We start from the raw sequence: 72,089 nt of genomic DNA, 5'->3' as shown, positions 1-72,089 counted from the left end.
AAATAAATTTGGAACATTAAATTGGTACTTCTTGTTAATAATGTTTATCTTTCTTGCTTTTCTGAACAATTTGTCTACTATGTAAATATATTATCAATGTTTAATCTATTTGATGCAATCCTACCCCCCAAGGGTATTGGATAGAAGACTCCAAGAGGCTTGGACTAGAGCTACTAAAGAAGGCCCTAGGGTTCTCATGAACCTTAGGGTAGATTTTTGAGCCCATGGGTCAAGGTTGGATCCACTCTTCTTTGTAAATATTAGAATAGGTTTTTCCTTCTTTTGGGCCTTGTATTTTGGTCATTCTCGTAGTATAGGGTTTTAGCCTTGTATTTCAGGGCATTTTGAGTAGTCTTTGTAGTAGGGACTTTTTTTTGTATTTTCATGTATTTTATCAATGAGGTGAGCTTAGCTTTTAGATGGGTGTGTGTAGCTAACTTCTCAAGGAAGCTTCTCAAGGAGGTGAGCTTAGTTTTTAGATGGGTGTGTGTAGCTAAGCTCTAGCTTCTCAAGGAATTTTTCTCAAAGAAGCTTCTCAAGGAAGTTTTCTTAAGAAAGCTTCTCAAGGAAGCTACCTAGTCTATAAATAGAAGCATGTGTAACACTTGTTGTAACTTTGATGAATGAGAGTCTTGTGAGACACAACTCAAAGTTCAACTACTCTCCATTTTTCTTCCTTCGATTTCGTGCTCCCCCCTCTCTCTTTCTCTCCCTCTTTCTTTTCCTCCATTGAAGCATCCTCTCCAAGCTTCTTATCCAAGGCTCATCTTGGTGATGAAGCTCCTTCTTCCATGGCTTATTCCTTAATGGATGGTGCCTCCTCTCACCTCTTTTCCTTTGTCTTCCGCTGCATCTCCATGGTGGAAAATCACCATTAAAGGACCCCGTTGAAGCTCAAAGATCCAGCCTCCATAGAATCCCCACAAGCAAGCTTCCATCAAGTGGTATCAGAGCACAAGAGCTTCAAGTAGGTGCTCCTTAAACCTCCATTAATTTTTTGCTTTACCTTCTCTTCCATTGTTGTTTCTTCATTTTTTTTCTCCATGTATCTCCTCACATGTCTTGTGATAAATGTTTTTAACATGATTCTTTAGAGTTTCCACCGATTTAACTTGCTTTAGAAGCTATATTTGATTTTCTATGGTTCAAATTTCTTGTTCTTGTTCTTGAACCATGAATTGTGTTGAGTTTAGGTTCCTTTGAGTTTTGTCTTGTTATTTTTTGTGGCTGAAACCTAAACCATAAAATTCTTACAAAAATATTAAAGTAGAAGAAAACCTCAAAAATCTAGAGTGACTTGTTCACCTATTGTAGTTTTGTCATAGAAGTCATGTCTAGTCATGAAACTTGTCACCCAAGATTTCTTATGTTGTGCTGAATTTTTTTTCTTGTTTCTTTGTCTAACTCATTTGTTCATGAGTCTATGAAATTAATTTAGCCTATTATTTGATTTGAGTCAAATCTTTCATGTGAATTAGTCCTTAACATGTTCATGCAAAATTCTTAGAGAGTCTTTGATTGTGAACCTTTTCTTGAACTTTTTGGTTTCCTTTTGATTGTGTCTATTGTGAATTTGAGTTTTGGTGATTGAATTGCTGGCTGAAATGTTGATCCTAAGTGAATATTGAACTCCTAAAACTGTGGTAAACAATCCTAGTGAGTTCAACATACATAGGAAGGTTGAAAGTAAGCCCAAGGCAATCAATATACCATGCTTAAAAAAAATCGTTGGTGCTAGCAGCTTGGACATACAAACTTGTAAAATTACTGAGAATTGGTTACTTCGAATTTTGAGCTGAAATTTTTACTGAATTTTCTAGACATCAGGAAAAAAGTTATAAAAAAAGAACCAAGTGATTTTGATAAAAGGAAAAAATACTAAAAATCACACAAGTTGGCAGAAAAATCAGTATCCAGGAAAAAAAAGTGAAAGGGAAGTGTGCTTGTTGTTTTGGCTCAAAATTTATTCTATGATTGGTGCCTATGTTATACCAATCTTAGTTCTGAAATTTCAATTGAAAGTTACTGTGAAAACAAGTGCCAAAGCTAGAGGTTTGTTGAGTCTTTTTTTTTAGTTTTTTTACTTTACTCTAGAGCCATTCTAAGTTTCTCTTTGAGTCCTGGCTTGCTTCTATGTCCTTTTCATTGCTTTAATTGTTGAGTAATCCTCGAAAAATTGTCTTGTTAAAATTCCATTGATTTAGCTTTCATTTCATTTTTTTTTTTGTCTTTGGTTATTGCTTGTCTCTTTGTTTCCTTGTTTGTGGGTTGCCATATAGGGATTTGGAAGGAGGATTGGTGCCATCCCTTGAAGAATTTGAGTCAAGAAGAAAGGGGCCAACCACCTTAAGAGATATTGGACTAAGAAGCACTCCAAATTGAGTGAATCACCAAAGAGAGAACAACCACCAAAATTGAGGACCGTTTTGTAATTTGCAATTTACTTACCTTCATTGCTTTCTAGTTTTGTAACAAAAAGGCCTTTCATTGGAAGTGTGTTGGGAGCCTCCAATTGGTTACCAAACTTCCATTTGTGTGTAATGATTTTAGGCAATTTTTCCTTAGGATAGTGAGTGTTTTGTTGAGAACCTTGAATGTGGTCATCCAAACACTCTTAGGATTCACCTAGTTTACTTTTCTTGCTTACTTTCATAGTTTATTTCCTTTACCTTCCATTGTCAAACCACCTAGATAGCTTGCATTTTACCAATTAGTTTTTTCCCTTATCTTTCACACCTCTTTTAGTGTTTATTTTGGCTAGTTTCAACCATAGTTTCTTTTACCTTTTGTTTTCAAACCTCCAACAAGAAATAACCACAACTTAGGAACCAACATGAGTCATCATTCATCTAGTGTTCATGGCGAGGGTACTAGTCATAAAGACCCTTTATCTAGAATCTTAGATGAGTTGAGTTCCCTCAAGTTATGGAAAGAAAAACAAGAGAGAAAAGAAAAAGGAAAAAAAAAGAGTGGAAGAAATAAGTCAAGATGAAAGAAAGAAAATAAGAGAGGAAGAAAGAAGAAAAATAATGAAAGAAATGAAAAGAGAAAAACATGTCTCCTATAGTAGTCATAACTCTTGCAAGAGCCTAAGTGAAGAACTTCGTGACTATTATGAAGGAAGGCATAGGTCACATCTTAGACCTCACTCCCATAGAAGAGAAAAGGAAAGAAAGCCTCAAGAGGCTAACATTAACCTCCCTTACTTCGATGGGAAGGACAATGTAGAGGCTAACTTAGTTTGGGAAATAAGGGTAGAGCAACAACTTAAAAAGAAGTCTACATCAAAATCTTATGGCTCTCACTCTTATCCAAAGAAAGACCAAGGTCAAGGCATCTTAGGGGTGACACCTTCTAAGTTCAAAGATGATAAGGGGAAGACAATAGAAAAGCAAGCCCCTAAGGCTAGTATGCAAGAGAAGACTAGCTCTATAAAGTGCTTTAAATGTCTTGGAAGAGGACACATTACTTCTCAATGCCCCACCACAAAAACCATGATTATGAGGAGCCAAGACATTTATAGTAGCCAAGATGAGGCTACTACGTCACCTTCCTCTAGTGAAAGTGAAGAAGCAAAAAGGGAAGAATCTAGTGAAGAAATCTACCCCCAAGAAGAAGGACAACCTTTAATGGTTAAGGAGAAGTGTAAGGAGGTAAGTGTCTCCTCCAAGAGGTTAGTTAAGAAGGAAAGTCATTTTGAAATAAAGACAAATATTAAAGAAACTTCCCGTCTTAGACAACCTCCACATCTTCTCCTTTGTAAAAAGACACTTGTTAGCACTGCCACACCTCTCGGGCTTGAGGTTATTCCTCAAGTAAAGGAGTTGTTGGATGAGGGTTTGGTTCGTAAGAGCTTAAATCCTTGTGCTTTGTTGGTGCCCAAAATAGGTATTATTAGGCACCAAATCCCTACAATAAGTGATATGATGAATTTGTTGAGTGTTGCAACCCTCTTTTGTAAAATCAGTCATGCACCCAACGTCTTCATGATTCATGTACATAGGGACTCATTAGGTAGGTTTGTTCTTATTTTTGGTTTTAATACAAACTTAGGTGCTCATATGGGACACCTTAGGTTTGTCATATTTTTTTGTAGGAATAATCAACATAAAAATACAGAAAAAGGTACGCTTTATTGCATTGCATTCCTTAATTTTTTAAATAGTGATCAAGGGGTTCCCACGGACCCTAAGAGAATAAAGGTCATTCCTGATTGGCCCACTCCACCAAGTATAAGGGAAATCTGGGGCTGCCATGACTTAACAAACTTTTACAAAAGTTTGTCCCATATTTTTTTATACTTGTAGCACCACTCATTGAGTTGGTGAGGAACCATGTTCCCTCATGGGAAGATGTCCATGAAAGGAGTTTTCAAACCTTACCCTACTCTAACATACCCAACACCACTAATACATATGTTTTTATTCTTTTTATAGGTGTCGAGGGAAGGAGCCCAGAGTATGAAGAACCTCGGGATTTGAGGTCAAATCCTTTCCAAGGTGGAGGGGATGATGCAATCCTACCCCCCAAGGGTATTGGATAGAAGACTCCAAGAGGCTTGGGCTAGAGCTACTAAAGAAGGCCCTAGGGTTCTCATGAACCTTAGGATAGATTTTTGAGCCCATGGGTCAAGGTTGGATCCACTCTTCTTTGTAAATATTAGAATAGGTTTTTCCTTCTTTTGGGCCTTGTATTTTGGCCATTCTAGTAGTATAGGGTTTTAGCCTTGTATTTCAGGGCATTTTGAGTAGTCTTTGTAGTAGGGACTTTTTTTTGTATTTTCATGTATTTTGTCAATGAGGTGAGCTTAGTTTTTAGATGGGTGTGTGTAGCTAAGCTCTAGCTTCTCAAGGAAGTTTTCTCAAAGAAGCTTCTCAAGGAAGTTTTCTTAAGAAAGCTTCTCAAGGAAGCTACCTAGTCTATAAATAGAAGCATGTGTAACACTTGTTGTAACTTTGATGAATGAGAGTCTTGTGAGACACAACTCAAAGTTCAACTTCTCTCCCTTTTTCTTCCTTCGATTTCGTGCTCCCCCCTCTCTCTTTCTCTCCCTCTTTCTTTTCCTCCATTGAAGCATCCTCTCGAAGCTTCTTATCCAAGGCTCATCTTGGTGGTGAAGCTCCTTCTTCCATAGCTTATTCCTTAATGGATGGCGCCTCCTCTCACCTCTTTTCCTTTGTCTTCCGCTGCATCTCCATGGTGGAAAATCACCATTAAAGGACCCCATTGAAGCTCAAAGATCCAGCCTCCATAGAAGCCCCACAAGCAAGCTTCCATCACTATTTTAATTTGCCCATTAGTTTTCATTTTATTTATGCTTTGTAAAACAAATAAACTTACATGCGAAAAAATTTGCAAACGATCCATGCGTACGCATGGGTTACAAACTAGTATTATATAATATTAATTTCTTGATTAGTAATGGAGTTTGTATAGTTCACTAGACATTAAAATCAAAGTGATGATTTTTTTATCATAATAATTTTTACTTCCTACAATCCAAAATCCACACATTATTCTTAACGCTTAAGAGTCCTGATTGTAATTGTAATGTGTAACATCATGTTTTTTTTTGTGTGTTTGATTAAAATATAAGAGAAATTAAATTTATTAATATTGTAAAAGTAATAAAATATTATGTTTTTTTGGATGAGTTATGAAGTCATTGAAATGTTTATTCACAATCAACTACACATGTTTATTCACAATCAACCACACATATTATGTTTTTAGTTTCTAATTTTTTTATTTTAGCATTTAACATTTTATTTTATCTTTACTTTTAATCCTTTAACTTTTTTTGTGTTTAATTTTAATCATTTTATGTGACTAAAAGTAAGGATGAAAAAGAAGCTAAGGAACTAAAAATTAGTATGAAAAAAGTTAAAGGACTAAAAAAAGATTAAAAAAAAGGCTAGAGACAAAAAATAGAATTTTTAAAAATTTTAAGGACTAAAAAAATAATAAACCATAAAATTAATCTTATTGATATAGGATAAATATCTACTTTTGTCCCTACATTTGTTAGGTACTAACAATTAGATCCCTAAAAGATAAAAATTAAAATTTCGTCATCGAATGTGAAAAAATGCGACAAATAGTTATACAAATTTCTCCGTAAACTCAAATTATTGTGTTTACGTGGCAATTTTTGTGATGATGTGGGCACTAACAGTTGTCAAGTGTCGTCTACGTAGTTGTGTAGTGTGAGACTTAATTAAAAATTCAAAAGTCATTTTAGGACTAGAATGACAAAGCATAGGTAAGTTCATGGACTAAAATATCAATAAGTAATTAAGTTTAAGAATCAAAACAACATAAAGTTGTTAATCAATTTTTGTGATTCTTAAACTTAATTACTTATTGATTTTTAGTCCATGAACTTACCTATGCTTTGTCATTCTAGTCTTGACATCACTTTTGAATTTTTAATTAAGTCTCGCACTACACAAATATTATTGGTAGTGATAATAAATTACACTTGTTTATGGTGAAAGCAAGAATATATGATGATGAAAATTGAATGAAAAATGATAATAAAGTATAGAAATTAGAAATATTATATTTTATATTTAAAATCACTATTAATTTATATATATTATATTTTGTTAAGTTTAATCTAACAAATAATATTATAACAATGAAACATCCTTATAATTAATAGAAAATAAATAAACATGTGAAAATTAAATTATTTTTTCATAAGAATCACATTAAAAATGTATATTATGTAAATATATACTAACATATAATTTATTTTTAAAAGTCAATATATTTATTTAATTAAAGAGAGAATTAAAAGTAAGAAGATACAAAATGAATCATTTTATTTAATTAAAATTTAATGCAAAATTAGATATTTTTTATTTTTTATATTTTATTTTATTTTATTTTGTATACTCCAACATGAGTAGTATAATGAGTAGACTATATTTTATAGTCAATTTCGTAGGTTGTATATATTGTACACTTTAGCATGACAAATAACAACTACCTTATCCATTGAGAATATAATGGGTGAACTATATATTCTTAACTTATAATGAGTCATATCCTCTAATACTTAACCATTGAACAACAATATGAAAACGACAAAGACTAAGGGAAAAATAAGAGTACCATGTAATACCTAGGATTTAGTTGATACATTAAAGGTGTTTGACATTTTGTACTCTCATGGGATTTCAGGTTTTGGTAGAGAAAATGAGTCTTCTTGAAAGATCCAAAGATGTGTGCACTACTACAAAAATGACCTTCAACAACGTTGGTTTAACAACGGTTCTACGAAAACCAATGTAGTAAAAAATGAGATGGCATTTTTGTAATTAATTGCAACTTGTTAATGAAGGTTATCACAAAACCATCATTGAAATCACATTTCAACATCGGTTTCTTCAAAAGTTGATGTTCAAAGCAAGAGTTTAACATCAGTTTTCAACAACTGTCTTTGAAAAGGACGAGCCTTGCATTATGATTCTCGTGTACTCTCATAGTCTCACTCCCTGTATACGCATCCTCTCATTGCTTCTTTCTCTCACCCTATTCACTCTCCTTCCATGGTTGTTGTTACAGTCATTTCTTGTGCTCTCCTTTTATCTGTTGTCGTCGTCAATGTTGTCTCCTGCATTGCTGACGTCTCTACTTGAAGCTCTCTCACTCTCTATGAAGGTAAGAACACAGTCGAACCGTCTTTTGGTTTCACTTTTGAATCTATGTACCCCACTCTTATGCCCCTTCTCAATTGAGTCATTGTCTTTGAGGAAGGTAAAAACCCTCATTGTTCATGGCAGATCCACTGTCGAAACAACCAGATTTGGTGTCAGAACAGTGCAACAGCTTGTAGTCGTGGAGGATGGTGTTGTAGAGGAGCCTAAGGTGTTTGCAATCGTGGATGGAGTCTGGGAAGTAGCAAATGGATTCGAGGAGGGAGGGAACAAATGGTTTTGAGGAGGGGTTTAGGGTGAGGGCTTGGTTGCAGTCGACGATTCGACTGGCAGAGCGGTGAGTGGAGGCTCTCAACAATGTGTTGAGGTATGCTTGATCCTAAAAACTTGAAGGATCTAACTAGTTCTTCTTTAGAATCTCCCTAAATTTCAAAACAGCTTTGGGAATACCCAACATATTTACATGACATTTTATTCATTATGCTGAATGGGAAATGATTGTTAAGGGATATGCTCACACTAGACTTGCCTATAATCAACCAACAATGAATTTTAATATTTTCATGACATACTAATAACTCTTTATCCTAATTATGACAAATTTCTCATTTTGCACAATTGTTTCAGTGACTATTTTTCTACTCACTTTTATTAAGATTGTCAAATGACTAATAGTAATTACTATGACCTTGAGCTTGTTGGTTATGAATTTTTCACTTAGGCATTCATATTATATGAAGAAGAAATTGTGATAATTATGAATACAAAAATTCTCTTTAATGTTTTCTTGATATGACTAATAAATGGTCTTTACTGACCTGCCTCTGGAAAGATTAAAACTTCTCCTTTGGAGGGACTCTTTGGAGGTGTAGCAAAGGTTTGGGGATGCTATGGTTATGTAATTTATTTATTTTATGATCAATAATAAAGATGTTTTTATGTTGCATATGTCTATCGCTTTCTTTTGGTGTACTATACTGCAAAGATTTGGTCAGAACATGGTCCATCTTGGATCCAAATCATGCATCAATATTAATGTCAACTAAAACTTCTACCCAACTTTCAATGTATCATTTTTAAAATTTCACTTTCATTGCTTATTTTTTTCATGTCTTTCTAGATACAGAATGTAGTTTGTACTTGATTGGTTTGTAGCATAGATAATTTAAGTTTATTCTAAAATAGAGAGTTCAAGATTACTTTGTTAATGCAAAACAAAAGGGTTAACTTTTTATCTTTTATTTTTTTTTATTGCCCTTGCCTTTGAAGATGGTCACGTGTTCCATATTTAAAAAAATAGTTATTTGGCGTTTAATTCTCTATATCAAGCCTCTTGCAATTTTTCATTGTTTTCACAAGATTTGGTCCTGCAAATGGCCATACGAATTGAGTTCTTATACAATTGTACTTGATGCCCCAAAGTTTATGTTATCTAATGTGTCCCCTTACTAACACGCTCCTATAAAATCATGAGTCGCCACCTACTAACTCACACACCACATCCTTACATTCAATCTGTTGGCACGCACACACACACAATTCCATTTGCTTGATCAATTACTGAAAACTTGATGTAAATATTTGAAAAAAAATCTTAGAAGAAAACTTTGTTTTTTCTTGAAAGCTAGAAAAAGTAGCTTCTGAGCAAAATGCTATATTATAAAAGCACTTTTTTCGAAGTGTTTCTTTTGTCCATGTTTTAGAAAGGGAAAACTTTCAATCAAAACTTTTTACCTTCTATTCGTTGTTGTTACACTTTTACTTATGTTGTATTTTTGCAATAATTTTGTCTTGGACTTTCCCCCTATTTTCCTTCTTTTGAGCCTTGTTTTTTGGTTATTATAGTAGTATAGGGTTTTAGCCTTGTATTTAGGGCATTTTGAGTAGTCTTTGTAGTAGGGACTTTTTTGTATTTTCATGTATTTTGGCATGTGAGTGAGCTTAGCTATTATAAGGGGTGTGTGTAGCTAAGCTCTAGCTTCTCATCTCAAGGAGGTGAGCTTAGCTATTAGAGGGGTGTGTGTAGATAAGCTCTATGCTTCTCTTGGAATCTTCTCAAGGAAGCTTCTCAAGAAAGTTTCTCAAGGAAGCTTCTCAAGGAGGTGAGCTTAGTTATTAAAGGGGTGTGTGTAGCTAAACTCTAGCTTCTCAAGGAAGTTTCTCAAGGAAGCTTCTCAAGGAAGTTTCTCAACGAAGCTACCTAGGCTATATATAGAAGCATGTGTAACACTTGTTGTAACTTTGATGAATGAGAGTCTTGTGAGACACACTTCAAAGTTCAACTTCTCTCCCTCTTTTCCTCCTTCAATTTCATGCTCCCCCTCTCTCTTTCTTTTCCTCCATTGAATCTCCCTCTTTTCCTCTTTCAATTTCGTGCTCCCCCCTCTCTCTCAAGGAAGTTTCTCAAGGAAGCTACCTAAGCTATATATAGAAGCATGTGTAACACTTGTTGTAACTTTGATGAATGAGAGTCTTGTGAGACACACTTCAAAGTTCAATTTCTCTCCCTCTTTTCCTCCTTCAATTTCGTGTTCCCCCTCTCTCTTTCTTTTCCTCCATTGAAGCTTCCTCTCTAAGCTTCTTATCCAAGACACCTCTTGGTGGTGAAACTCCTTCTTCTATCGCTTATTCCCTAGTGGATGACGCCTCCTCTCACCTCTTCTCCTTTATCTTCTGCTGCATCTCCATGGTGGAAAATCACCATTGAAGGACCTCATCCTCATTTTCATTTTGTCTTACTTAAAATTGGTGAGAATTTGTGATAGGTAATTTTACTTCTTTGGAACTACGTATGAGATTGGCCTCATTCTCATTTTCATGTTGTCTTACTTAAATATTAAGTGTTAAACAAAATAAATTAATTCTTATGATGGTATCGATTTCTCATCATGACATCATGTACAAATCACGTTATTTTTCTTTGTACTCAACATTAGACATTTTCAATTTACAGTTCAGTAATGAATAATATATTTAGAGAGACTAGACAATTAGATATGAGACTATACAAAACAAAGTAATTGTTGGTTTGGATTATATATTGATGCTATAACATTTTCTCTAAAAATAGAGCAATTTTGTATGTTTAAATACTTTCATGTCATCAAGTGGTTTAGACCATTTGACACATATTCTCTAGTTTGCTTATATGCTTCATTTAATAATAAACCCATATGCCATTCCATGGCACACAAATATCATGCCATACAACTAGGAGTGTGAAGGAATTTGGATTTCTAGTTAATGATAATATGGAAATTTGTTACTCATTCTAGTTATTGATACTGTTATGATTTTTACAGATATAAAAGTTTGTGGAAATGAAGGAGATGATTGTTTTCATTCATTGGGAGTTTTTCATGTGAGTTTGGGATGCTATGTATCTTTTAGTTATCAAAATTTATGCTTCATAATGAATCATTACACACACGTGCGTGCGCGGACACACACACAATTGTGTATGTATACATGCATACATAAATAAATATTGGTTATGACACTGTTTTTATAAGAAAAAAAAGTGTTAAGTACACCATGAATGTTATTTGAACTGAACATGGACCACATTTCTCCTAATCCTACTTATTGCAACTCTTGGCAGTTGATCTTCTATGTTATTGTAAGTGGCGAAGATTTGCATTTGATTCTAGAGAAAAAAAATCCATATTCTCTATATAACCAATAGATATACAAATTAATAAGAAGAACTATCTTCCTTGATGATGAAGGCAAATATTTTTCTTGGTTATGTATCTCACTGCAGTCAAAACAAGAAAATCATGGGAATATCGAATTTTGTGGCATTCTGGCTGGTGGGAAGTGAAGTCTGTTTTATTGCTTGTATCAATGGTACTCTCATTCTTCTTCCCTTCAGAACTTGTTCAAATATATGGTAAGTTTGTTTGTTTTTTTTTTCTTCATAATTTTGACAACCACACTATACTAATAATAGTCATATTGACGAAACAAGTACTTCTAGGCACAATGCATTCGGATATTAGTTATAGTTGGTCATTTGTATTTTGCAAATGGTTCTTATATAACGATTTGGGTTACAAAAAAGAAGTTTTTGTAAAAGTCATTAATATGAAAAAGTCAATCTACCATCCATTTTATAAGGAAATTGTCCTATTTTCTAAGTAGTACTCTTATTTTCCATTCATTGAAAATTAAAATCCATTCTTTCTTAGCAATTTCTTGAATATCATTGAATAAGAACAATAATACACCTTTGATCTTGTAGGTGGGATTGATTGTATTGGTGCAGGGTAAGCTTCACATTTTTATGGATTATGGTCAATATCTTTTATACTTGGTATCAAGTATTGGATTGTCTACTTTCATACGATGAATCTAAGAGAGGTGCCCGTTGAGAGACATCAATGCATCGTATCTATTTTATTTTTCTCTTTGTAGATTGTTACTTACATGCATATTGTGGTTCATATTTTACACAAAATATTTCTTCTTTTAAAACTTGTGAGTATCATCCATTTTATCACTTGGTGGAATAAGTACTCGACTCTAGATGAAGGAAGGAGTTTTTGGAAAACCCTTATTGTAGTAGTGATAATTGACAAACTCATGTGTCTTCTTATATAATTTGATTTTTTTGGATAAAATAATTTGAGGTGATATGCATCAAAACAAAATAATATGATGACTACTTGAAATATATCCTAGCCACTTTTAAAAGGAGTTTTTGAATTTATTTGTTTATAGTGGAGATATTAAGGTAGTAGTATAGAATAATATTACATAATTAACCAAATGACTTGTTGGATCACTAATCACGTTTCTCAGGCGCATAATCAGGGACCAAATAATTTTTGCTCCAAGAAAAAGAATTGGGTTCACTCCACTTTTAAAATACAAAATCTGTTCCAAACCCGCTTTTTTTTTTATCAAATAGGGGTAAAATTTTACCTAATTTTTTAATTGAGGGTATATTTTAAAAAATTACCCAAAACGGGTAAGTCGTAACAAGTGTTACAACTTCTAATTGAGAAGTCATAACACTGTTACGACTTTTTATTTTTATTTTTTGAACTAAAGTCGTAAAATTATTTACGATTTTAGTTCGAATATTTTTTTTCGACTTTAAAGTCATAATTTTTTCAAGTGAAGTCGTAAAATTATTTACGATTTCGTTAATTTACAATTTTTTTTGTTTTACGACTTTTAAAACCTTTTTTTTAATTTTTCAAAGGTTTACGACAAAATTCGTAAACTTGTTTTTTTTTAGTTTTTGTTTTAAATTTACAATTGTTTATGATTTTATTTTTATTTTAAATAAAAAATTAAAAAAATATATGTAAATATATAATAAATAATATTAAGTTGACTTATTTATTAGTATATTTTTTATGATTTTATTTGATATGTTATTAATTTATTTTAATGTTTTATTATTTAAAACATCTTATATATATTTTTAATATAGTTTAATTTTTTTATGTATTTTTATTGATAGATTATTTTTATATATGTATTTTTATAGATTATTTTAATCTATCAATAAAAATACATAAAAAATTAAACTATATTAAAAATATATATAACATGTTTTAAATAATAAAATATTAAAATAAATTAATAACATATCAAATAAAATCATAAAAAATATACTAATAAATAAGTCAACTTAATATTATTTATTATATATTTAAATATAATTTTTTTATTTTTTTATTTAAAATAAAAATAACACCCTAAACAATTTTAAATTTAAAACAAAAACTAAAAAAATAGGTTTACCACTTTGAAGTTGTAAACCTTTAAAATTTTTTAAAAAAAGTTTTATTACTTTAAAGTTGTAAAATAAAAAAAATCGTTAATTAATAAAATAGTAAATAATTTTATGACTTCAATTAAAAAAAATTACAATTTTAAAGTCATAAAAAAAAATACTTGAACTGAAGTTATAAATAATCTACTACTTCAGTTAAAAAAAATAAAAAGTTCTAACATATGTTATTGAATTAAAAATAGTAATACCTATTAAGATTTATCCGGTTTTGAGTATTTTTTAAAATATATTCCATTCGATAAAATTTTACCCTTTTTTTCTTTTTTTTTGGTAAAAAAGGCGTTCCAAATCATATGTAATGGGATGGGACCAATCAAGGCGGGGTCCATTTCTTTTGTGCTCCGCAGCTGCCAGGAACGTCCGCATGAAACGGCCAAAACTCGAGTAACATAACATCCAGCGACACGAAATTTCCATCGCTAAAAATTGAACACATGATATACCGTAGTACCATACGCACTCTTCTGCTGCACTATAATTCCCGTGTTGCGTCGTGTCTATCTTCATTTTCATATTCTTCTTCTGCAACCACACAAGAACAATGGGAATAGAGATTCTGGAGCCTAACACGTGCATTAGGGGTTGCTGCACCAGCCCCTCTATTCCCCTTCATCTCCCTCCCTCTTCTTATACCCTTCTCTCTCCTATTGCCCGAGGTAAACAAACCCAAAACCCTTCTCCGATTTTCAATTTGTATTTATTTTTTTCTGCTTCCCAATTCTTAGTTTTTATTTTATTTTTTATTCTTTTTAGTTGTTAATTTTGTTAGAATGTTAGTAGGAGATTCGAACTCACGGCCTCTCCTCCCCCTTCTCCCTTCAACCCTTAAATTCCATTCCAACTTCTTAGTTTTTAATTTTATATATTGTATTTGTTGGTAGTTAATATTTGAGGTTATTTTTCTATGGAAGAGGGTTATTGATATTGAAACTTTGGTTGGTGGTGGTAATGGTATAGGGTCTGAGAGTGTTGTTTATGAAGGGACTTTGGATGGCACGAGGGTTGCTGTGAAGAAACCCATCTTGTCAACTTCAGAAGACATTAATAAGTTTCATAAAGAATTGCAATTGTTGTGGTCTCTCTCTCTATCTACTGCCTCTCTTTTAATGTAGTTCTTTACATGTTTATTTGCACATTTTCTAATGAAATTAGTGTTTTCATTAATGTTTTGATATGCTGAAGGCTAATTATGTGGAGTCTTGTGAGTTTTAAGGTTTACTGTTTTTTGTTGTTGTTGTTTTAATTATGTAGCAAGTTAGATCATCCAGGAATAGCAACACCGATTGCGGCCCATGCAAAACCGCCCAATTACATGTTTTTCTTCAAGTTATTTGAATCTCCAAATCTAGCACAAAAGTTACATGTGGAAGAGTGGATCCCAACTCTGAACGATGCACTTATGATAGCAATGCAGTTAGGTATAATTGTGATTATACTTGGCTTAGGTGTACTTTTTCTAACATATTCTGCAAATGAACTGTTAACTATTGTTTCACTGGTTTGGTCAAATCAAGTTGTATAGATTTAGAACCCCGGACAGAATTGCGGAGTATAAACATTATGGTCTGCTTAAATGAGTATATCTTTTACTATAAAGCAAGAAATTGACTTTCTTGGACTATGAACAAAAGTTCATTTACATATTGAAGGATATTGTCACAAACTATCTGTATGTATCTGCATATCTTTTGATGTTTCAACCATCTTAAACTGCTACACATGATAGTGATACCATGATAGATTAATTGATTGTTTGGGGTTTCAACAAGTTTTATGTTAATAATTGAGGGCTTATCACAACCCTTTCCCTTTAATTGGATTTGGGACTGGCTATGAGACCATGGGCAGAGTTAGATTATGATTACATTTGAAAAATAATTTACAATGTTATTTTAGAAATTTTGAATGGTTATTTTGGTATTAAAGCATTATTTCCAAGTTGTTAAGTTAAAATTAAGATGCCAAAAAGAACTCCAAATAAGCTGTTGTGAAATTTAGAAGAATTCCAAAAATCAACTAGGAATTCTTTTCCTTCAATTCTTTAACCATTTCATTTTACCTACTCCAATTATGTAGGGAAATTTTGGAAGTTATATAAAGTGATTGACAGTTTTATCCAAAAGGAAAAGAAAATAAAGTGTTTGACAAATTTTTCCCCTTTCCTTCAACTTCCTTTCTCCAGCAAAGGCTTTGCAATATCTGCATAACCTCGGGATTGTGCATAGAGATGTGAAACCGGCAAATATTCTTGTAAATGTCTCCCAAATCTTTTGGTTTAATGGTTGTTTAGAAGCATCTTTTATATTTGATATATTGTACTCCATGTATGTATCACCTTACTAATCTTGTGAATCTGTGATGCAGCTTGACAAAAACCTTTGTCCACACCTCACAGATTTTGGTTTGGCAGAATACAAGAATGATCTTAAGAGAGTTTCTACTGAGAATTGGAAGTCTTCTGGAAAGCCTACTGGTGGTTTCCACAAAAAGAATATGGTTGGAACACTCATTTACATGGCACCTGAAATATTAAGAAAAGAGTTACATACAGAAAAGTCAGATGTATACAGTTTTGGGATATCAATCAAGTAAGAATATAATATTTGTTTCTTCAATTCATGTTTGTTTTTGGTTTTGTAAGAAAAGTCGACCTTTAATGAATGTATTGTAATCATATATTTGATGCTGTTAATTATATACCTTATACCATATGAGGAACAAGTTGCAACAATGTTACCTTGATGCAGTGTGCTATTTTTGGTTTCTGAGTTGATTAGATTGGTTTCAAGTTTTATGTTTGAAAATACATTTTAGAGTTGCAACTTGGAATCTACCAACATATCTTTTCTTTGTCTTTCGTTTGTAAAGCAATGGACAGTCAAGCAAATCTGCAGATGGACTATTATCCATTTCTTTTGTTTCTTCCTTTCTCAAATAGAGATATTCTTGTAAACAGTAACATACACTATACATATCTTCTTTAGGAAATTGTTTTTTGCTTGTCAACCTTAATTTTGTAGAAGGTAGGCAGCTTGATTTACTAACTATTTGTTTCATCTAACACTTACCATATACACTGGTCATTATTTTATCACATAAGCTGGTGGTTCAGTGCTGTTATAATATGAGCATGATGAGATCCAGAAGAATGAAAAGTAAACCCCATGTACAATTGGAGGAAGAAAAAGGACAAGAAAAGTGAGACAAATTGGAATAATTAAAGAATTAGTTAGGCTGCTGATAGAACTGGACCAGAACAGGGAAATTCCTTTTATTTGAATTAGAATGCTACAACTCAAGGATTACACACTTTGATGGATTTGAGGTCTCATCACCCTCCTATTCTCTTCTCAATTTCTGTTCAATCCACAACTAACCCCTTCTACAGCTATTTATAGCCTCTTATCTAACAACAATTGGTTATAACTAACTAACTAACAGGTATCAGCTGTCCTACAATTGACAGGTCTCTAACTAACTCTTCCAAGGGTATTTTCTAACATACACCTTTCCCCATCTATTTCCCCCTCTATCAACCCCCCCCCTTCAAGATGGACCTTGTCCTCAAGGTCAAATTGAGGAAAAACAGTTTGTACTTCGTCAACAAGTTTCCAGCTATCTTCATGGTGGGGTAAATCTTGCCATTTGATATGAACCTCCTTTCAGCCATCTTCTGAAATTCTGCTCTGCATGACCTTCTCTGGTTGGACCTACTGTTCCCAATTTTCATTCAGGGCTGTTGGTAATGATTGAGGGGAACAAGTGGGTTTAATTGCTTTCTTGAGCAGGGATACATGAAGCACTGGATGTGTCTTGCTTCCCTCTGGAAGTTCCAGTTTATAAGCGACCTCCCCAATTCTTTGTATCACCTTGTAGGGTCCATAAAATCGTGGACTCAGCTTCTCATTTGGACTCAACTTACCTCTTCCAATTTGGAAGGAATGTCAGCTCCTTTAACTAACAGTGGAGGTTTCTGTCCATACAAAGCTTTAAAAGGAGAAATCTTGGCAGAGATATTGAAATTTGAATTGAACTAGAATTCAGCCCAAGCCAAGTGGTTAGGCCACTCTTTTGGTTTGGTTCCAATTAAACACCTCAAATGCGCTTCTAAGCATCGATTAGCTACTTCCGTCTGCCCATCTGTTTGAGGATGATAGGCAGTACTCATCCTCAATTGAGTGCCTGCTTTCTTGAACAACTCCTTCCAAAAGAGGCTCATAAAAAGTCTGTCTCTGTTAGAGACTATCAAGGCTGGAAACCCATGCAGTCTCACCACTTTAATGAATAACTCGAACTACTTCCTTAGCTGTATAAGGATGACTTAATGCAAAATAATGAGCATACTTAGTCAGCATATCCACTACCACTAAGATAGTGTCTTTACCTTAAGCCTTTGGTAAACCTCCAACGAAATCCATTGAGATATCAGTCCATACCTTAGTTGGAATAGGTAGGGGCTGCAGCAACCCTGCAGGAGCTAGTGTATTAGCCTTATTTCTCTGACAGATTTCACATGCAGCAACATAGTCCCTTATAGTTTTCTTGATTCCTTGCCAAAACACCACATTAGCCACCCTCTTGAAGGTTCTAAAAAACCCCGAATGTCCTCCCAAAAGGGAATCATGCAATTCTTTCAAAAGTAGAGGGATTCTAGTGGAATTTCTTGACAAAACTAGTCTATCCTTGAAGTATAGTTTACCTCTATGAATGGTATATCCAGGCTTCTCTTCTTTTTTAGTTAGAACCCCTTGATAAATTCCATATAATTGAGGATCAGCTTGTATTTCTTTCTCCCAATCAACCCATTCCTCTCTTGCACCAACGAAATTGCTGAAAATGAAAACTGTTTGGATAGTGCATCAACCACTATATTCTCCTTGCTTGGTCTATACTGAATGTCAAAATCATAACCAATATATTTAGTAGCCCACTTGAACTGTTCTTCGCTCATAAGCTTCTGCTCATTTTGGAACTTCAAGCTCCTTTGATCAGTCCTAATTAAAAATTTGTTTCCTAGCAGATAATGCCTCCATTTCTTCACTGCTAACACCACTACCATCAGTTCCCTCTCATATATTGACTTGACTTGAGCCCTGTCTGACAGAGCCTTGCTCCAAAAAGCTAAAGGTTTCTCTTCCTACAATAAAACTGCCCCTAGCCCAGTTCCTAATGCATCAGTTTCCATGATAAAATTTTTAGAGAAATCTGGTAGTGCCAGAATAAGAAGCCTCCTCATTGCTGCCTTAAGCTCTTCAAAGGCATGAGTAGCTTCTTCGAGGTATTTATAAACCAAGTTAGAGATAGTTACAATCCAGGTATTTATAAACCTCTATACAGCAGAACTAACTATAACTAACTCTAACAAAAAGCTAACTAACTCTAACAGCTAGCTACCTAACTCTAGAGAAGCCCTTGTACTCCCTGAATTACTAACTACCACGAAATGGGTGCTGTTAGCAAAAGCTAGCAGCCCTTACAGTAGATATTCAGTACAGAATACAAAATACAGAATGGGTGCTGTTAGCAAAGACTAACAACCCTTATAGACAAAATACAAAACTGTTTTCACTGTTATACATTGACATATAATGATACCCCCCTCAAACTCAAGGGGGAGAGTTTTTACTGGAAATACTCTTCACATTGAGTTTGTCTCTCAGAGCCTCAAATCTTGATGCAGACAGGGGTTTAGTTAGAATATCAGCCCACTGATCCAGAGCTGGAATATGAACAATTGAGAGCTGCTTGACCAAAATCTTCTCTCTCACAAAAAACACATCAATCTCCATGTGTTTTGTTCGACTGTGAAAAATTGGATTGTGAGCAATAGAAACAACACTCTGATTATCACAAAATATTATTGGAGTAGTGAAAGAAACTTGTAACTTTGTCAGCAGAGTATAAATCCAAGTCAATTCAGTGGAAGTTTGAGCAATGCTACGATATTCAACTTCAGTACTAGACCTGGCAGTAACCTTTTGTTTGCGAGACCACAGAGACTAAGTTTGGACCATGAAAAATGGCAGTCCTTGAGGTGGAGCGCCTGTCATCTACATCAGACGCCCAATCAGCATCACAAAATGCTCGAATGGCCAAGGGATACACAGAATCTCCAACTACCATCTTTTTTCTTAACTAAAATAACTGGACTAGCATATGGACTAGTACTAGTTCTAATAATTCCAACAGTTAACATGTCTCTTACCATCTTTTCAATTTCATCCTTCTGATAATGTGGGTATTTGTAGGGCCTTAAGTTGGGGATCTTGGTTCCCTCTTGGATAGTGATGGCATGATCTCTTTCTCGATGAGGTGGTAGCCCTTGAGGTTCCTGAAAAACTTGTTCAAACTGTGTCAGCAGCTATACCACCAGGTTAGGAACTGCTTCCCTTCCCTTTTCTCCTTCACCCGTTTTACTTCCACCATAAACCCTTGGTCAGATTCCAGTATGGTCCCCTTGATCATTTTCATGCTAATGGCAGCTTTTATCAACTTTGGTTCAGCTCTCAATAAGACTTTTCTATTCTGCACTGGCACTATTAATGTCAACTTCTCAAAATTGGCCTCAATGGCCCCCAATCCAGCCAGCCATTCCATTCCTAACACTAAATCCACACCACCCAATTTAAACAAATAACAATTCTTTGTGAATTGTAAATCTTGCAAATCAATAGGCAAGGATCTACACATTCCTTGACACCTAACCTTGTGTCCATCTCCCACTTCTACAGAATATAAGCCTGTAGGGGTTACCTCCAACCTTAGCCCCTTAACTAACTTTAGTGGTATGAAGTTATGAGTGATTCTACAATCAATTAGCACAATCACCTTTTTATTCTTAATTTTTCCCCACAACTTAAGAGATTTCCGGGTGGTAAAAACCCCAATACTATGCCGGGATAATTGGTGAAACTCCCCCATCTCTTCTTTATCCTCCCCTTGTGGGCTCCTAGAATCTCCTTCTTCCTCCTCTTCCATAATCATCAATCTAAACTGTCTATTTTTGCACACATGTAGGATTATACTTTTCCTCGCATGTGAAACACTCTCCCTTCCTCATCTTTTCATTTACCTCCACAGTAGACAAATTGTGGAACGTCCTTCTACCTTTTCAGCCTCTTGTCCCTGTTTTTACAACATTCTGAAGGTCAGTCACCTTATTGTTTGCTGGCTGCCAATCTCTTACCCCCTTCTGCCTTGAATGAACAGTTTCTGCAAATTACTCCCCCTCCCATTACCCACGCGTAACTTCCCTAAAATTTTGTTCTTATCCTCCACTTTTCGAGCCTTAACCATGGCTTCCATCAAGTTCTTTGACTCATGAAGCCTTACTTTTGTGCTAATCTCTTCCTTTAACCCCTTGAGAAACACTTCCACCAGAAATGGCTCCTCCAACCCCTTCACCATTCCAACGCACTTCTCAAATTGATCGATGAATCCCGACACTGTCTCTTCTTGTTGCAGTGCCAACAGCACTTTAAAAGATTTCCCAAGCTTGAAGCCTGAAACCTTTGAGTGACAACAATGTTGAACCCATCCCAAGAATGATTTGGATTCCAAGATTCCCACCATTGGAACCAACCCAAAGCTTCCCCTCCATCGCGATCATCACCGCTTCCAGCTTGTCCTCTTCCCTAACTGCTCGTAACCAAAAATATTGCTCAATCTTGGTCAACCAGTCCATTGGATCCTCACCGTTGAATATGGGCAATTCTAAATTCCTCCACCGGTTGCCGTTGTGCCCTGCCGTACCTTCATCCCCTCCGATCGTTAATTGTGCCCGGCCAACCTTTGGATCATCCCTTCGATCGAGCTCAGCTGCAATTCCACCGCTTCGCGATTCTCCTCCATCGCTTTCTCCATAGCTTCCATGCGTGTCTCCATTCTTGCGTTTGCCTTTGTCACCATTAATGATTCTACGCTCCAAGATCGGAGCTCTGATTCTAGTTGATAGAACTGGACCAGAACAGGGAAATTTGTTTTATTTGAATTAGAATGCTACAACTCAAGGACTGCACACTCTGATGGATTCGAGGTCTTATCACCCTCCTATTCTCTTCTCAATTTCTGTTCAACCTGTAACTAACCCCTTCCACAGCTATTTATAGCCTCTTATCTAACCACAATTGGTTATAACAAACTAACTAACAGTTGGTTATAACCAAGTAACAGTTAGTTATAACTAACTAACAATTATCTTAGCTGTCCTACAACTGACAGCTCTCTAACTAACTCTTCCAAGGGTATTTTCTAACATACACCTTTCCCCATCTATTTCCCCCTCTATCAGCTGCTAATGTTGTTAAGTTGGTTAGATGGTTGAAGTTGTCAGCAGCAGGGACCTAGGTAAATAGTAGATGGGTAGAAGAGGTTTTCATTCAAAGTTTCAGATTTTAGAACTGAGCAGTGGCTATTTACTGAAGGGGATGCCATTGGCAGGAAAATTCTCTCCTTTGGAATCTGTCATTCAATCAACCATTCTCTCTCTTTCTTCTCATTTGCCTTTTTTCTCATGGGTTTTAACAAAGCATGTATAAATAAAATTCTTCAATTTAATTTTTGCTTTGTGAATTTGAAAACTTCTATTGGACCTGCTGCAGTGAACTCCTAACTGGTGTTGTGCCATACACTGATCTTCGTACAGAAGCGCAGGTCAGTCTAACTATCTTATGTGTAGTTTGAATTTATTGCCTGTATATGGAGTATTACTGGTTCTATAAATGAGATGAAGTATGGACATTAGTTTCCAAACATGTTTTTTTTTTTTATGAAGACAGAAAAACTTTTCCTATACAGTTTTGAATCAATGGAACTCTGGCTTATCAATGAGGAGTATATATATATTATAATTAGCAAAAATCAAATAGGATTTTGTTTTTTTAAATTTTTTGCCAAGCTAGTCAAAATCAAGATCCTACCGACAGGTCTGGAAAGGTTAGAGAAACATGAAAATGGTGTAATTGTAACACAAATCCTACCTAAAATGCAAAATTATATTTGAACTCATATATATGCATAAAAAATAAGAGAAATAAGGAAAAATAACCTTAGTATACTAACAGCCACAAACTAAGTAACAACAATTCCAAATTTTGAACCACCACGAACAACATCAACAGAGCTGCTTCCAACTCTTGCAAAACCTGAACCTCATTACCCTCTGTTAGGAACCCAAGTTAGAAAAAAGAAGAAAGCAAAAGAAAGATGGAATTTCTTGATTGTAAAAGAACAGAAAATAGGAGAGATAACTCTCCTCCAAGGGTTTCCCCTTCACAAAGGATTTCTTCTTTCACAAAGAGCTAATGCTCAATTACAAATGAAATGATCCAAAATCTGAATCTCCCCTATCCTTCTTCCCCTATTTATATCTAATAAACCCCTCTAACTAACTAACTAACTTATTAATAGTCTAACTTTGTTAAGTAACTGTCCCATCTCCTTATATCATAACACCCTCCCTAGCTTCTTTTACCACTTAAAGACATTATGAACCGAAGAACACATTAGAGAAGCAGTGGAACCCAACAGAAATTAGAAACTTGAACCCTAGGTCCTGAGCCGCAACCAAACCAAAACAAATAGTTGAACCCATAAGCAAATAAACCAAGTGTTGAACCCAGTAGCAGAATAAAACCAAGATGAGGTGCGGAGAAGTGTGGAGTGCCGAACCCAGAAGCAGAAGAACCAATCGGTTTGGAACTTTTGTTTGCAGAGGAGCAGAAAGAAGATCAAGAGTGCCGAAATGAATGAGTTTAGGGCTTTAGTTTGACAGGTCAACCAAAAATGAGTCAAGTTTGTTTGATTTTTTAAAAGATATATTGGTTTGAGTAGGATAGAAAAATCGTCTGATCCCACAATTGGGATTGCTCCATCATTTGATCCTATGACAGCAAAATGAGTTGAGAGTGTGATCGAGCAGCTTTGTGGTTCCCAAGCGGTGAAGACCATACATGAGTTTAATGCTCATGGAAATGAGTTTTCTTTCCCACTTGCTTTGGGGAATTGAAAGCCTCTTTGTTATACTAGCTCTTGATCCATGAGGCTAGACTCTCTATTTGAGTGAGTTCCACTTCTCTTAAAGTGCAATACCCTTACTACTAGTTTCCTATTCTCGAATCTAAGGGTTAGCTTTCTCTCTCTCTTAAAGAGGGCCTTAGTTGCGCTTTCCTCAGATAGTTATTGCCCTTACGGGGTACCCTAGCTTATTTAGCTTTTGGAGAAGCTTATTTCATTTTTTTCTTATTTTCTTCTCCTAGAAGCTCTGGAGAAATTTATCCAAGCATGCCCTTAGTAATTATTTTGTTGGAGGTTTGCTTGTTTTACTTGGCTATATTTACTTTTCTTTTTTAAATGTATGATGATAATATTAATCAATGTTTACGGATGACAGGCTCACACAGTGCTTGAGATGAACTATACTGAGCAGCAATTAACAGCAGCTGTCGTTTCTGATGGATTACGGCCTGTCCTTGCTGCCGAGGACTTGGGTATACCGTCAAGATTATTATCAATGATTAAAAAATGCTGGGATGCAGATCCTAATAACAGACCTGCTTTTGATGACATTGTTGAGGAACTTGATTTAGTTATGGAGCATGGTAAGTTAAAGAAGGCAGAAGATATTCATATCAGACCTTATAACTTGCATGTTGTTCAACCTGCGGGCAAGACTGATCACTTTAAGGCTTATCAAGAGAGTTTTAGCTGGTTCACTCGTGGCGAACTTTTGGCCAGGAGTGCCTCTAGTGCAAATGATTCTGGTTTGATAACTAGGTGCGAGTCTTCTGACAAGCCTTCAGCATACCACCCAACAATGTCTTGGGGATCTTATGCTACCTGTGGGAGAAGGGAGACTATGGAGGATACACATTTCATTCTTCCCCATATTTGTGATGAAAAGGATGCCTATGCTTTTGGTATCTTTGATGGCCATAGGGGTATGTATAATATATTAGTTATATATCAAATATCTACATTTTTTATGATCCTAATTTAAGAAAAAATAGATTGTAATTACTGCTATAGCTTGAAAACATTTTACTATTTATCTCGTTTATGATGAGGAATTCTTTATGCTATGCTTGGGCACCATTGTAGAAGAAAAATGCAGTGCTTAATATGTTGAAAAGTTGTAGGAAATCAAGAAGAATTTAAATAGTATTCTAATCAGTACATGAATCTCTTTGCGATTCTAGTTACATGCACCTTGATCAAACTTCCGAGCATAATAAGTTGGTTTATCTAATAAAATAAGCAACTTAAGGATTGAAATTGAAGTTCCTGCTTTTCTTGTATTACATTGTTGATAGCCCTTTTTTTTTTCCCTCTCCATTTGTTTCCAAATCCAGTATAGTTTTATGTGAGCTTATCCCACTTAGTGGGAGGTGGAAAAGGCTTCGTTGTTGTTATATTAGTAGTTTTTATGAGTTTAGTATACTAATATTTTTTTTTTTGATCAGCAAAACTAAATATATTATATATATATATCAATGATCAAAAGTACCAGAGGTACTAGTACATAAGGATATACATCCTGATATCTAGACACCGAGACTAAGGTATTCTTGATATTAGGAGAACATGTCTTTTGTTCTAATTGTAACACCCATTACATGATAAAACTCTGACTAATATTGCTTGCCCATTGATTGAGATGAGTTGAGAAATGCTTCTCAAAATGTCTAAGCCAAGTCCAAGTCCAGAAAACAGCTTCATCGAACAATCTGTTAGCATCAAATTCTGCGTTTGAAAACAGAACTCTGTTTCTAGTTTTCCAAATAGCCCAAGTTACCGCCATCTCTTATTCCTTAAACCTGCTGCCTGGATAGAGATATGCTGTAGAAAATTCTGTTTAGGTCCAAGAGGAAAGGCAGTATGTAAGTTCAGCCAAGACATCGATTCCCACCAAATTGGTTGGATAAAGACGCAATGGAAGAACAAATGAGATGCCTCCTCTAAAGCTTCTTTGCAGAAAGGACATTGCAGATCCTGCAATTGCACCTGTCTCCTATGCAGATTCATCCTTGTTGGTAGTCTATCTTCTATTAGCCTCCAAGCAAAAACTGAAATTTTGCTAGGAATTTTAATCTTCCATAATTCCTTACACCAGTCCTGTTGCTGACCCCCTTTAGAAGCTTCCAAAATCAGATTGTAGGCACTACGAGTGGAATATACCCTTGTTTGATCACCTAACCATTCCCATTCATCCGATCCTTGCCGCTGAATGTGTATACCTTCGATGTCCTTTAAAAAATTGACTGCTGACTCAATTTCATTTTCGAACAGCGGTCTTCTCCACAGAAACTACCACTCCCAACCTGACTGCATGTGCTGGCCCATGTGTCTGATGGTTTGGTTTTGCTGTGTAGATATTTGGTACAATCTAGGATACCTCTCAGCTAGAGGTTGCTGCTGCTGATGCCATTTATCTTCCCCAAAGCCTGACCTTATCACCTCTTACAATTTTCCACCTCATGTTGCTGTAAACTATATCTCCATGTTGTGCTGAATTGACAGCTTGTTTTAAATCTTTCCACCATAGAGATTGATGCCCTGCCCTTAGTGTCAATTGGTTTTAAGTTGATATTTCTATCATGGTATCAGAGCCTATAACCCATCTTAGTTCTTGTCTATTCTAGTAGGCTCGCCTGTATTGGCAGGCATCTGTGGAGGGGGGTGGTGTTAGGAAGTCCCACATTGCCTGTTAGACAACTTCACTTAGTGCCAATTGGTTTTAAGTTGAAATCTAACATGGTATCAGAGCCTATAGCCCATCTTAGTTTTTGTCTATTCTAGTAGGCTCGCCTGTATTGGCAGGCATCTGTCGAGGGGGGTGTTAGGAAGTCCCACATCGCCTGCCACAGTTCTTGGGGTGCAACTTATATATCTGTTGAACAACTTCACTTAGTGCCAATTGATTTTAAGTTGAAATCTAAAAATCTCATGAAGGTAGCAAAACTAAATTCTTATTGTTAAATGATAAAAGGATTGAGAATTTGAGAGAGGAAAAGAGAGAAGATTGAGATTGAGATAGTGATATTGTTCAACCCAAATGTAAGCAGATTACAAGGATGAACATATAGTTTGATAACTGCCAACTAATCTAACTGTAAACTAACCCGAGTTAGTTGACGGCTGTCACAAAGCTGTTAGGCTCTAACTAACTAAACTGACAACTGATAACTGACTAACTACTAAATATAGTGGTTAGAACATCAGATAATTAACAAATAGTAAAAAAGAGAATAAACTACTAAATATAGTGGTTAGAACATCAGATAACTAACAGATAGTAAAAAAGAGAATACTGCGAGTAATGAATACTCCCTTATAAATGATATGACAAAACTGAATTCTGAATCTGTTACAGATATTGAACATGTGTGTCGGTAAAACATTTTTTAGGAAAAATAATTTCTTTTTTTATAGAAAATAAAAATAAAAATTCTCATAGCAAAAATAAAAATTTCTTTTTTTTTATGAGAAGGCATACGACTCAGTCTCTTGGAGTTTCTTATCATACATGATGAGAAGGATGGGATTTTGTTCCACATGGATCAGATGGATCGAAGGGTGTCTATCATCAGCGTCTATCTCGGTTTTGGTGAATGGGAGTCCTTCATCTGAGTTTACTCCCACAAGGGGTCTCAGGCAAGGAGATCCACTCGCGCCCCTCCTATTTAATATTGTGGTGGAAGGTATAAATGGTCTTATGCGAGTAGCTATTGAGAAGAGACTTTATACAGGGTTTCCAGCTGGTGAGGAAAAGGTGGACATTAGCATCCTTCAATATGCAGATGACACCATATTTTTTGGTGAAGTGTCCATGGAGAACGTCCGGGTACTCAAAGCCATCTTGAGGACTTTTGAATTGGTGTCAGGACTCAAAATAAACTTTGCGAAAAGTAGATTTGGGGCAATTGGAGTGTCGGAGGAGTGGCAGCAAACAGCAGCCAATTACTTGAATTGTAGCCTACTGTCTATCCCTTTTGTTTACTTGGGGATGCCCATTGGGACAAATCCAAGGAATTGTCACTTGTGGGACCCAATCATCAATAAATGTGAGAGAAAACTTGCGAAGTGGAAACAGCGACACGTCTCGTTTGGGGGGAGAGTTACGCTTATAAAGTCAGTCCTAACCTCTATTCCAATCTTTTTCTTTTCTTTTTTCAGGGTACCCAAAATCGTGGTGGATAAACTGGTTCGTATACAGCGTAGGTTACTTTGGGGCGGGGGAAGTGACCTCAACAAGATTGCTTGGGTCAATTGGGAGATTGTTTGCCTTCCAAAAGAGAGGGGTGGTCTGGGAATCAAGGACATCACCAGCTTCAACTTGGCACTTCTAGGCAAATGGAAGTGGGAGTTATTTCATCGTCAGGATGAGCTATGGGCAAAGGTTCTGGTTTCAAGGTACGGGGACTGGAGGGGACTTGCTGAAGCACCATATGATAAAAATGCGTCCTTATGGTGGAGAGATTTGAAGTTAGCTTTACATCAGCCATCAATACAAAATGTGTTTCGGGATGGCATAGCATGGAAAGTGGGGAGAGGTGATAAAATATTGTTCTGGGAGGATAACTGGCTTCAGGGGGATGCAGCTTTGGTAGCACGATATCCTAGACTATATCTCAACTCCTGTCAGCAGAACCACAGAATTATGGATATGGGAGCGCAGAAGGATATGGGCTGGGAATGGAATTTCAAATGGAGGAGGCATTTGTTTGATAGCGAACTAGACATGGCTGCTAGATTCCTATGTGACGTGGATGACTGTCATATACAGAGGAACAGAATGGATGAGTGGATTTGGAAAGCTGATCCGAGTGGTTCATATTCGACTAAAAGTGCATATGCTGAGATGTGGGGGGAGGCTGCAGCAGATAATCAAGTGCAGGATTTTGAAGAATTATGGAAATTAAAAATCCCACCCAAGGTTGCTGTTTTCGCATGGAGACTCTTTAGAGATAGATTGCCGACTAAGTCAAATTTGACAAGGAGAAATGTGGCACTCGATGACACATCTTGTCCATTTTGCAGGAGGACTGAGGAGGACGCAGCTCATTTGTTTCTCCATTGCCACAAAATCCTACCTTTGTGGTGGGAATCTATGGCGTGGGTGAACATTCTGGGGGTTAGTCCGCAGTACCCAAGGCAACATTTCTCCCAACATGCTGCAGTTATGGTTAAAGGAATCCGACAAAATAGATGGAAGTGTTGGTGGATGGCTCTCACTTGGGCTGTGTGGCAGCAGAGAAATAAGATACTTTTCTCACAGCAAACTTTTGATGGTAACAAAATACTGGAGGACGCTGTTCTACTCCTATGGACATGGCTGAGGACTTTTGAGGAGAACTTTATGATTTCTTTTAATCACTGGTCGTCAAACTTACCAGCAGCTTTTATTCAGTAGTGGGGTAGCTTAGACAGATAGAGTTATTAGTAGCAACTACAATATGTATTCTTACCCAGTCTCTGGTTCCTATAGAGACTGCATATAGTCTGATTGGGGAACCAGGAGACTGATGGTTTTTGCTTCTTTGTAAATTAGTACCTCTGGTACTTTTATTAATATATTTATCGTTGCTGATAAAAAAAAAAGTTGAACCAAGCACACACTGAGTGTACACAAGGTACTTATAAAGAGAGAGAGGGTTATCTTATCACAAGTCTGTTACTGTTACAATAGCATAACTCTGCATTAGTTATAACTAACTGAACATCACTTATCAAAATGAATCTATCTAATAATTGTTTGCCACGTGTATTAACATCTGCCAGCTGGGCAATGAGAACTGCTACTCTTAGCTACACTAATAAACTTTCTAACTTTGGTAATGGATCCTGATGCATAATTTTTGGTAATGTACTTTGATAAATATGATTGCACACGAAGATAATTTTGATTAATGACAATTCATGGTAATATTATAGTTTAATAAGCATTATTGTTACTAATGCAGGTGCAGCAGCTGCTGCCTTTTCTTCTAGAGCTGTACCAGCAGTTTTGCAGACTTCAGATTTCATGGGCAGGTATATTTCATACTAGAACCTTTCCCATCCCCATTTGCCCTATCATTTTGAAAGTTTAATTCTTTTAACATGTTAAAGCAGTCCTGCTAATGCACTAGCGGAAGCATTCATTAAGACAGATGCTGCCTTCAGAAAAGAGCTTGATTCCTATCGCAAATCCAACAGATGTATCCAGAAGGATTGGCATCCTGGGTGTACAGCAATTGCTATTCTTATAGTCAGAAACAAGCTATTTGTTGCTAACATTGGTGATTGCAGGGTAATCTTATGTCGTGCTGGTAATCCAATTGCTCTAAGTAAGGTGAGCAAAAAATTACTGTTGTTAGCTAGTGCTTAGAGGAAGAGCTTATAGTGAGCTTATTTACACTTAGAAAAATTAGGCTAAAATACGTCTATGATCCCTAATAAATACCCAGATTTTGTGTTTGCTCCTTAGTAAATTTTTCTTTGTTTTTGCTCCATGATAAAACAAAAAAATTATTTTTGGTCCTTGACACTTTTTTCAGTCCCTGATAAATTAACGAATTTTGTGTTTGCTCCCTAATAGTTTTTTTTATTTGTTATTAGTTCCTTTGAAAAAAGACTAATAACAAATGAAAAAATTTATCATGGAGTAAGCACGAAATTCACTAATTTATCATGAACTAAAAAAAGTGCCAAGGGAAAAAAACAAAAATTGTTGTTTTATTAGGAACTCAATGCAAAGAAAAAATTTATTAGTGAACAAACATAAAATTCGGGTATTTATTAGGGATCAAAAACATATTTAGCATAAAAATTAAATTATGACTCTTATAATCTCTTTTTTACTCATTTCAATAAGTTTCTCGGTAAAGCTTATCAAAACAAGCTCTTTTTTGCTTATTCCAATAAGTTTCATGGTCAAATTTATATCTTAAGCTCTCATGTGCATATTTCTGTAAAAGCTTCTTTAATTATATTCCTTTATGTATTTCCATTTAGACTAATCAAAGCTTGACATTATTAGGATCATGTTGCAAGCTGTCTTCAAGAGAGAGAGCGTGTTATTCGGCAGGGGGGCCAAGTACATTGGCAAGTTGATACTTGGAGGGTTGGTCTTCCTGCACTTCAGGTTTGTTCAAATTGATTGCAATGGTGCATATCATATATTTGGAAATGATTGGTTTTATTTGTTTCTTCCATGTGCATTTTATGAAATTGGAATTTGAGCTCATTTTTTCTTCTAAATCATCATCATTTTTGTTGTTAGTTAATTCAAATGACAGTTAATACTGTTATTAGTCAGTTAGTTAGGTAAATCAGTTGCTGTCATTGTGTGTGCAATATAAAAGGACACATGTACAAGTGTAAATCAGAGTGTGTGTGTCTACCTGAGTTTTCAATAACAAACTACATTTCCTTTTCTCATCTATCTTTCTTTCTCTGAGTGTGTTAGTGGTTTCTTCCCTGTGTGCATGCAACACCTGTGAGGCTTTCTGCTGCATGAAAACTCTATCCAGTGTGAGTTTATTGGATCGTGTGCATTCCTCTTGTGTGGAATTCTGCAGAATCCGAGCAGTGAACCATGGCTGGTTCAAGTGGGGTTTTTCCAGGAAACCTACCAATGTTTAATGGAAACAACTTTGATGATTGGTGTGTAAAGATGAACGCAATCTTCGACTTCCAAGATGTGGAAGAAGTTGTCGAGATTGGGTTTCAGGAATTGGGAAGAAATGCATCAGATGAACAAAAGGCATCTCACAAAGAACTCTCAAGTGGCTTGATTCTAAAGCTCAGCTTTTGATTCATCTGTGTGTTGATGCTGGAATCTTTGGGAAAATCTCCAAAGCAACAACTGCAAATCAAGCCTGGGATATTCTGAACAAAGCATATGGAGGGGCTGACAATACAAAGAAGGTGAAGCTTCAAACTCTTTGAAGGCAATATGAATTATTGTGTATGACGGATCAAGAATCCATTGCTGATTACTTCAACCGAATTCCAAGTGCTTGTCAATGCAATGAAGGCCTGCAAAGAAGGTTAACCAATCAATAAGTTGTTGACAAGATGTTGAGAACCTTGACACCTCGGTTTGATCATGTTGCAGTGGCAATTGAGGAATCAAAGGATCTTGATTCAATGAAGGTGGAGGAGCTGCAAAACTCTCTTGAAGCACACAAACAGAGAATCAATGAGGGGAAAAATGGTGAGAAGGCTCAAGAACAAGCTCTGCAGGCTCATAACAACTTCAAGAATAGAGGAGCAAGTGGATGGAACAGGAAAGGAAAAGCCAAGTGGAAAGGGGGAATGAGCAATGAATCAACCAATGGTCAATATTAGAGTAATATACAGAGAGTTGCAGTATTCAACTGCACTCTCAGCTAAAGTGAGTTAGTTAAAAGTTAGTTAGGAGTTAGTTAGTTGTTATAACTGACTTTTCTGGACTATAAATACCAGACTGTACTACACTGTTCAGTGGCTTAATATCATTTTCATTTCTCTCAAATATCTCTCTTATCTTCTTTATGATTCTGTTACAACTCTAATATGGTATCAAGAGCTTGGTGAGATCTTCCATGGCGTCAACAGAACGCGTTCCACTTCTTTTCCTAACTCCATTTCTCACAAACTTGATGATTAAACCTTTCTTCTCTAGTGTCAACAAGTTGAGCCAGTTATTAAATCCCATCGCCTTCAGTGACTTGTCATTAATCCGCAAATTCTGTTACAATTCTCTCTGAATTAGATTGTGAAGCTGGGATTGAAAATCCTGAGTATGAAATGTGGGAGCAACATGATTAAGTTCTTCTTATGTGGCTGCAATCGACGCTTTCTACATCAATTCTTTCTCGAGTTCTTGGATCAGCTCATTCGTATGAAGTCTGGGAGTGGATTCACGATTATTTTCATAAGCAAACGCGAGCTACCGTATGTCAGCTTCGAACTCTGCTCCGATCAATGACACTTTGGCCGCAACTCGATGCGTTAGTACTTGTTGCAGATCAAGGCGATTTTCAATTCTCTGGCTTCGGTTGGAAGCCCGATCATGCTTTAGGAGCATATTGATTCCATGCTTTAGTTAGCCGTGGCGGTGGTTTTGGTGGACGTTTTAATCGTAATGGTGGCCGAGGCTGTGGCAGTGGCTGCTTTGCAAATTTTCAGTGTCAGGTGTGTTTTAAATATGGCCACACTACTTCGGTGTGTCGTTTTCGGTTTGATGGAAATTATCAACTGAACTCATCCCTTGTGCTTCATGATCCTACATCTCAGAACTATAGACCTCACTCTTAGAATAGCCCTAATTCTTGGCAGCAGAGCAGTGATAATCGCCCATCCAATGTCTGGATCAACAACAATTACAAATCTGCTAGTCCTAACACTCAATCAAATCCTAGTGCTATGTTGACTAATGTTCCTTCTCAGTCAACTCCAACCTCTAATGCTACCAATTGGATCCCTGATTCAGGTGCCTCATTTCATGTGACCGGAGAATCCCAAAATATTCAAAATATTGAATCCTTTGAAGGACCTGACCAGATCTTCGTTGGAAATGGTCAAGGTTTGCCTATCGCTGCTTCTGGTTCTTCCTCCTTTATTTCTCCTTACAATACCAAAATCTCTTCGTCTCTTGAGCATCTCTTACATGTTCCTAACATTACTAAAAATCTTGTTAGTGTTAGTCAATATGCTGGAGATGATGGTGTTTTCTTTGAGTTTCATTGTAATTATTGTGCTGTGAAATCTTAGGTTACAAATGAAGGCTTACTTCAAGGTAATGTTGGTCCTGATGACCTTTACAGCTTCTCCAACATCCAGTTTCTGCTGCTTCTTGTTTTGCTTGTATTTCTAGTTCTGAAAAAACCCTATGTTAATCCATGTAATAAGGTCGACAAGCCCATTGTAAACCAATGTAATAGGATCATCTCTCTTTGGCATGATAGACTTGGACATCCCAATCATCATGTATTGCAATTAGTTTTTCAACATTGGCAAATACCTACTTCTAATAAAGTCTGATTGATTTCTGTTCAGCTTGAGCAGTAGGAAAGTCTCACAAACTTCCTTCCTCTTCTTCTGAATCTGTGTATACTTCTCTTGATTTGGTTTATAGTGATCTATGGGACCCTCTCATGTCTCTTCAACTAATGGATTTCTCTATTATATAACTTTAGTTGATGCTTGTTCTCATTTCACTTGAATTTATCTTCTCAAAAGTAAATCTGAAACCCTCAATGTTTTTCAATAGTTTAAGACTATAGCAGAATTACAGTTTAATTCGAAAATTAAAAGTCTTCAAACTGATTGGGGAGGCGAGTTTAGGCCATTTTCATCCTTTTTAGCTAGCTGTGGCATTCAACATAGACTAATTTGTCCTCACACCCATCATCAAAATGGGGTCATTGAAAGAAAACACAGGCATACTGTAGAACTTGGTCTTACATTATTGCATCATGCTTCCTTACCACTTAAATTTTTTGCCTTTTGCACAGCTGTCTATCTTATAAACAGACTACCCACAGCATCACTAAATTTTTCAGTACCCTATCATATGCTGTTACAAAAGTTTCCAGATTATACTTTTCTCAAAACCTTTGGATGTGCTTGTTTCCCTTTACTAATCACAAGCTAGACTTTAGATCTACTTAATGCCTTTTCTTGGGTTACTCTACTTCTCACAAAGGATATAAATGCTTGTCTTCTACAGGCAGATTTTTTACTCTAAGGATATCATTTTCAATGAGTCCAAGTTTCCCTATGCTGACTTGTTTGAGACTGCTACTTCTCCCTGTCAGTCCACTTCCTCCTCCATTCCTTTTCAATTTCATTCCATTCCTATCATTCAGTCTCCAAATCCCTCACAGCCTCCTTCTAATTCTCCTGATGTTGGCCAATCTGCTTCTGTTTCTGCACAGTCCTCTTCTAATCATCAGCCAGTTCAGTCTGACAGTGACATACCTATTCCAGCTTCTAGTTTACCATCCAGTCCTGTTCAGTCCCCTAATACCGAACCCACAGATCCATCTCTTCCAGTTACTGTTACTTCTATTCCAGCTATCAATCCAGAAGCAAACATCCTCCTCTATTAACTCTACGTCTCCTCACAGACCACCAAACACTCATTTTGGGTAAAACCTGTTACCATCAGACTCATTTTAAGTTTGGGTATCACTAATCAGTGGTCTCTTGCTCATTTAGATGCCAATAATGCATTCCTTAATGGTTTCCTTCATGAGATTGTCTATATGTCTCAACCACCAGGTTTTCAGAACTCCAACTCTAACTTGGTATGTAAACTGAATAGAGCTCTCTATGGACTTAAACAGGCTCCTAGACAGTGGTTTGAAAGACTGCAGTCTACATTACTTCTATTTGGGTTTGTTGCAAGCAAATGTGATCCTTCACTCTTCATCTACAAGACTAACTCTCACACAGTTTACTTGTTTATGTGGATGATATTATCATTATTGGCAGTTCTATCCCTCTGATTCAGCATCTCACTTCTCAGCTAAATTCCAAGTTTTCCCTCAAATAGCTTGGTTCACTGGATTATTTTCTTGGAATTGAAGTCAAAACTCTTCCTTACAAGTGACTATTACTCACTCAAAAATATATCTGAGATTTGTTGCAGAAAACTAGTATGACAGAAACTCAACCTATCTCATCCCCTATGGCTTCAAGTTGCAAACTCACAAAAATTGGCTTTGATCTGTTTTCTGACCCTACTCTGTACAGATCTGTGGTAGGTGCTCTTGAATACTTAACTATCACTAGACCTGCGATAAGCTATTCAGTTAACAAGGTTTGTCAATTTATGGCCAATCCCTTAGAATCCCACTGGGTTGCAATCAAGAGAACTTTAAGGTATTTAAAAGGCACTGTTTTACATGGGCTTCATCTCAAACCAGCACCTGGATCAGACCTATCCTATGAGAGCTCTTTGTGATGCAGATTGGGCATCTGATGTTGATGACAGAAGGTCAACTTCTGGTGCAGCTGTCTACTTTGGTGCTAATCTCATATCTTGGTGGTGCTGTAAGCAGCAAGTTGTTGCTAGATCTAGTACAGAGGCAGAATATCGTAGCCTAGCCCAAATTGCTGCAGAAATTTTGTGGATTCAGACCTTGTTGACTGAACTCAAAGTTCCCTTCAGCACTCCTATTGTTTTCTGTGACAATCAAAGTGCAGTAGCCATTGCCCACAATCTAGTCCTTCATGCTTGAACAAAGCATATGGAACTTGATGTTTTCTTTGTTCGTCAGAAAGTTTTGACCAAACAGCTCATAGTTCAGCATGTTCCTGCACTTGATCAATGGGCAGATGCCCTTACCAGCCGCTTTCTCCAACTAGATTTGCTTTTCTAAGGGCCAAACCCAATGTGATTGAGGCTTCTTCGAAGTCACAACCACCTTGAGTATGAGAGGGGGGGTGGGGGTATTAGAGTAATATACAGAGAGTTAGTATTCAACTGCACTCTCAGCTAAGTGAGTTAGTTAGGAGTTAGTTATTTGTTATAACTGACTTTTCTGGTCTATAAATACCAGACTGTACTACACTATTCAATGCCATTGCTAAGAGGAAGAACATAACCATTATGAATATGGTGAGGAGCATGCTAAAGAGCAAAAAGGTTCCTAATTATTTGTGGGGTGAAGCAACTTTCACTGCTGTTTACATACTAAACAAAAGTGCAACTAAAAGGTTAAGTGGTAAGACACCAGAAGAGACATGGACAGGTATCAAGCCAGATGTGACTCACTTTAGAGTTTTCGATTCTATATGCTTCAGACATGTGCCTGATGAATTGAGAAGAAAGTTGGATGACAAGGGAGAGCAGATGATTCTTGTAGGATATCACTCTACTGGTGGTTACAAGTTGTATGATCCAATAAATAAGCAAACTGTGATCAGTAGAGATGTTGTGATTGATGAATCTACAGGCTGGGATTGGAACACAGAAGCTGAGAATGGATCAACCAGAATGCTAATAGATCTCAACAGTAATGATGAGCATGAAACCAATACAAGTGCTGCTAGTGGTCTAAGACATCTAACAGGACCAGGCAAATTCCATCAACTTTACATGATTTTGATGTGGTGCTAGATTCTGCAGTTGATTCTGAAGGGGAATTGGTGCATTATGCACTGTTTTTTTAAATCTGATTTAATAAGCTTTAAGGAAGCAATGCATTACCCCAAATGGATCAATGCAATGGAAGAAGAGTTGAATTCTATTGAGAAGAATTCAACATGGGAACTTGTTAATCTGCCTCTTGACAAGAAACCCATAGCACTGAAGTGGGTTTATAAAGTGAAGGTGAAATCCAAATGAGGCCAGACTTGTGGCAAAAGGGTTCTTATGAAAACCTGGAGTTGACTATGGTGAGGTCTATGCACCTGTGGCAAGAATAGAAACAGTGAGATTGGTGGTAGCAATTGCAAATATAAAAGGTTGGTCTATGCATAAACTAGATGTGAAGTCTGCTTTCTTAAATGGACAGCTAGATGAGGAGGTTTATGTGGACCAGCCACTCTTTGAGAAATTGGGACAAGAAGAAAAGGTATACAGATTGAGAAAGGCAATATATGGTCTTAAGCAAGCTCCAAGGGCTTGGAACAAAAAAATTGACAGCTTTCTTAGCCAAATAGGCTTCATTAAGTGCACATCTGAGCATGGAGTGTACCTAAAGGTCTTGAAAGTGTCACTGGTACATTTGACTAGTGTAAAATAAGAGAAACAGAGGGAAGTTGAGTGAAAATTGTGTACACGGCAGGATGCTCGTTTATATAGACAGATAGTAATAGTTACACATAATTAGGAGATTAAGTTTTCCCTAAATCAGATCCTACCAAATCAATTTTTAATGACTGACATTTGTTCCTGATTCTCAACAACTAGTTTCCTGATGGTAGTTGGAACAGTGTCAGGAGTGCCTTCTGAAAATAAATTGTATAATTAATTGCTTTTAGGTTTTGCTTCTAATGCTTGAGTCACGCATTCTGGTATTACTTATAGAGGGGAGCTATCTCTAGTCATTACTGGTCTGATACATAACGATCCCCAATTGGTTCAATAATGTCTGTCCTTTTTTCTTTCTTGTTCCCTTTGTTTTAGCTTTTGGCACACAAATAATCTTGTGTTCACAAAATAATATGATCAGGCACTAACAATGATATTAATGGAAATTTGAGGTTTTACTATATATTGATGCAAGTAAAACCAACTCGTTTTACACAGGTTACTCGTTCTATTGGTGATGATGATTTGAAGCCTGCTGTAACTGCAGAACCTGAGATAACTGAGAGTACCTTGTGCCCAGAGGATGAATTTCTGGTAAGGAACTTTATGCTATTTGCATGAAATTCATTATGTACATTGGGTCTTTAGATAAGTTCAGTTAGAAGTATCTTGACAAAGCAAGTTCGCAGATAATTGACAGATGATAATTGCATTTGTAATCTTATCGATTATATGTATTGAAAGGCTTCGAGAGTTTGAAGTATCTTGAAAAATAAGATGCACTTACTGCAAAGGTTGAAGGGCATTGTTAAGTAACATTCTTTTAGTTAAACCTAACTGACTAGTTGTACCTGAATAATTCTAATTTATTGAAGTACCCTTAAGACAAAAGCTAAGGTTGAAGGGCTTTGTTAAGTAACATTCTTTTAGTTAAACCTAACTCACTAGGTGTACCTGAATAATTCTATTTTATTGAAGTGCCCTTAAGACCAAGGCTTGAAAGCTTTTTATACGTTTATGTTATATGTATCACCCTCATATTACCCGGGGGATTATGATATACTTATTTGAAACATTTTCTGCACCTCATTAAACTAATAATGGAGTTGCTGATTTAGGTCATGGCTAGCGATGGCCTGTGGGATGCCATAAGCAGTATGGAGGTCATAAATATAATAAAAGATACTGTTAAAGAGCCTGGAATGTGCTCCAAGAGGTTAGCTACTGAAGCAGTGGAACGAGGCAGCAAAGATAATATCACAGTTATCGTTGTTTTCTTACGTCCTGTGTCTACAGCAGAGAGAATTTATTAGCATACCTTCTTGCATGCTCTTTGAGACTTGCCACAAATAGCACATACTTATATTCCTTTATTGGATAATAAAAGATAAATTATGTTTTTAGTCTCTAAACTTTTCGTTATTTATGGTTTTGTTTCTTAAATTCTTCAATGATCAATCAACGTCTTCAAACTTTTTCCGTCCAATATTTTAGTAGTTTTTGTTCATTTTGGCCATTCATTGATGATGTGACATTATTTTTATTAATATTTTCTTTTATTACTTTTTCTGACGGTTTAAAACAACCAAAAATTATGTTTTTAAAATTAAATACTTTGTGGTGACTTTTAATTGTCACAAATTGCTCCATGTTGAATAATTACTTGAATGCTTTCCATTTGAGCACCAAAACACAAATTGTATTATGTTAAATTAGATATCTTGACTGCTTCTTATTCTTGTAACAATATGTAAAGTATTTAAAGAAATTTGAATGTGGGTTTTGTGTATGGAGCATTTTCTAAATGTGATTCAAAGAACCTGCAAAAAGATTCATGGTGACAACAACCAGCAACTCCCCTTTGGATCATAACATCAAATTAACGAGCACTAATCATACACCCCCCATAGAATCACCGAGCAAAATCAAAAGATCAAAGAGGATCTTCTTTCTTACAAATATATACAACACGGAAAAAACACACACCCTTAGGTAAAAAGAGTGGATTTCTGCAACCCAACAAACCAATTAGATAAACTTCAAATTAACAAACAATAAACACTAATCCAACCGCTTGAGCACGTAATAGATTAAAACAATAAGAAACAAAAAAGATGGGTGTTTGAGATCAGAATGAAAGAACGTGAATTGAAGTGGCCAAGGCATAGAAGAGAAAGAAAAAAAAAAAGCTAAAGGAAGTAGCTTTTTCAAACCCCAAAACAAAGGTCCCATGATCCTTTGTACAACTGCATTGCCTCCAAAAGGATCATTGAACTTAACCCTCTCCGATAATTTATTGCATGCAATTAAAATAGATGAAGTTGGAGTTTGAGATTGAGAGGGAGGAAGGACTGGATGAACATTTTGCCATTTGGGGTGTCAAAGGACTGAGTGTGAAAGTTGGAGGAAAGAAATAGGAAAGAGGAGAGGTCTTGATTTGGGTTACCGTGTCTTAATGAAGCAATTTCTTATGCTTTTTAGCCGCCAGAAAAAGAAAACATAATAAAATATTAAAAATAATATTGCATTATCACTTAACGACAAAAATAAACGGAAATAACTAAACATTGGATTGAAAAAGAGTTTGAGGACGTTGACCTATTGTCGAAAAACTTAGGGATCAATCAAAATCATAAATAGCAAAAAATTTAGGGACAAAAAATATAGTTTACCCTTGAAAAAATTAAAAGATACTTGTCACAATTGGTATGTACTTATATTCCTTTATTGAATAAATATAAACGTGTTATTATGTTATTCTTCAGTCACTGTCTTCCTTTTGGATGATAATTCATTGCATTGAACAATAGTATAAAGTGTGTGGTTTTAATTTGGAGAATATTGTAAATCATGTTCAATCAGCAACAATACACCATTCACTGGATCACAATGAGGATAGCAGGAATGAAAACACTTACGATATGTTTGGATGAAATGAAAGAAAAGAAAGATAATACAATAACAAAATATTTTTCTTTGTTCGATTGAAATAAAATTGAAAGAAAAAGTTGAGTTTTAGAAACAAAAGTTATTTTTTTCCTTTTACTTTATCTCCAATTCAAATTTCAAATTTTCTTTGTATAAAAATTTTAAAAATTTCAAAGTTTTCCTTTAGTTTCCTTCCTTTACTGAAAAATATTTTATGACCCAATAATTTAAGCCCATAGATTATTTCTTATTTTATTATCGTGCAAAATATAACACACCAAATACTTTTTTGACTTTTCAATTGTATGGATTTATGTTCTTTTATAATTGATACTACATTTGCATTGTCTTTTTTTTTTTTGTTGGAAGTCAGGTATTCCCACAACTGAAAGTCTCGAGACGTAGAAATCATCGAAGTGAGTTTTGCCTTTCCCATCAAACTCTTCTCCATATGCACGACTAGGGAATTGAACCCCTGTCATCATGTTTAAGGAACCCAACCATTTATAAACTATGTTGGACTTTGTTAGTGTTTGCTTTTAATGTACCTAATCATGAACTTTTTTTTTGTCTTCACCCATTTGTATATGAAAAGTCACATTGGACCCCGACTAATACAAGACTAGTGAACCTATTCAAGAAGATAAAGCGTTTGTTCCTATTTTTAAATTCATAAGATTTGAACATAAAACCTTAAAAAAAATTGAACCCTATATCACTTATCTCGTATGATCTTTGATGTATCATTCAATAATTACTTTTAACTAATGATAAAAATTCTAATTGATGTTGCATTTAGAATTTATTACTGAAGATGCCAACTTTTACTATAGGGCCATGCCCTTCGACCTAAAAAATGTAGGTGCTACATACCAGAGACTGATGGACCGAATCTTCAAGCAACATATCAGACGCAGTGTTGAGGTCTATGTTGACGACATGGTCATCAAGTCTCAGAGCATAGCCTAACATGTGGTAGACTTGGAAGAGGTCTTCGGAGAGCTCTGCAAATAAAACATGCACCTCAACTCGAAAAAATGTACTTTTGGGGTTGACAGAGTCAAGTTCTTGGGCTTTATGATCTCGCATCAGTGAGTAGAAGTCAACCCCTACAAATGCACTGCTATTTTGGAGATGCGTAGTCCGACTAATGTCCAAGAAGTTCAAAAATTGAATGGAAGACTAGCATCCCTCTCCATGTTTCTCCCCAAGCTTGCTGAAAAAGCAAAGCCATTCTACAAATTGCTTAAGAAAATTGAGCCTTTCCTCTGGGATGAAACTTGCGAGCAAGCCTTCTTAGCCTTCAAGAAGACCATTGCTACACAATCGATCATGAGTTGGCCCAGGCTAGGAGTACCCTTACTCCTATACCTTTCAGTAGTTGACGAAGCCATTAGCTCAACCCTTGTGCAAGAGAAAGGGAAGCACCAACTCCCTATCTATTTTACCAGCTGCATACTCCATGACCTTGAGAAACGTTACCAAATGATAGAAAAGGTGGCGCTAGCACTCATTACCTTGGTCTAAATGAACTACCCCATCAAGCAGGTTTTGTGGAAGCCTGAACTCATAGCCTCATGATGTCCTGATCCGTAGAACTTTTAGAGTTTGATATCTAGTACGAACCTCGTAGCCCCATGAAGACATAGTTCATGGCATACTTCCTGGCAAAATTTGTTGGGAACGACTAAACCACCTTAGATTGGTGGAGCCTCTACGTTGAAGGTGTGTCCAACATGAAGGGAAGCAGGGCAGGAATCATCCTCGAAGGCCTCGACAATGTCACCCTAGAGCAAGCCCTTAAACTCAACTTTAAAGCCTCAAACAATTAGGTCAAGTACAAGACGCTCGTTGCAGGTCTAAAACTAGCAAGAGAAGTCAGAGCCATGAGCTACGATGCTTTATTGACTTGCAGCTTGTCCAAGAACAGGTCGCCAACATATACCAAACTAAGGAAACAATGCTGCTCAAGTACTACCTCACCGCCAAAACTCTTATTGACAATTTCTAATGCTTCAAAATGTACTACATACCCAGGGAGAGCAACACCAGAGCAGACCTGCTCTCCAAGCTGGCCAGCACTAAAAAGACTGGGCACCTCAAGACTATCATCCAAGAGACACTCCAAACTCCCACCATAGACATTGAAGAAGTTATGGCCAGAGAAAAGGAGGAACTAGATTGAATGACCCCCTATAGGAATTTCCTAATCTAGGGGGTGTAGCCATCAGATGAGAATGAAGCACGATGCCTGAAATGTAAGGCCAGCTACTACGTCATCCTTGATCGCGAGCTATTCAAAAGAGGGTTGACAACACCCTTGTTAAAATGCCTGAACAACCAACAAGCAGATTATACCATGAAAGAACTCCATGAAGGAATTTGGGGTCTCCATACAAGAGGATGCTCCCTTGCTACAAAGGTGGTGTGTGCTGACTACTACTGGCCAACACTCTGGGCAAATGCACTTGACTTTACTAAAAAGTGCAGACGATGCCAAGAGTTTGCAGACATTTTATGCATCCCTGTTGACAATCTCCATAGTTTGAGCTTCCCTTGGCCTTTTGTCGTGTGAGGAATGAACATGCTGGGACCACTGCCAAAGGCTCCAAGAGCAATTAAATACTTACTAGTCGCCATTGACTACTTCACCAAGTGGATAGAAGGAAGACCACTACGGGAAATTGGTGTGTGCTGACTACTACTGGCCAACACTCTGGGCAAATGCACTTGACTTTACTAAAAAGTGCAGACGATGCCAAGAGTTTGCAGACATTTCATGCATCCCTGCTGACAATCTCCATAGTCTGAGCTTTCCTTGGCCTTTTGTCGTGTGAGGAATGAACATGCTGGGACCACTGCCAAAGGCTCCAAGAGCAATTAAATACTTACTAGTCGCCATCGACTACTTCACCAAGTGGATAGAAGGAAGACCACTACGGGAAATTATGGCCAGTGAGGTGGAGAAATTTACCTGGAAACACCTCATGCAGGTAGGGCCTCCTATACGCCATTGTCATGAACAATGACACTCGATTCAAAGCTCAAACTTACGAAGACTTCCTAACAAGGCTAGGTGTCAAGCACTTTGTCACCTCTGTCGAACATCCTTAGACCAACGGTCAGGCAGAGGCATATAACAAAGTCATCCTTAGGGCCCAACATACTAGACTTCACAAGTCTAAGGGTCTATGGAAAGAAGTTCTCCCTAGTGTACTCTGGGCCTACCACTGTTCACCCCAAACAACAACCAATGAGACTCCTTATCGACTCACATATGGCAAAGACGCCATGATCCCCATTGAAGTCGAGGAACCATAGACAAGGAGATTGTTGTTCCAGTAACAACAAAATGAAGAAACTATGAGGGTAGAACTCGAAACAACAAACAAAGTCCAAGACATGATCAGGATCAGGGAAGAAGCCACCAAACTCTGAGTAGCGAGGAGATACAATACAAAAGTTCTACCACGAGCCTTTAAACCTTGTGACCTCGTATGACGAGTCCGAGGTGAAGCTAGAAAAGATCCCCGAGCTAGAAAGCTTGGTCCCAACTGGGAAGGCCCATTTAGGGTCACAGCAAGCCTAGACAACAGAGTATACAAACTACAATAACTAGATGACTAAGCAATTCCAAGAACATGGAATGCCACCCACTTGAAGTTCTACTTCAGTTGACCTAATGCAAACCCAAATGTTGTACTCTTTTTCCAAATCAAGTCTTTTGTCCCAAAAATAGAAGAATCGGGGTTTTGGCTTGAGATGTTTAACGAGGCATAATGTAGCTCCATGTAGAGCTTGTAGGCCTTAGATCTTCTTCATCAATGAAGTCTTTTGCTTCTTGAAGATCAATGGCAACAAAATGAAGAAGGAGGAAAGGTGATTAGAGATGTCACTTCAAGGAAAAGATGAGTCAAGAACAAGCTCACCACCATAGGAAGCCATGGATAAGAGCTTGAAGGTAGAAGAAAATGAGTGAAAGGAGAGGAAGAGAGGGGGGCACAAAATTTATGCCTCAAGTAAGGTTTGAACTTTGAAGTGTAATTTCTCAAATGATCAAAGTTGGGAAAGTGCACACACAAGGCCTCTATTTATATCCTAAGTGTCACAATAAATTAGAGGGAAATTTGAATTTCTATTCAAATTTCACTTCAATTTGAGTTTGAATTTGTGAAGCCAAATTTGGAGCCAAAATTTCTCTAATTATGATTAGTGAATTTCAGCTATGGTTCAACCCACTAATCCAAGATCAAGTTCAAGATTCTCCACTAAGTGTGCTTAGGTATCAAGAGGCATCTAAAGCATGAAGGACAAGCACAAAGTGTGACTATATGATGCAATCCTACCCCACAAGGCATTGGATAGAAGACTCCAAGAAGATTGACCAGAGTTGCTGAAGAAGGCTCTATTGTTCCCATAAGCCTTAAGATAGACTTTTGGCCCATGAGCTATGTATGAGCCCACTTATCTTTGTACATATTAGATTAGGGTTTCATTATTTTTGGGGCTTTTATTTAGGGCTCCATAGTGTATGGAGGGTACCCTAGTAATGTAAGATTTTTCAGCCCTTGTATTATAGGGCACTTAGACTAGTTTTTGTATTAGGGGTAATTTTGTAATTTTACATGCATTAAGTGCAGTATTTGATGTGTGTATTGGGAGAGAAATTTAATTGAATTGGGAGAAGCCCAATCCAATTAAATTTTGGACCTTTTGTCATACCCTAATTTCGTCTGGGAGTACTTGCGGTCAGTCCTTGAACCTTGTTTGCTCCTTTCGGAACCCTCGAAACAAGCATCGTTGCATAATTTGTAAAGTTTCATAACATTCTGGAAGGAAAACGAGCATTGTTGCATAATCCGTAAGGTTTTGCAACATTCCGGAAAGAAAATAGGTGTCGTTACGTAATCTGTAAAGTTCCGCAACGTTTCGAAAAGAAATCAATAAAAAAACATAAAAGGGGGTGTATTTAGTGAAAAAGGGGGGTGCAAATAGAAACCAATCTCACTTGGGCCTCCTGAGGGTTCCAAAAGAAGGCGATGCCTTCTGGTGGAAGCAACCCTGCACGCCTGAGCGAGCTGGGCAGCAACCACCTCCCTCTTTTCTCCTATAAATAGAGGAAAGAGGGTAGAGCAAAAAGTTTCACCCCTTTTGATATTGAGAAATCTCTCGAAATTAGTGAGAAAAATTATTTTCGTGAAAAAAATCCAAGTCGAGGTACTTCCGTAATGCTTTCGAGACGTTTCCGTAAGTGATTTCGTGGAGATTCTTCACCGTTCTTCATCGTTCTTTGATCTTCAACCGATAAGTTCCCGAAATCGAATCTTTCAATTCATTCTATGCACCCTTAGTGGTCCCTATTTGTTTTGCGTACTTTTGTTTTCATTACGTTTGTTTTTCGTACCCCCTTTTAACGTGCTTTAACCGTTTATTCAAGCCGTTATCTCTCCTAATAAATGATAAAATGAATTTCAATCGATCATTTGTGTTGTAATCTTGTTTAATCATTGTTAAAATAAAATCCAACCGATCGTTCATGTTGTAACCTCGGTTAAATAAAAAAAGACAAAATAATAATAAAATAATCAAAATATCTTTGAATAAAATAATAAAAAAAAATCAATCGAACGTTTTTCTTTGGAAATTTCCTTGAACGAATTAACTAATAACCAAACTAAAGCTAAAATCAACTCACAAATCAAGCTTTGTCCGCGAAAATCACTAAAAACCGTTTTAAGGTCCAACGCCTTAAATGGTCCTCTTTGCTTTTATCGGTTGGCATGGACCGTTCAAAAGCATAAAATCAATATGTAACTTTACCGCTTTTGTTGACCACCTCAAGAGATCGTTAATGGTCCAAACGCCTTAACGTTTCTCTCCTTTCCAAAAATCAAAGATCGTTTAATTGTCCAACACCTTAAAATGACCTTTGTTCAATTAAAATCTATCTTGCGGAAAAAAGATAAAACCAACTTAACCAACGCTAGTTCCAAAAGAACTACGTAGGTCTAATTTCCTCATCGCAATTGAGGATACGTAGGAGCTAGGGAAACACCCTTGTCGACCACACCAAAATTAAAAACATAAAAAAGCATAAAAACACAAAAAGACATAAAAAAGGGAAAATGAAACATTTTGAAGTCATATTTGCACACTTGATTAAAGGTTGTCGTCCTTTGTGATGGATGCGTGGGGTGCTAATACCTTCCCCGTGCGTAAAAACAACTACCGAACCTTTCACGATTAAAGTTCGTAGACCACACCTTTCCGGTTTTTTTGACGTTTTCCCTCAAATAAACGTTGGTGGCGATTTTGTGCATTTTCCTCCCTTGGAAGACGCACCAGTGAGGCTCGCGTCGCCCTCCCGCCAAAGGATAGGTTGCGACAGTTGGCAACTCCACTGGGGACTTGTTTAAGAGAGTTAGGCCATTTTTGATCTATGTGCATTCCTTACCATGACTTCTCTTTTGTTTGTTTTCCTTTATTTTTCTTATGTCATTGTATATAAATCTTTGATGCTTTTAGTGTGCTTTTTAATGTATGCATGAGATAGATATTTATTCATTTGATGCACAAAAACACCAACACCTTTTTTCAGACACAGTGAGTTAAAAAGGGGCCATATACCCGGGTCCATGGGAACATAAGGAGTGGAGGTGAATCTGTGGTCATGCTGGGTCTCCGACTTGCTTGATAACAGTGAACCCTCATCTAGAGTTTTTCTCATTGATAACATATTGTTGCTGGTAGTCCCTACTACCGCAATATGTTAGTCGAAGGGGATGACACCTCTAGAAACCGTCAAGAGAGATATGACCACCTTGGGAATTATCACTAGAAAACCTTTTAGTTCCTCCCGATCAGGTCCCTAAAATAGGGGCACGAAGCGAACACGCTACATGCCTATTAAACACTACCATGCACATAAACTTAAATGACATATACACCTTTTCCTGTATGATAATTTGTGTATATTGCCATGTTGTGTATATCTCCTTGTTACCTCTGTTCCCATTTGCATCATGTCATCATGCACGGGTTGCATTTTAATCCCCTCATTTTGTCACGAGAAGTCGGAAGGTCTGTGTCACCTTCTTAAATGCATGCATCGGGCGTTGTGCTGCCCGAATGCTATATTTAAGAAAGAGATGATCTCCCGGGCTCTCGTATCCGTAAAATGCATCTGTGCCATAAGCATTTCTTCATGCATTCATCCATTTTTCCCGTGATAGATGTTAGAGTCTTGATTCGCACAGGTTTTTTATTCCACTTTAGTAAAACATGGGATCGAGTCAGGCGCCTTGGCTTAAAAAGAGGTTCTATCAGGTCAAGATAAAAAATAGCCTAGGAGTCGCTAGTCTGAAAGAGTTAGGACAGTTGATGGGTCAACTCTAGAGACAAGCCTTTCGCAAAGCCTATGGTAAGATCTGGGACCTAACCATGGCAGAGGTCTCCACGGAGGCCATTGCCTCCCTCACCCAATTTTATGACCAACATTTGAGGTGCTTCTTCACCTTCTGGGACTTCCAGTTAACACCGACAATGGAAGAGTTTGAAGAGATCCTGGGATGCCCTCTGGGGGGAAGGAAATAGTATCTTTTCTCAGGCTTCTATCCCTCCTTGGCTAGAATTTCCAAAATAGTCAAAATCTCGACACATGAATTGGACCGCAGAAAGCAAGTCGAAAATGGGGTGGTTGGAGTACCAAGGAAATGTTTGGAAGCAAAGGCGAGAACCTTGGCAAGTCAAGACGAATAGGCCCCGCTCATGGACATCCTGGCACTCTTGATCTTCGGGGTGGTCCTCTTTCCAAATGTGGATGGGTTGGTGGACCGGGTAGCGATTGATGCTTTTCTCGCCTTTTACGATCGTAAGGAAAGCCCGGTTGTCGCTATCTTAGCCGATTTATATGGCACATTCGACCGAAGATGTGAGAAGAATAGTGCAAGGATCGTTTGCTGTACAACGACCCTCTATGTATGGTTGGTTTCACACCTTTTTCGCCAAGAGGTGAGACACGTTTGCCCGCTAGAAGGCCACCGCTCATGCACAGAGAAAAAGGAGGCAAACTGGGACCGACTCTTAGCAAGCAAAGAAGGAGCGTCTGTCAATTGGTTCCCCCGATGGAAAGAAGGAAGAACCGGGATTCTTATTTCGTGCGGGGAATTTCCAAATGTTCCCTTGATGGGGACGAGGGGTTGCATTAATTACAATCTCGTCCTCGCCATAAGACAACTTGGCTACCCTATGAGAGAAGCACCATTAGAGGAAGGTTTCACACCTTTTATTGCACGAGGTTTCAATAACACCAACGCGGGGGTGCTTCAGAGGGTTCGCAAGGCATGGGAAAGGGTGCAAAAGAAGGACGAGGAACTTAGGGGAAGTAGCAACGTGCCCATCGGCGGTTACCGTAGGTGGTTGAAAGCCTACGCACAAGGTCTGGATTGACTCCCGAATTTGAGAACTACTAAAGAGGTGGAGGGTGAAGCTCCGGAAGAAGAAGAAGAGGTACAAGCCCTCAAAACAGAGCTTGAGAGAGCCCAAACAGCCAAAGAAAAATTCAAGTCAGCAGTTGTTAGGATCCGAAAAGAGAATGCCGAACTAAGAGACGTCAACATAGCCACCATCAAGGCCTTGGAGCAAGAGACCAAGAGGGCTCGCAAGGAAGAACATGGCCAAAACAAGTTCCGAGGGGCTCTGTGGGTCAGTAACAGCGAACTTAAGCTCTGATGAGAGGAAAGGGACCAATCACGATTAGATAGCATAATTCTGAAGGACGAATTGAAGACTTGCCTAAGGTCAAAGAGGAGTTTGTCTCAGCGGTTATGCGAGACCGAAACAAACATGTTGGCCATCATCAGCAAGTACAAAGAAGAATTAAATTTGGCCATCGCCCACAAGCACAAAGTGGCGGACGAATACGCCTGAGTGTACGCGGAAAAGGAGGCTAGAGGAAGGGTGATTGACTCATTACATCAAGAAGTGACGTTGTGGATGGACCAGTTTGCTCTCACTTTAAACGGGAGCCAATAACTTCCCCGATTCCTGGCAAAGGCCAAAGCAATGGCGGACGCGTACTCCGCCCCCGAGGAAATCCACGGGCTCCTCAGCTATTGTCAGCACATGATAGACTTGATGGCCCATATAATTAGGAGCCGTTAGGGAGTTTGTATTGTCACTTAGATCTTGACTAGTTATAACTTTCTGAATGAAATGAGTTTATCCCATGATTTTACTCCAAAAATCAGTGCGAATCAAATCACTCCCACACTTTATCTCTAGCATGCATTCATTCCCCATTAGGAAAGATGCCATAACTAAACGCGCCCAAGGCATCCCTATCGCACCAGATCCAAATCTAGGACGATGGGTGACCTAGAGGAAGTGCAGGAACAGATGAAATCCAACATGTTAGCTTTGAAAGAACAAATGGCTTCTATGATGGAGGCCATGCTAGGGATGAAATGACTAATGGAGAGTAACGAGGCCATCGCCGCCGCCGCTAGCATGGCTGTTGAGGCAGACCTGATTCTCCCGACTGCTGCACACCATCCTGTTCCAAACATTGTGGGACGAGGGAGAAGCACACCAGGGCATGTCAGCAACCCCCATCTGGGGTGCAACCAAGGTTCTTACCCCTACGGTTTACCACCCAACTACACACCACCAGCCATGCATGAAGACGTGGGTCACATTACTCCCCTCATCCGGTACATTACCCTAGAAGCTTCCCGCATCCACACCTGGAAGGATCTGATTACGGCCTTCCTTAGGCAGTATCAGTACAACTCTGACATGGCTCCTGACCGAACTTAATTGCAAAACATGAGTAAACGGGAACACGAGTCTTTTAAAGAATATGCTCAGTGTTGGAGGGACCTAGCAGCGTAAGTAGCCCTTCCCATGGTCGAGAGAGAAATGGTTACTATGATAGTAGATACCTTGCCTGTATTCTACTATGAGAAATTAGTGGGTTACATGCCCTCTAGCTTCGCAGACTTAGTTTTCCCCGAAGAAAGGATTGAGATGGGTTTGAAGAGGGGAAAGTTTGATTACATCTCCCCAGTAGGTGCCAGCGGTAGGAGGGTCAAAACAGCTGGGGCAAAGAAGAAAAAGGGAGATGCCCATACCGTCACTTCAACACCTGCGTGGCCCAAGCCACCAGAACCCCCCATGGTACCCACCAATACGCACAACATCACTCGAGTTTTTCGACTCACGCCGGGGGCTCTTCCGACACAGTGCTCGCCCAGCCAAGGGCACCCATGCCCCCACAAGGGGGAGCTCCTCTGGCTCCGGCTCCAACCCAGCCTCACCCGGCCAACAATGCCCACCTTGGCTCGGGCTCCAACACGGCGAGGAACTTCTCGCCAAGGCAGGCTCAGATTTTCACCCCGATCCCAATGACGTATGGGGACCTCTTACCATCTCTCATCGCCAACCAATTGGTCGTGGTGATTCCAGGAAAGGTCCTCCAACCTCCATTCTCAAAGTGGTATAACCTTAGCACAACCTGCGCATACCATGGAGGAGCCCCGGGCCACTCGGTCGAACAGTGCTTGGCCTTGAAGAGCAAGGTCCAAGGCTTGATAGAAGCCGGATGGTTGACATTTCAAGAGGACAGGCCCAACATAAAGACAAACCCTCTTGCCAATCATGGAGGGGGAGCTGTTAATGCCATCGAGGTGAGTAGGTCGCACGGGCCCAAACTTTTGAAGGACGTAACGACTTCCAGAAGGTTTATCTACAAAGCCTTGCAAAAGGCGGGCGTGATTCCCCGCGGCGAGCACAAAGAGAATTCATGTTTAATGCATCCGAGCATACTACATGATATGGAAACGTGTTTAGCGATAAGAGATCTATTGCAACAAATGATAGACCAAGGTCGACAACAATGAGCAGAAAGAGAAACAACATATATGCATGCAGTCGACAGATAAGGAAGGTCCTAAAAGGCCTAAACCCTTGGTAATACACTTCACCAGGGACACGGCTCCCCAAAGGCCCCGACACCCCTCGGCAGTGTCGGGCGTTAGACCTATTTTGTTTCCTTACAAGAACAGTCACGCAGTTCCGTGGAGGTACGCCTCTTCGGGCGGTATGAAGGAAGAAGCTACCGACGTCGGCTCACTATCGGCCAAAGTAACCAACATCACTGGGCTGAGTGGCATAACCCGCAGCGGTTGCATGTTCGCGCCCCCTGGCCTGCCAATGTAGCTCGCAAACGCTAAAGGGAAATCAAAAGTAACCGAAGGAAAAAATGTCAAGGTGATCCCCGCACCGGACGAGGAGGTTCTGACGGAGGAATTTGCCGAGGGGAGAGAGGGATGCGGCAAGAAAGAGGTATCACTCGAGGAGGCCAGTGAGTTCCTCCGCATTATCCAACAAAGCGAGTTCAAAGTCATGGAACAACTCAACAAGACCCCGGCTAGAGTCTCCCTTCTGGGGCTTCTCATGAGCTCTGAGCCTCACCGAGATTTGTTGGTAAAAGTTTTGAATGAAGCTCACGTAGCCCAAGACATCTCTGTAGAAGGCTTTGAGGGGATCGTCAGTAACATCACATCCAACAATTACCTTATCTTCACTGAAGAAGAAATCCCCGCCGAGGGGAGAGGACATAATAGGGCTTTACATGTGTCGGTCAAATGCATGGAACACGTTATGACCAAAGTACTCATCGACAACGGCTTAAGCCTGAATGTGATGCCCAAGAGCACGTTGGAGAAGTTTCCATTTAACGCCTCCCACCTGAGGTTGGGTTCCATGGTGCTCCGTGCCTTCGATGGCAATCGCCGAGAGGTAAGGGGAGAGATCGACCTCCCAGTACTGATAGGGCCTCATACCTGCCGAGTTACATTCTAAGTGATGGATATTAATCCGGCCTACAGTTGTCTTTTGGGGCGTCCATGGATCCACTCAGTAGGAGTCGTTCCCTCCACACTCCACCAAAAGCTGAAGTTTGTTGTGGAAGGACATTTGGTCATAGTATCAGGTGAGGAAGATGTCCTGGTAAGTTGTTCTTCCTCTATGCCGTATGTGGAATCCGCGGAGGAGTCATTGGAAATGACTTTCCAATCTTTTTGAGGTAGTAAGCATCGCTTCCGTAGATTCCCTCCCTAGGCAGCCTCGCTTGTCTGGCACGGCAATGGTGGTGGCCCGGGTGATGTTAGGGCACGACTATGAGCCCGGAATGGGTTTGGGCAAGAATAACGGTGGCAGGGCCGGCCTGGTAAGTGTCAGAGGAAATTGCGGGAAGTTTGGGTTAGGCTATTGTCATACCCTAATTTCGTCCGGGGACCTTTGCTTGATGACATGCGACCTTTCTTTGGTCCTTGCGAGGTGCTTGGCACCCATCATTAGGCAATTTGTGAAATTCCAGGACATGCCGGAAAACCAAAAAAATATTGATGCACAATCCGTAAGTTTCCGTGACACACCGGAAATCAAATGGAAGCATCGTTGCATAATTAAGTGAGGTTCCGTAACATTCCGTAAGTCAAAAAGGGGATGATTATGTAATCTGCAAGGTTCCGTAACATTACGGAAAGAAAACAAGTATCGTTACGAAATTCGTAAGTTTCCGTAACTTTACGAAAAAAGAATCACCAAAAAAAAGCCAAAGGGGGTGTATTTAGTAAAATGGGGGGTGAAAACAGTAATTTTCGAATCTGGGCCCTTCTAGAGGTTTCTGGGCAATTTCTTGCTTAAGGTTGAAGTAACCTAGCTCGCCTGGGCGAGCTAGATGGCCACCACACCCCCCGTTTTGTTGAAAAATGGGATTCCGGGGCTTCCGGGACACCCGTAATGCTTCCGTAAAATTCCCATAACTCTAAATAAGCATAATTAACTTAATACGGGTGAGACGGAAGAGAAAAAAAGAAGAAAATCAAGTCCTATATGCTTCCGTAAGGCTTCCGTAACTTTTCCGTAAATTATGAAAGAAGGGGGGTGAACTTATCAAAATTGGGGGGATGCAAATAGCAATTTCGAAATTTTGAATTGGGCCTTCCAGAACGTTTTTTGAAGCTGGGTTGCTTCTGGAGGAAGCAACCCAGCTCGCCTGGGTGAGCTAACGTCGCTTGGGCGAGCTGGGCGGCAACCTCCTCCCACTTTTTCCTATAAAAAGGCTGAAGGGGGCTGTTCTAAGGATCCTTCAGCCCCCTGGCTATGTATTTCAGCTGTTTTGGGTGAAAAAAATTGTTTCCGTGAAGAAAATCCAAGCCGAGGTGCTACCGTAACGCTTCCGAGATGTTTCCGTAAGCAAATCCGTGAAGGTTTTCGTCCGTTCTTCATCGTTCTTCATCCGTTCTTCATTCTTCAACGGGTAAGTTTTCGAATCCGAGACTTTCAATTCATTTCTTGTTTTTTTAAGCTTTCATCTTTATTTTCGATTTCTTTTCTTCCGTCTTTAACGCGCTTTTACCGTTTATTTAAGCCGTTTTCTCATCTAATAAATGATAAAATGAATTTCAACCGATCATTTGTGTTGTAATCTCATTTAATCACTTTTAAAATGAAATCTAATCGATCGTTCACGCTATAACCTCGGTTAAACCAAAAAAAGTAAAATAATAATAAAATAATCAAAATATCTTGAAAAATAATAATAAAATAATCAAAATATCTTTGAATAAAATAAATTAAAAAATCAATCGGACGTTTTTCTTTGGAAGTTTCCTTGAATGAATTGATTAATAACCAAAGTGAAACTAAGACTAAAATAGACTCACAAATCAAGTTTTGTCCGAAAATCACTAAAAACCGTTTTAAGGTCCAACGCCTTAAACGGTCCTCTTTGCTTTTATCGGTTAACATGGACCGTTCAAAAGCATAAAATCAACATGTAACTTTACCGCTTTTGCAAGAACTACGTAGGTCTGATTTCCTCATCGCAATTGAGGATACGTAGGAGCAAAAGCCCCGCTTTTGTCGACCACCCCAAGAGATCGTTAATGGTCCAATGCCTTAACGTTTCTCTCCTTTCAAAAACAAGAGATCGTTAATGGTCCAACGCCTTAACGTTTCTCTCCTTTCAAAATCAAAAGACCGTTTAATGGTCCAACACCTTAAATGACCTTTTGTTCAATAACAACATATTTTGCAAAAAAAGACAAAAACAACTTAACCAAACACTTTGTTCCGAAAGAACTACGTAGGTATGATTTTCTCATCCCAAATTGAGGAATACGTAGGAGCAAAGGGAAACACCCTTGTCGACCACAAAAAAGGAAAAAATATAAAAAGGATATAAGGACATAAAAGGGAACGTAAAAATCAAAGTCATGTTTGCACATTTGATTAAAGGCTGCCGTCCCTTGGGACGGACGTGTGGGGTGCTAATACCTTCCCCGTGCGTAAATACAACTCCCGAACCTTTCAACTTAAAAGTTCGTAGATCGCGTCTTTTCCGGTTTTTCCGACGTTTTCCTCGAATAAACGTTGGTGGCGACTCCGCGCGTATTCCTTTCGTGGAACACGCATCCCGCGAGTCACGCGTCGCCCTCCCGCCGAAGGGTAGGTTGCGACAGTTGGCGACTCCACTGGGGACAATTTTTAGAGAGTTAGGCCATTTAATCTTGTGCAAATGCTTTACCATGACTTACTCCTTTGTTGTTTTCCTTCATTATGTACTTGTGTATATAAACTCTTTGTTGCTTTTAGTGCGTTTTAAAATGTATGCATGAGGTAAATATTTATTCATTTGATGCACACAAACACCAACACTATTTGCACACACTGTGAGTGAAGAAGGGCCCTATACCCGGGTTCATGGGAACATAAGGAGTGGAGGTGAATCTGTGATCATGCTAGGTCTCCGACTTGCTTGATTACAGTGAACCCTCATCTAGAGCTTTTCTCTTTGAAAACTTATTGTTGCTAGTAGTCCCTACTGCTGCAATATGTTCTTCGAAGGGGATGATACCTCTAGAAACCATCAAGAGAGATATGACTACCTTGGGGATTATTACTAAAAGCCTAGTTAGCTCTTTCCCTTATAGGTCCCTTAAATAGAGGCACGGAGCAAACACGTTGCGTGCCATTTTTCACACTGCCATGCATAAGTATCATATACCCTTTTGCTTATATTTGTTTGTGAATATTGTCGTACTATGTACATCCCCGTGTTGTGCCTTTCGCATATGCATCATGCGTAGGTTTCGTCTTTGATCCCCTCACTTTAGCAAACCAACGAAGGGTCCGTGTCACCGTTTTAAATACATACGTTGGGGCACTTTGCTACCCCTAGACGTTGTATCTAAGAAGGAGACAGTTTCTCGGGCTCCCGTATTCGTAAATTGCATCTGTGTCATATGCATTTCTTCATGCATTCATCCATTCCACCCATGATAGATGTCGGAGTTTTGATTCGCACTAGATTTTATTTCACTTTAGTAAAACATGGGATCAAGTCAAAAGCCTTCGTTTAAAAAGAGGTTCTATCAAGTCAAAATCAAGAGCTTAGAGGTCACTAGTTTACGAGAGTTGGGGCAATTAATGGGTCAACTTCAACGGCAAGCCTTCCGCAAAGCCTATGGTAAGATTTGGGACCTAGCTAGGGTAGAAGTCTCCACAGAGTCCATTGCCTCCCTTGCCCAGTATTATGATCATCCATTGAGGTGCTTCACTTTTGGGGACTTCCAACTATCACCCATGGTGGAAGAATTCGAAGAAATTCTAGGATGTCCTCTAGGGGGAAGGAAACCATACCTCTTCTCAGGGTTCTATCCCTCATTAGCTAGAATTTCTAAAATATTCCAAATCTTGGCGAAGGAATTAGACCACCAAAAGCAAGTCGAAAATGGGGTGGTCGGGATACCGAGAAAATGTTTGGAGGCAAAAGCAAGAATCTTGGCAGGTAGAAACGAATGGGCCCCGTTCATAGACGTTCTCGCACTGTTGATCTTTGGAGGAGTCCTCTTTTCGAATGTGGATGGGTTGGTGGACCTGGCAGCGATCGACGCTTTTCTCGCCTATCATAACCACAAGGAAAGCCCGGTTGTCGCTATGCTAGCCGACCTATATGACACGTTCGACCGGGGATGTGAAAAGAGCAGCGCAAGAATTGTTTGTTGTGCACTGGCTCTCTATGTGTGGTTAGTTTCACACCTTTTTCTCCAAGAAGGTAGGCCCGTCTATCCGCTACAAGGTCACCGCTTGTGCGTCGAAAAAGGAAAGGCGAATTGGGACCAACTCTTGGCTAGCATGGAGGGGCGTCTGTTAATTGGTTCCCTCGCTAGAAGGAAGGAAGAATCAGGATTGTATCTTCATGCGAAGGATGTCCAAATGTTCCCTGGATGAGAACATGGGGTTGTATTAATTATAATCCCGTCCTCGCCATAAGACAGCTTGGCTACCCCATGAGAGGAGCGCCATTAGACGAAAGCATCACGCCTTTCATTACACGGGGTTTCAGTGACCCCAATGCAAAGGTACTCCAAGGAGTTCGCAAGGCATGGGATGCGGCGTGAAGAAAGGACAGAGAGCTTAGGGGAAGCAGTAATGGGATCATCGGCGGCTATCATAAGTGGCTGAGAGCCCGGACACAAGGATTGGATTAGCTCCCAAATCTAAAGACTGTGAGAGACGATGAGGTTAAAGCTTTGGAAGAAAGTGATGAGGTACAAGCCCTAAAGGCAGAGCTTGAAAGAGCCCGGGTAGTCGAAGAGAAGTTCAAGTCCATAGCCATCAAAGTTTGAAAAGAGTATGATGAACTAAGGGACGTCAATATGGCCACCGCTGAAGCCTTGGAATGAGAAACCAAGAAGGCCCGAAAGGAAGAACACGACCAAAACAAGTTTTGAGGGGCTTTATAGGGCAGCAATAGTGAGCTCAAGCTCCGAAGAGGTGAAAGGAATCATCACGGGTCAAAGGCATGATCTGGAAGGACGAGCTAAAGGCTTGCCTTAGGTCGAAAAGAAATTTGTCCCAACAGTTAAAGCGAGACTGAAGGGAATATGTGGGCCATCATCGATAAGTTCAAAGAGAAGCTAAATCTAGCGGCGACTCACGAGCAAAGGCTAGAGGATGAGTACGCCAAGATATCAGTAGAAAGGGAAGCAAGGGAAAGGGTAATTGATTCACTGCACCAAGAGGCAACAATGAGGATGGGCCGATTTGCTCTTACTTTGAACAGGAGTCAAGAACTTCCCCGATTGCTAGCCAAGGCCAAAGCAATGGCGGACACCTACTCCGCCCCCAAGGAGATCCATGGACTTCTCAGCTATTGTCAGCATATGATAGACTTAATGGACCATATGATTAGAAACCGCTAGGAAGTTTCTATTGTCGCTCAGATCTTGACTAATTATAACTTTTTGAAAAAAATGAGTTTATCCCACGTTTTTACTCCAAAAATCAGTGCGAATCAAGTCACTCCCGCATTTTATCTCTAGCATGCATTGTATGTTGGTCTCGTCCTTTGTCACGGGAAGCCGGAAGGTCCATATCACTTTCTTAATTGTACACATGGGGCACTGCGCCCCCAAATGCGCAAGTAAGAAGAGATAATTTTCCGGGCTCTCGTGTCCATAAAATGCATTCATATCATGCACCACATAAGCATCTCCTCATAACATCATAATGAACATATCGTTCCTGGATTTGTCCGTTATCATATTCCAGCCTCACATTTTGCATGAGTCATGGCATCATCATGCATATGCGTTCAACAAACTTTTTGATCTGCAAAATTGCATACCATTTGTTTTCATGTTTGCTCATCCTTGCGTTTTCCTCTACAAAACAAAAACAAAAAAGGGGAAGCGTGAAAACTTCACACTACATTCTTAGTTGCATGTGTTAGGCACCATGAGCCAACCATGTTGGGATCATAAACCCATTTCTAAAAAAAAAAAAAAAACACACAACAACAAAACAAAATAATTGAACATGGTACCTAATGCATGGTTAACTAGGAAATGGTGTTTCTTCGGGCATCTCAATTTCATAATTACATTTTCCATGCATAGCTTAAAGTATGCCCGAGTCATTCATCCCTATGAGATGTTGTTGAAGTATTGGCGATCAGAATTGCCATTCCTTGGATTATAGGGTTGAACCAAGCTCATGCTTTTACAAAAAGGTTCATCAAGTCAAGTTGAAATATGGAAGTAACCGTCTTGCAAAATTGGGGCAAAAGATGAATCGAGTCACATCACTGCTTCATCTACTGCCAAACATATTTAGGATTGTTGATGTCCTTGTTACTTCCAGTTTCACTTTGACAAAGATGTCATGGACCATGTTGAAAATCTAAATTGATTCAACCCCATATCCTGCGTAAAAATTCGCAATACTTCAACTGTACACCATTCGCATACATCCATGCTTTTCATTGTTTGCATTGCTCATTGCATTCTTTCGTTGAAAAATAAAATAAAATAAAAAATGAACTTAATCATTGTTATCAAAAGGAAAAGGACACGCTTTACAACGCCCTTACCGAACTCGTGCTAGAGCTAGAGTAATGGGTGAAGCAGAGGAGGTGCAAGAGAAGATGAAGGCCGACATGGAGGCCATGAAAGAGCAAATGGCCACAATGATGGAGGCCATGAAGAGCACTGAAGGGCAAGCAGTTGGTGGTATACCCTTTGAAAACACTTTGGAGGGCCCTCAGTTTCGCCCACAACCACAACCATTGCATTTTGCGGTGGGAAGAGCCCCTCCTGCTATGGCCGAAAAGGGAAAGGCGGATCATCTAATGGAAAGGCTCAGGGCCATTGAAGGAGGTGAAGATTATGCCTTTGCTAACCTAGAAAAGTTGTTCCTAATACCCAAACATGGTCATTCCCAAGTTCAAGGTGCTGGACTTTGACAAGTACAAGGGGACTACTTGTCTCAAGAACCATCTAAAGATGTATTGTCAGAAGATGGGGGAATACGCAAAAGATGAGGAATTGCTGATACATTCCTTCCAAGAAAGTCTTACTGGGGTAGCTGTTACCTGGTACACTAACTTGGAACCTTCCCGAGTCCATTCTTGGAAGGACCTAATGGTTGCCTTTGTTAGAGAGTATCAGTACAATTCTGATGTGGCTCTGAATAGGATGCAACTACAGAACATGTGCAAAAAGGGGGCACAAATCTTTCAAAGAATACACCCAAAGATGGAGAGACTTGGCAACTCAAGTAGCACCCCAATAACAGAGAAAGAGATTATCACAATGATAGTAGACACGTGACCGGTGTTCTACTATGAAAAATGGTGGGTTACACACCTTCAAGTTTTATAGATTTGGTCTTCGCCAGCAAAAGGATCGAAGTGGGTCTGAAAAGAGGCAAATTTAATCATCCTGCTTGGACGAATGAGAAAACTGGGGCAAATGAAGAGGGTGAGAAAGAAGGAGAAACCCATGCTGTGACTGCCATTCCTATACGGCCAAGTTTCCCACCAACCCAACAATGTCATTACTCAGTCAATAACAAACCTCCTCCTTACCCACCACCCAGTTATCCACAAAGGCCATCCCTAAATCAACCACAAAGCCTGTCTATCGCACTTCCAATGACGAACATCACCTTTAGCACAAACCAAGAGCACCAACCAAGAAATGAATTTTGCAACGAGAAAACCTGTAGAATTCACCCCAGTTCCAGTGTCCTATGCTGACTTGCTCCCATATCTACATGATAATTCAATGGTAGCCATAACCCCAACCAAGGTTCATCAACCTTCATTTCTCCGAGAATACGACTCGAACGCAACGTGTGCTTGTCACGGAGACGCCTCGGGGTGTCCCATTGAGCATTGTAGGGCTCTGAAGTGTAGGGTGCGAGGTCTAATTGATGCTGGCTGAAATTTGAGGAGAATCGTGTGTAAATCCTGACATTGACAAGAGATGCCACACATGGGGCAATTTTGAAAGCTGTTGTTAGATGTCTCTAATGACTCACCAGGATTTTCAACTTTCACCGGAATGTGGGTGTAAGCCATTGGTCTGTTTGCTCAAGCAACCTGCGCTCCTGAGTGTTGACTTCCAAGACCGTTCAATCAGAGATTACTCATCTTGCACGTTGGTGGGGGTGCCGTAAAACAACGAGCAAAGTTCAAAACAAATAAGTTTCAAAATAAAGAATAAGTTTCAAAATAAAAAATAAAAAGGCATTTGATTGACTGTGTTTTCAAGTAAAAATATAGACGTTCATGTGACCTCATTTTGTCTTTTTAGAGAGAAGTGAGTTATCAAGAATAGGATGTTGGACAAATGGCCTCAGTTACCTTAAGAAAAAGGGGGGTTGAATTAAGATGCAAAGACTATTCCCCAATTGAACTATCAATCTCTCTTTTCGAATTAACAATGCACACAGGGATAACCCTTCCCTTGTGTTCAGGAATCCTCTACAACAAGAGACCCACGGTCTCTTAATCCCTTTTCAGAAATAAGAAGAAGAGAAGAAGAGATCTCTCTTAAAAGAGGTAGATTGTAAAATGAAGATCAATCAAAAATTCCTTATTGAATATGCAAGTGGTTGACCAAGGAATCTTTTGAGAGGATAAGACATTTCAGTTCAGAAAAACTCTTGATCTTTCGAGAGGATAAAACTGTTTGGGCAATGAAAACTCTCTTTAAAACATTTGAATGGCCATTCATAAATCATTTGAATAGATATGTCTCTTGGAAATTATTTTCTGAAAATCCCCTCTTGTAATTAATTACAAGACTTATGTAATCAATTACAGGTTTTAAAAATTTGAATTAAAACATTTTCAAACTGCTGGTAATCGATTACCAGAGAGCAAATCTCAATTTGAAAGGATAGAATTCCTTGGTCAAACCTTTTGCTTCTTCAATTTGGAAACTTCTTCCTAAGATTCTAGAGATCAACTTGATCATATATCTTGATTTTCTTGGATTCTTGTCTTGAATAAAACTTAGAAGCACTTGATCCTTTAGCATCATCAAGACATCAAAACATCTTGCTTCTACATAGGAGTCATTTGACTTAATCCATCAACTGAAAGATCCTTCAACTATTTCTCGTCCTTGGAAAATTCTTTTTGCAAGAATCAACTGCTTCTTTCATTCTTCCTCACTACGAGGTCGTGAAAACAAGACAACACTTGGTACCTCTAAGCCCTACACTGGGGCAACGAAAGGCACCATGCAAAAACCTCAAGCGAACCTAGGGGCAGATTAAAAGTTCTCACCCAATAGGTTCCCTCCTACAAGGTCATGACGAAAGACAACGATTGGTACCTCAAAGCCTTACACTGGGGCAATGAGGGGCACCGTTCATGAGCCTCAAGTGAACATAGGGGCCGATCAAAAGTTCTCACCCATCGAGGTTTTTAACAAAAAAAAGGGGGACAAGCCCTGGAATTTCAATAGATTGATTAATTATCAAACGACTTCATTCCCGTCACTCCAAAACGGTCAAGTGACTAAATCAAACAGAACACACACTCTGAGGGAGTTCCCGGAGAGATTTTCAAAAAAGATAGGATGAGGTTGCATGAATTATCACCTCTTTCAAAAGGACAGTCAATCTGTGTTTTCCAAAAAAATTAAATCAAAATCAAAATCACAAAATAGGGAAAGAATGTCATGAACATTGTACAACTTTCCATTACATTGCATTGTTTCATATGAAGTCCGCATTTACCAAATTTCACGACAAAGGTTGCATGCATCTGCATCCCTAAAAATCATGTTAACTGCATAGATTTCCTACATCTAATGTCCAAATCTTGTGGATTTGGGATGACCGACCCTCTCGATGAGTCGATCTCTTGCTTTCTCATAAGGGTGGACCCTTGGGTACTTGTACCTATCACCTTGAGAGGACTACATGTCCTCGCCATCAGAGGACCTCATGTCCTCGCCTTGAGAGGGCTGCACGCCCTCACCTCCAGAGGACTACATGTCCTCGCCTTGAGAGGGCTACACGCCCTCACCTTGGGTACTAGTTACCCTCACCGTTGAGAGGACTACACGTCCTCGCCTTGAGAGGACTACACGTCCTCACCATCAGAGGGCTGCACGCCCTCACCATCAGAGGACTACACATCCTCGCCTTGAGAGGGCTACACGCCCTCACCTTGGGTACTAGTTACCCTCACTATTGAGAGGACTACACGTCCTCGCCTTGAGAGGGCTACACGCCCTCACCTTGGGTACTAGTTACCCTCACCGTTGAGAGGACGACACGTCCTCGCCTTGAGAGGACTACACGTCCTCGCCTTGAGAGGACTACACGTCCTCACCATCAGAGGGCTGCACGCCCTCACCTCCAGAGGACTACATGTCCTCGCCTTGAGAGGGCTACACGCCCTCACCTTGGGTACTAGTTACCCTCACCGTTGAGAGGACTACACGTCCTCGCCTTGAGAGGACTACACGTCCTCACCATCAGAGGGTTGCACGCCCTCACCTCCAGAGGACTACATGTCCTCGCCTTGAGAGGGCTACACGTCCTCACCTTGGGTACTAGTTACCCTCACCGTCAGAGGGCTACACGCCCTCACCTTGAAAGGACTACACGTCCTCGCCAGCAGAGGGCTGCACGCCCTCACCTCCAGAGGACTACACCTCCTCGCCTTGAGAGGGATGCACGCCCTCACCTTTAGAGGGCTACGTGTCCTCATTTTCAGTGTGCTCGACATCCACACCTTAAAAGAATTTAAGGTCCTCTGCCCTTAAATGCTTAACCTAGACTTGCACTTCCGGTTAAGGGGCCAGTAGTTTCCTTTTAACGGTTCCTGGGCCACCCCCTGATATTGGAGGAGGGCCAACTGTGCGAGCACAACCAGAGAGGGAGGCTATCACACAGCTACTATGCATACCGGGGCAAGATTTCACCCGTGCCGCTGCAAAGAGACGAGTGCGGATCATGCGCACCAACATGACCACTCTTACACAGATATAGATGACATTGCTACTTAGCAACATTCTGCCCAGCGACCCCAATGCCAATCTCCCCCTACAAAAGTATCAGTTGGTCTGTGTCGTCCCGACATGGGTAAGTATGCATATAGTTCAACTGATTTCTGATACCATCTATTGTTTGCAGGGATCGCACCCAAGAGACACCTAGTGGACCCGGAAAAGTCCAACAGGGCCCTGGGGTTTCCAGCTCTGGTTACGGGCCTCTATCAGTCCTACAGGGTGCCCGTACCCCCCCCCCCCCCGGCAAGGTCACGTCATCATAGGTAAGTATGCACATCGCTCAACTGATTTCTGATTTCATCTATTGTTTGTAGGGATCACGACTGCAAGACACCTAGTGGACCCGAAGAAGTCCAACAGGGTCTTGGAATTGTCAAACTCTAATTACGGGTCTCTATCAGTTCTACGGAGTACCTGTCACCTCCAGCAAGGGCATCAGGCCCCCTACTAATCGAGCTTTCATCAAGAAGTACTGCGCCCCAGACAGGCGCAGGGCGAAACACCACAGCAGCATTGGGATGGTCGGCAACGGGAAACAAACGCACCGCCATCACCTCTAGAGTTCACCTCTGCTCATCCACAAAAAGGTTTGAGTATTGCCTACACAACATGGCCGACCAATAGGCGACCAAGTCCAAAGCCAAATGTAAGAAAAGTACTAGGTCAGTGACCGACAAGTCATAAGGCATCCAGCTAAAGACGTTAAAGAAGCGCTACTAGGAGGCAACCTAGTACCTTTTGAATCTATGCTTGTATTTGATCACTTTTTATAGTAGGACGCACCTAGTTGCTCATGATCCTGGGGATTTAAACAAAACAAGCGCAAGCTCGAAAGGTAGTCATACCTCACAAAATATATATATGTATGTTTAGGTAGTGAAAATACCTTAGATATGCATGTATGTAAACAAAAAAATACTTCACAAAATATATATATGTATGTTTAGGTAAAGAGATACCTTAGATGTGCGTGTATGTAAACAAAAAAATACTTCACAAAATATATATTTGTATGTTTAGGTAGAGAGATACCTTAGATGTGCGTGTATGTAGCAAAAAAATACCTCACAAAACATATATATGTATGTTTAGGTGGCAAGATACCTTGGATATGCATGTATATAGCAAAAATACCTCACAAAAATATGCACATTTTAGGTAGCAAAATACCTCATGAAAAAAAAGAAGAAAAAAAAAACAAACAAGAAAAAGAAATAAACAAATGATAATGATAAAAAAAAGAAGGAAAAAAAAGAAAAAATAAGTTGTCAAGCTGAAAAACCAACATGCTTTTGAAAAGAGATGACTTCCAACTTTTCTTTGGAAAAATTCACTGATCATAACTAGTTTTTGAAAAAATGTGTATACACCTGAAGGGTGAATGCTGTGAAGATTTTCCCAGACGCCCAAAATGGACTCGGATGAATGCACAAATTGATAAAAGAACATATTTTGGAAACGTTGGGTTGACTAAAATAGAGGAAATGAATCCTGAGCCCTAGCATCACATGACCATAAAAATTTGACACTTGAGTGTCCGCATAGGTGCATGCATAACCAGTTTTGCATAAAATTTCCAAATCGTCATTTTTGCATTTGTGTCATGGAAATAATGTGGGGCATCCCTTTTTATCCTTGAACCAAACCAAACCCTGACATGTATCATGTCTAGCCATTCTACAAGCCTTGAGCCAAAATCCTGACTCACCATAAACCTTACCCTCGGAAGCAAAAAAAAAAGAAGGAAAGGAAATTTCCAATCAAAGAGAAAGCAAAAAAGGAAGGAAAGGAAATTCCCAATCAAAGAGAAAGCAAAAAAGGAAGGAAAGGAAATTCCCAATCAAAGAGTGGGAGAAAGAGAAAAAAGAAAAAGAAAGGAAATTCCCAATCAAAGAGTGGGAGAAAGAAAAAAGAAAAGAAAGAAAATTCCCAACCAAAGAATGGGAGAAAGTAAAAAAGAAGGAAGCTCCTGGTCAAAGAAACCAGAAGAAATGTGCAGAGAGGTCTTTGGACCAGACAATATCTGAACAGTACAAAATTGTCATCAAATGAACAAAAGAAAGAAAAGGAAACCATGACCTAAAGTGGTCTTCTCCCTTTGATTACCAACCAAAATCCTGTGCGTCGGTGACTTGTTCGCCTCGCGCAAAACCAAAACAGAAAAGGAAAAGGCAAAAAAATAATCAAAAGCCGAAAAACTCCCCAAAAGAACCCATTCCCGAGGGAAGTCCTATTGATCCATGATCACACATGTAATTTTTGATTTGATAGGAAATAATTTGTAAAGTCAAGTCATGACATATCTATGGTTCGGAATTAGGATGAAACACCTACCTGTGCGAGATTGATACACTTTGAGTGATTTTCTTCTATTTTTGTCGAACCCAATGTTTCCTCTAAATGGTCATTTAGAAACGAAATGCTAACATCCAAAATCTCATTTATGGTTATGGGAGATTTCATCAGCAGACTCTCCTTCCCCGGTAGACGCATTGTTTTTCACTCAAAAAAGCATATGCTGCTCTAAATCAGTTGGAATATTTGTCTCTTTGCTAAAGCATGTTTGCATTTTAGTGGAGAAAACACCGAGACTTTTTCAAGTCTCACAAGTTATCCAGAACTACGTAGGTCTGAGTTCCTCATTGGAGGATACGTAGGAGCAAGAGCCTCGCTTTTGTCGACCACACCGCCTTTTGTTGCCATGACCCAAGAGCTGGTAGCCCGCGGAGACACCTTACGGTTATCCGCACCTCGTCATTCAGTGACCCCAAGTGTGATTGACGAGCAGAGGCCAATGTGGTCATCTGCGCCCTTTCCGGAGATGTCAGCATTTTCCGATGGAGACTTTTCAAGTCTCACAAGTTATCTAGAACTACGTAGGTCTGAGTTCCTCATTGGAGGATACGTAGGAGCAAGAGCCTTGCTTTTGTCGGCCGCCCCATAATCTTTGTCATACTGACCCTGAGGTCATGTGACATGCACCCTTGTGTCATCCAGAGGCGGCGGGCCCGATGATACGCGGAGATACCTTACGGTTATCCGCACCCTTTTGTCATCCAGAGGCGGCGGGCCCGATGACAAGCAGAGACAAAATTTGGTCATTCTGCACCCTTGTGTCATCCAGAGGCGGCGGGCCCGATGATACGCGGAGATACCTTACGGTTATCCGCACCCTTTTGTCATCCAGAGGCGGCGGGCCCGATGACAAGCAGAGACAAAATTTGGTCATTCTGCACCCTTGTGTCATCCAGAGGTGGCGGGCCCGATGATACGTGAAGATACCTTACGGTTATCCGCACCCTTTTGTCATCCAGAGGCGGCGGGCCCGATGACAAGCAGAGACAAAATTTGGTCATTCTGCACCCTTGTGTCATCCAGAGGTGGCGGGCCCGATGATACGCGAAGATACCTTACGGTTATCCGCACCCTTTTGTCATCCAGAGGCGGCGGGCCCGATGACAAGCAGAGACAAAATTTGGTCATTCTGCACCCTTGTGTCATCCAGAGGCGGCGTGCCCGATGATACGCGGAGATACCTTACGGTTATCCGCACCCTTGTGTCATCCAGAGGCGGCGGGCCCGATGATACGCGGAGGTGCCTTACGGTTATCCGCACCCTTTTGTCATCCAGAGGCGGCGGGCCCGATGACAAGCAGAGACAAAATTTGGTCATTCTGCACCCTTGTGTCATCCAGAGGCGGCGGGCCCGATGATACGCGGAAATACCCGAGTGGTTATCCGTATAAACATTCTTTTGCTATCTGTAAGACAGAACGCTTGATAGCATGCAGAGGCTGACATAGTCTTCTGCACCTTTTGTTCCTCCGGGAACAACAAGTCATTTACATGCGGAAATTTCATGGTCGCCCGCGACTCTCGTCAACCGAGAGGAGCAAAATTAGTGTCATACACTAGTTTTCGTCCGGGGACCTTTGCTTGATGACATGCGACCTTTCTTTGGTCCTTGTGAGGTGCTTGGCACCCATCATTAGGCGATTTGTGAAATTCCGGGAACGACAAGTCATGGCCACCCGCGACTCTCGTCAACCGAGAGGAGCGAAATTAGTGTCATACACTAGTTTTCGTCTGGGGACCTTTGCTTGATGACATGCGACCTTTCTTTGGTCCTTGTGAGGTGCTTGACACCCATCATTAGGCAATTTGTGAGATTCCGGGAACGACAAGTCATGGTCACCCGCGACTCTCGTCAACCGAGAGGAGCGAAATTAGTGTCATACCCTAATTTTCGTCCGGGGACTTTTGCTTGATGACATGCGACCTTTCTTTGGTCCTTGTGAGGTGCTTGGCACCCATCATTAGGCAATTTGTGAGATTCTGGGAACAACAAGTCATTTGCATGTGGAGATTTTATGGTCACCCGCGACTCTCGTCGAATCGAGAGGAACGAAATTAGTGTCTTATCTTTACTTTCCTTTTATCTCCAATAAAAGACAAGTAAAGAGGGGCAACTGTCATACCCTAATTTCGTCCGGGGACCTTTGCTTGATGACATGCGACCTTTCTTTGGTCCTTGCGAGGTGCTTGGCACCCATCATTAGGAAATTTGTGAAATTCCAGGACATGCCGGAAAACCAAAAAAATATTGATGCACAATCCGTAAGTTTCCGTGACACACCGGAAATCAAATGGAAGCATCGTTGCATAATTAAGTGAGGTTCCGTAACATTCCGTAAGTCAAAAAGGGGATGATTATGTAATCTGCAAGGTTCCATAACATTACGGAAAGAAAACAAGTATCGTTACGAAATTCGTAAGTTTCCGTAACTTTACGAAAAAAGAATCACCAAAAAAAAGCCAAAGGGGGTGTATTTAGTAAAATGGGGGGTGCAAACAGTAATTTTCGAATCTGGGCCCTTCTAGAGGTTTCTGGACAATTTCTTGCTTAAGGTTGAAGTAACCTAGCTCGCCTGGGCGAGCTAGATGGCCACCACACCCCCCGTTTTGTTGAAAAATGGGATTCCGGGGCTTCCGGGACACCCGTAATGCTTTCGTAAAATTTCCATAACTCTAAATAAGCATAATTAACTTAATACGGGTGAGACGGAAGAGAAAAAAAGAAGAAAATCAAGTCCTATATGCTTCCGTAAGGCTTCCGTAACTTTTCCGTAAATTATGAAAGAAGGGGGGTGAACTTATCAAAATTGGGGGGATGCAAATAGCAATTTCGAAATTTTGAATTGGGCCTTCCAGAACGTTTTTTGAAGCTGGGTTGCTTCTGGAGGAAGCAACCCAGCTCGCCTGGGCGAGCTAACGTCGCTTGGGCGAGCTGGGCGGCAACCTCCTCCCACTTTTTCCTATAAAAAGGCTGAAGGGGGCTGTTCTAAGGATCCTTAAGCCCCCTGGCTATGTATTTCAGCTGTTTTGGGTGAAAAAAATTGTTTCCGTGAAGAAAATCCAAGCCGAGGTTCTTCCATAACGCTTCCGAGATGTTTCCGTAAGCAAATCCGTGAAGGTTTTCGTCCGTTCTTCATCGTTCTTCATCCGTTCTTCATTCTTCAACGGGTAAGTTTTCGAATCCGAGACTTTCAATTCATTTCTTGTTTTTTTAAGCTTTCATCTTTATTTTCGATTTCTTTTCTTCCGTCTTTAACGCGCTTTTACCGTTTATTTAAGCCGTTTTCTCATCTAATAAATGATAAAATGAATTTCAACCGATCATTTGTGTTGTAATCTCATTTAATCACTTTTAAAATGAAATCTAACCGATCGTTCACGCTATAACCTCGGTTAAACCAAAAAAAGTAAAATAATAATAAAATAATCAAAATATCTTGAAAAATAATAATAAAATAATCAAAATATCTTTGAATAAAATAAATTAAAAAATCAATCGGACGTTTTTCTTTGGAAGTTTCCTTGAATGAATTGATTAATAACCAAAGTGAAACTAAGACTAAAATAGACTCACAAATCAAGTTTTGTCCGAAAATCACTAAAAACCGTTTTAAGGTCCAACGCCTTAAACGGTCCTCTTTGCTTTTATCGGTTAACATGGACCGTTCAAAAGCATAAAATCAACATGTAACTTTACCGCTTTTGCAAGAACTACGTAGGTCTGATTTCCTCATCGCAATTGAGGATACGTAGGAGCAAAAGCCCCGCTTTTGTCGACCACCCCAAGAGATCGTTAATGGTCCAATGCCTTAACGTTTCTCTCGTTTCAAAAACAAGAGATCGTTAATGGTCCAACGCCTTAACGTTTCTCTCCTTTCAAAATCAAAAGACCGTTTAATGGTCCAACACCTTAAATGACCTTTTGTTCAATAACAACATATTTTGCAAAAAAAGACAAAAACAACTTAACCAAACACTTTGTTCCGAAAGAACTACGTAGGTCTGATTTTCTCATCCCAAATTGAGGAATACGTAGGAGCAAAGGGAAACACCCTTGTCGACCACAAAAAAGGAAAAAATATAAAAAGGATATAAGGACATAAAAGGGAACGTAAAATCAAAGTCATGTTTGCACATTCGATTAAAGGCTGCCGTCCCTTGGGACGGACGTGTGGGGTGCTAATACCTTCCCCGTGCGTAAATACAACTCCCGAACCTTTCAACTTAAAAGTTCGTAGATCGCGTCTTTTCCGGTTTTTCCGACGTTTTCCTCGAATAAACGTTGGTGGCGACTCCGCGCGTATTCCTTTCGTGGAACACGCATCCCGCGAGTCACGCGTCGCCCTCCCGCCGAAGGGTAGGTTGCGACAGCTATAAACCTACGCAGGCTGACGTAAGGAAAAACATCTCGGAAAGGAAGAACAAAGGCTAAGGCCCGTGGTCAGGACAACAAGCCAAAAAGGTTCCGCCATGCCACATCAGTAGGAGCTTCGTGAGTGCGGGTTTAAGACGTGAAGGACAAGTCGTCGTGACATGCGATGAGGACTCCCCGAGGAGATCGGATTTGGTATAGCCATGCCCTCCCGGTTTCCAACTAGGGAATTGGCGGGTGGAGGAACGCCCGGAGGTTTACACGACAAGCATAATGTAACCTTTTTAGCTTTAAAACTGTATGGTCGGGCCTAGACTTTAGGGTTTCCTTTTGTTAAGGCATTATGTCTTTTGTTCTTGAAGTTATTATAAAGATCTTTCTTCATTTGTTCTTGCGCCTCTACCCATTCTCATCCATTTGCATGTTTATTTCCTTGTTACGTTTATACGATACAGATCCGACGACGAGTCCTGTGAAGGTGCTAATATCGGGGACCCGACCGTCGATTTCGAGCAAGAAGCGAGTCAGACGGAGGATGAAGAAGACGAAGATGTAGGGCTTCCCCCAGAGCTGGAAAGGATAATTGCTCGGGAGAATCGAGAGATGAAGCCGCATCGAGAAGAGACAAAACTCGTAGACTTAGGTTTTGGTAGTGAAAAGAAGGAAGTAAAAGTAGGCATGGGTATGACCGCCCTCATCCGTGAAGAATTGGTGGCCCTGCCGAGGGACTACCAAGACGTCTTTGCTTGGTCGTACCAAGATATGCCTGGTTTGAATTTTGACATCGTACAACACAAATTACCTGTAAATCCTGAGTGTTCCCTGGTAAAGCAAAAGCTGAGGAGGATGAAGCCCGAGATGTCCTTGAAGATAAAAAGAAGAAGTAAAGAGGCAATTCGATGCTGGCTTCTTGGCTGTTGCTCGGTACCCGGAATGGGTTGCCAACATTGTGCCAGTCCTTAAGAAGGATGGGAAGGTATGAATGTGTGTGGATTATCGGGACCTAAATCGAGCCAATCCTAAAGAAAATTTCCCTCTGTCGCACATCGATGTCCTCGTAGATAACACAGCCAATTTTGCTTTGTTTTCCTTCATGGACGGTTTATCCGGCTACAATCAGATAAAGATGGCGCCAGAGGATATGGAAAAGACCACGTTCTTCACCCTGTGGGGAGCGTTATGCTATAAGGTGATTTCCTTTGAGCTCAAGAATGCCAGGGCGACCTATCAATGAGCTATGGTGGCTTTGTTCCATGACATGATGCACCAAGAGATCGAAGTCTACGTAGACGACATGATCACCAAGTCTAAAACTGAGGAGGAACACCTCGTCAACTTGCGGAGGTTGTTCGAAAGGCTTAGGAAGTATCAATTGAGGTTGAACCCCGCTAAGTGCACCTTCGGGGTCAAGTAAGGAAAATTGCTAGGTTTCATCGTAAGTTAGAGAGGAATAGAAGTGGACGCCGAAAAGGTAAAAGCCATCCTTGAGATGCCAGAACCGCGTATCGAGAAGCAGCTCTGAGGTTTCTTGGGGCGTTTAAACTACATTGTCAGGTTCATATCACAACTCACAACTACCTGTGAGCCGCTGTTCAAGCTCTTATGCAAGAACCAGTCTGTCCACTGGGACGCGAACTGTCAAGAGGCATTTGGAAAAATCAAACAGTGCCTCATGAAACCTCCCGTGCTTATGCCGCTGGTGCCCGAGAGACCTCTCATCTTGTACATGATGGTTTTGGACGATTCGATGGGGTGTATGCTGGGGCAGCATGATGAGTCTGGAAAAAGAGAGCGAGTCGTCTACTACTTAAGTAAGAAGTTCATGGCCTGTGAGATGAACTAGTCCCTACTGGAAAGGACATGTTGCGCTTTGGTTCGGGCGTCCTACCATTTAAGACAGTACATGCTGAGCCATACCACCTGGCTGGTATCCAAGATGGACCCGGTCAAGTGCATCTTTGAGAAGCCTGCTCTCATGGGGCGGATTGCTCGGTGGTAGGTTTTGCTATCTGAGTTTGACATAGTCTACATCACCTAAAAGGCAATAAAGGGGAGCACTTTGGCGGACTATTTGGCTCAACAGCCTCTCAATGATTATCAACCCATGCATCCCGAGTTCCCAGATGAGGAAATCTTGACATTATTTGAAGAGAAGCTAGACAAGGACAGGGACAAGTGGATCGTGTGGTTCAATGGGGCGTCAAATGTTCTGGGCCATGGCGTTGGGGCAACATTGGTCTCTCCAGACAATCAATGCATACCTTTCACGGCCAGGCTTGGTTTCGACTGCACCAATAAAATGGCTGAATACGAAGCATGCGCCTTGGGCGTCCAGGAAGCAATTGAC

The 72,089-nt window shown here is 39.4% G+C and overlaps 1 protein-coding gene across 3 annotated transcripts; it reads left to right on the top strand.

Annotated features, from left to right (window-relative positions):
- The first annotated feature begins 13,794 nt into the window (after positions 1-13,794).
- On the top strand, positions 13,795-38,687 carry LOC114391424 (protein kinase and PP2C-like domain-containing protein). Of its 3 annotated transcripts, none has more exons than XM_028352434.1 (12): positions 13,795-14,129; positions 14,431-14,581; positions 14,725-14,891; positions 15,656-15,723; positions 15,838-16,061; positions 22,074-22,125; positions 23,864-24,410; positions 29,433-29,502; positions 29,584-29,803; positions 30,491-30,595; positions 37,700-37,795; positions 38,320-38,687. In XM_028352434.1, exons 1-12 carry the CDS (start codon positions 14,015-14,017, stop codon positions 38,512-38,514), a joined length of 2,010 nt encoding a protein of 669 aa, XP_028208235.1. In that variant the 5' UTR covers positions 13,795-14,014; the 3' UTR covers positions 38,515-38,687. The 3 variants fall into 3 exon arrangements, with proteins under 3 accessions (XP_028208235.1, XP_028208244.1, XP_028208251.1); XM_028352443.1 differs by having other exon boundaries at positions 13,796-14,129; positions 14,431-14,548; XM_028352450.1 differs by lacking the exon at positions 14,431-14,581 and having other exon boundaries at positions 13,797-14,129.
- Positions 38,688-72,089: the final 33,402 nt, after the last annotated feature.

The sequence above is a fragment of the Glycine soja genome, chromosome 2 (assembly GCF_004193775.1).
Source record: "Glycine soja cultivar W05 chromosome 2, ASM419377v2, whole genome shotgun sequence".
Lineage (NCBI taxonomy): Eukaryota > Viridiplantae > Streptophyta > Magnoliopsida > Fabales > Fabaceae > Glycine > Glycine soja.
This window is presented reverse-complemented; position numbering and strand designations above follow the sequence as displayed.

What these genes read in the sequence shown, in the direction of transcription:
- LOC114391424 (XM_028352434.1), top strand. Translation starts at nt 14,015, where the DNA reads ATGGGAATAGAGATTCTGGAGCCTAACACGTGCATTAGGGGTTGCTGC. An exon ending in TCTCTCTCCTATTGCCCGAG is followed by an intron (nt 14,130 to 14,430) that starts GTAAACAAACCC and finishes GTAATGGTATAG; the next exon opens with GGTCTGAGAGTGTTGTTTAT. An exon ending in TATCTTTGATGGCCATAGGG is followed by an intron (nt 24,411 to 29,432) that starts GTATGTATAATA and finishes TTACTAATGCAG; the next exon opens with GTGCAGCAGCTGCTGCCTTT.